This window comes from Aethalodelphis obliquidens, unplaced genomic scaffold (assembly GCF_003676395.1).
Source record: "Aethalodelphis obliquidens isolate GAN/ISIS:26980383/991018 unplaced genomic scaffold, ASM367639v1 scaffold6, whole genome shotgun sequence".
In the NCBI taxonomy this organism is placed as follows: Eukaryota; Metazoa; Chordata; class Mammalia; order Artiodactyla; family Delphinidae; genus Aethalodelphis; species Aethalodelphis obliquidens.
This window is the reverse complement of record NW_020837950.1, coordinates 24,089,748-24,161,836: the sequence shown is the minus strand read 5'-3', so window position 1 is coordinate 24,161,836 and position 72,089 is coordinate 24,089,748. Positions and strand designations below refer to the sequence as shown.

Sequence of the window (72,089 nt, the reverse complement as noted above, 5' to 3'; positions counted from 1 at the left end):
GCGGCGAGTGGGGGCTACTCTTCGTTGTGGTGCACGGGCTTCTCACTCTGGTGGCTTCTCTTGTTGCGGAGCACAGGCTCTAGGGCGTGTGGGCTTCAGTAGTTGTGACATACGGGCTCAGTAGTTGTGGCTCGCAGGCTCTAGAGTGCAGGCTCAATAGTTGTGGTGCACGGGCTTAGTTGCTCCGTGGCATGTGGTACCTTCCCAGACTGGGGATCGAACCCATGTCCCCTGCATTGGCAGGCAGATTCTCAACCACTTCGTCACCAGGGAAGCCCGATTTTTGTTTTTAAAATCTCATTTTAAATTTGTTCAAGTTTCAAATTTTGAAAACCCTTCTTTTTGCTCATCTTAAATTCAGTTTATAAATATCTTCTTACTATTTATAAATCTACCAAAGTTTAAACAACTAATTTTAAAATCACTTTATTTACATTTTAAGCTTCATTTATACTTGCAATATGTTTGGTTTCTTTAAGTTATTGCAATTGTCAAATATAACAAACCTTCCAAGATATTTACCTCATTTTTATAAATGTAACAAATTAAACCTTAAAATGATAGATTTTAAGTACTCTTAAGTGTTCCAATATGATTTACGAACTGAATAAAATTTCAATTTTAGGGACTTCCCTGGCAGCACAGTGGATAAACTCTGCACTCCCAATGCAAGGAGCCCGGGTTTGATCCCTGGTCAGGGAACTAGATCCCACATGCCTGCCGCAACTAAGAGTTCAAATGCCACAACTAAGGAGCCCACGTGCTGCAACTAAGGAGCCCACCTGCTGCAACTGAGACAAGGTGCAACCAAAATAAGTAAATAAATATTATTTTAAAAAAATTCAATTTAAACTCACAAGTCTAAATCAATTATGCAATTACCTATTTTAAATTAAAATCTCTGGGTTAACCTATTGAAAATACTAATATGCTAAATTGTATGTAACACTTCAAGATATTAAAAGAACAGATAGGTACAGATTATTTCTAAATTTATCACAAAAATGTTGCTATTCTAGGTTTGATTTACTTTGCAGCTCTTCTTAATTCTAAACCTCCCCCAGGGTTAATTTTGTTTACCCATCAAGGGAAAAAAATCCATGTCATTCCAGTCCTGAGCTTTTTTTCATAGTCATTATCTTACGGGCTCCAACAATCTAGAAGGAGTAATCCCAGGAATCTGTATCTCCACCCACATTGCTACATTTTAAGATTACATTTTTTAAAAAATCAGATTTGATTTCCTGAACTTCAGTTTTTTTGTTCTCAGGATACTTAAATATCTTTTCTGTTTAACCACAAAGAAGACCTTGAACTTGATGGAATTCTTTCTTCTTTTATGTGGTCCACTCTGGTGGCACCCCACAGCTCACAGGTAGTACCAGAATGTCGGATGGGATCCCTCAAGGCTCTGCTGAGTCCACAACAGTCTTGGGCCACGCCCGTGACAGCAGCAAGGCTGTAAGAGGCCCACGCACCCCAACTTACGACCCCCGAGTGGGGTTAACATTGAATTTAGAGAAAGAAGAGAGGAGAACTTGTTCAAAGGGGATGAATGAGTCGTGGGGGGCAGGGGTCAACCATCAGAGGCAGCACAAATTGAGCCAGAACAGTGCAATGTCATAGAAGCCACAGTCTCAAGAAAGGAGCATTTATCAGAAATGTCAATACAACTAGAAAGGTTCAGATGGATGAGGACTTAAGAACAGAAAGCACTTGGATTATCAGAGCTTGGTTTCCAAAACTGACCATTAGCTGAAGCTTCTCTGGTCCCAGGCACAAAGGTCAGCAGCCTTGCAGGAGGATGTTTGGATATATTAGAATGCCTAGGTCCCACATACTATATTATAGTCCAAGAAGCAGCCTGAATGTTTCCACACAGGCTCCATATTGTCATATCAGGCATTTCAAATTTCTTTCAAACTCCCTTCATCTGTTACCCTGGGTTCTGGAAGAAGAAATTGATCGTTTGACCTTCCTTCAGGTCACTTTCCTATGTCTCTCTTCTTTTAAAAAATAAATTTATTTATTTATTTACTTATTTTTGGCTGCATTGGGTCTTCGTTGCTGCGCGTGGGCTTTCTCTAGTTGCGGCGAGCGGGGGCTACTCTTCATTGCGGTGTGCGGGCTTCTCATTGTGGTGGCTTCTCTTGTTGCGGAGCGCGGGCTCTAGGCACACGGGCTTCAGTAGTTGCAGCACGCGAGATCAGTAGTTGTGGCGCACGGGCTTTGTTGCTCCGTGGCACGTGGGATGTTCCTGGACCAGGGCTCGAACCCGTGTCCCCTGCATTGGCAGGCAGATTCTTAACCACTGCACCACCAGGGAAGTCCCTCCTATGTCTCTTGAAGTGAGCAATTAATTAATCTTTACACTATGAGCCTCCAAACAGGAGTAGAGACCAGTGCCACATAGTAGATGGAACAGAGAATTAGGGAATAAATTGCAGAGTGGCAGTCTCCATTCATTCTGAAGAAAACAGAAACACTCTAGCTTGGGATTTCTCAACCTTGGCACTAATCACATGTGTGGCTGGATCATTCTTCGTGGGGGGCTGTGCGGTGCAGGCTGTTTAGCAGCGAACCTAGACTCTACCCACTCCGTGCCAGTAGCATCCCCTCTTCCAGCTGTGTGTAGCGGGGGAGCTGGCATGAGTGGGGCTGTTGAACGCTGAGGTGGGAGCTGGGTAGAGTAGATTTAGAGAGGCTGAAGGCTAGGCTACATCTTGGCTTACCCTGTGTAATGCCTAATATCTTCCTCTTTCTCAGGCGGCAGCAGTTTCCAGCTCTTTCCAATTGCATCCTTCCCTTTACGAAGACAGTTGTGGGGTCCCAGGGACCTAGAACCACAGTGTGCTTAGTTTCCTTAAGTCCTGGGTGAACAGAGCTGGTCTCGGGGTCAGTGGAGGAGGGTGGGGTGTCAGGGGACCCCATGCTTGGCAGATAGTGATGAAGGAGGTCACGGTGATCAAGGAGGAAGTAGAGCAAAGGGGAGAGTCCCTGTGCCTAGAATAACAGTGGTGTTCTCGTCTGTCACTGAGCTCCTCACTGGGGGACACCTGTTCAAGAGCTTGTGTCCCATTGGAGCAGTAGTTAATCTGGGTCTGAATTCTGATTGGACCGGAAACTAACTTTGTAACTTTGGGCAACATATGGAAGCCTCTCTGAGCCCAAGCTCTTCATCTGTAAGATGGAGATTAAATGACTGGACTGCTTAGGTTATGAAAATTAAATGATGAGTCTTGTGGTTTGTCACAAAGTTTAGAGATGCAAAGCAATAGGTTTTGGTATCCTGGGTTCCTGTGCTTTGCCATTACTAGCTGTGTGATTTTAGGTACTCTGCAAAATGTGGATGGGATCAAGTTTATAAGTCGATGATGAAGATTAAATGAGATAAATCCAAACCCTGGGCCATCACAGGTTACTCCACTCTTGGCAAATACGGTGATTTCAAGAGCCTCGGGGATATTCTATTTACTCAGCAGATGCTCATTCCCCACCTCCCCCAGGCAATGTGTGGGAAGGGCCTTGCCTGAGTTGGAGTCTTGGGGATGCCCCTGGCGTTGCCTCCAGAATTACATGACCTCCTTTCCCCACCCCATCCTAAAGCTTTTGGAGATTTAGGATAGGAGGGGAGGGTAGTCCTCCTTAGGGTGTTCAAGGCCACCTCATCCTTAGGGAAGCACTCACAAGACCCTATTAACGCAGGAGAGAACCACCTAGCTCCCCATACACAGCTCTCTTTTTGCAAGATGCAGGGCAGTCTGGAGAGGGAGGGGGAGCTCTCAGCAAGATTGGGAAGAGGCATCTGCAAGTTGTGGCCTCAATAACTTCAAAGAAAATTTAATGACAAAGAAAAATGCTCACAACATAATAAAGGGAAAAATAAGAAAATCAAAGCTTCTGTAGAGCGTGATAACTGTTCTACTAACATCTCCATAGCATCTCATTTCCATGCCAGTGGTGCCCAAGTAACCTTTGTTTGCAAGGTCCCCTAATCCAGTGCCATGTTTAAGTTATATATCAGCTCAGATTCTCCCAGTAGGCAGAGGGCAGCTTGAGAATAGGAAGCCTCACTGAATCTGAAGTTATGAAATTGTCTTGCCTTCAAGTACATAAATCGCGGCAAAACCTGGCTTTGGTTCAAAGTAGAGGATTTATACTAATATACCATCTGGTGCAGGGTGGGATGGGTAAGCCAAGGGCCATCACCTTGCCGCTCCTTCCTGACTGAAGTTTCCTCCAGATCTGCTCTTCTCCACAGTTGCCAAGTGCTTTTCTGTGTTTCAACAATTCAATCCACGTAGCCCCTACAGGGCCTCATAAAGAATTCCTATTTCAGGTAGGAAGATGACCCCTGTGCTAGGTTCAGAAAATCCTTGACCTTCCCTGGCTTGGCCCCAAATTGCAGTTACCCTGGACAAGTCACTAAAGTTTTGAACATCAGGTTGCCACAACATAATAAAGGGAAAAATAAGAAAATCAGAGCTTCTGTAGAGCATGGTAACTGTTCTACTAACATCACTGTAGGCCATCTCATTTCCATGCCAATAGGGCCCAAGTAACCACATTTACATTTGTTTAATGAGGAAGGTCTCAAAGATCTTAAAGATCACAACTCTAACGTTCTCTGAGTTTTAAAATTTAGCCCCTGCCCCTCCCTTGGTAGCCTGTTGAAGGATTCTGATTTTGTCATCACAGTGGCATTTTTTGTTAGATTAGCTTTGATTGCATGTAAGCTTCTCTTTGCATGAATATTTTAGGGCAGGGCAAGCTCTAGCCATTGCTCCTGTAGCCCTGCTACTCCCTATCATCCTCCAGTGGCCACTCCTACATTGAGCTGCTTGGAATGGAGCCATTTGAATATCATTTGTTTCAATAAAATTCATCAGATTCCTTTTGGGTATCAGGAATTTACTAGACCCAGTGAACAAGATAAACTCTCTCTCATGGAACTTATGGTCTATAGACAATGGAAAAAGTAAAAAAATATACAACAATGTTATGTGGTGATGAGCATGAAAAAAGGAAAACAAGGGCTTCCCTGGTGGTGCAGTGGTTGAGAGTCTGCCTGCCGATGCTAAGGGACACGGGTTCGTGCCCCGGTCCGGGAAGATCCCACATGCCGCGGAGCGGCTGGGCCCCTGAGCCATGGCCGCTGAGCCTGCGCGTCTGGAGCCTGTGCGCTGCAACGGGAGAGGCCACAACAGTGAGAGGCCCGCGTACCGCAAAAAAAAAAAAAAAAAAAAAAGGAAAACAAGACAAAAAAATGGGTTAAATAGCCCCCCAAGTGGTCAGGGAAGCTTTTTCCGAGGAGATAATATTTGAGCAGAGATCTGAGTGAAGCAAGGAAGCAAGTTGTACAATATCCATGCCATGCGGGAAGAGGGATCAGCAAGGTCAGTGGCCCTGGGATAGGAACATATCCAAGTTTATAGAACAGCAGGAGGGCTGATGTGGCTGGAGTGAAGGAAATGAGGTTAGACCAGCCACATGTGGACGGCCTGGGGAGACCTTTTTATTTATTTATTTTTTAACATCTTTATTGGAGTATAATTGCTTTACAATGGTGTGTCAGTTTCTGCTTTATAACAAAGTGAATCAGTTATACATATACATATGTCCCGGTATCTCTTCCCTCTTGCATCTCCCTCCCTCCCACCCTCCCTATCCCACCCCTCCAGGCGGTCACAAAGCACCGAGCTGATCTCCCTGTGCTATGTGGCTGCTTGCCACTAGCTATCTACCTTACTTTTGGTAGTGTATATATGTCCATGCCTCTCTCTCACTTTGTCACAGCTTACCCTTCCCCTTCCCCATATCTTCAAGTCCATTCTCTAGTAGGTCTGCATCTTAATTCCAGTCTTGCCCCTAGGTTCTTTTGACCATTTTTTTTTTTTTTTTAGATTCCATATATATATGTGTTAGCATACAGTATTTGTTTTTCTCTTTCTGACTTACTTCACTCTGTGTGACAGACTCTAGGTCTATCCACCTCACTACAAATAACTCAGTTTCTTTCCTTTTTATGGCTGAGTAATATTCCATTGCATATATGTGCCACATCTTCTTTATCCATTCATCCAATGATGGACACTTAGGTTGCTTCCATGTCCTGGCTATTGTAAATAGAGCTGCAATGAACATTTTGGTACATGACTCCTTTTGAATTATGGTTTTCTCAGGGTATATGCCCAGTAGTGGGATTGCTGGGTCATATGGTAGTTCTATTTTTAGTTTTTTAAGGAACCTCTGTACTGTTCTCCAGAGTGGCTGTATCAATTTACATTCCCACCAACAGTGCAAAAGGGTTCCCTTTTCTCCACACTCTCTCCAACATTTATTGTTTGTAGATTTTTTTGATGATGGCCATTCTGACTGGTGTGAGATGATATCTCATTGTAGTTTTGATTAGCATTTCTCTAATGATTAATGATGTTGAGCATTCTTTCATGTGTTTGTTGGCAATCTGTATATCTTCTTTGGAGAAATGTCTATTTAGGTCTTCTGCCCATTTTTGGATTGGGTTTTTTGTTTTTTTGATATTCAGCTACATGAACCGCTTATAAATTTTGGAGATTAATCCTTTGTCAGTTGCTTCATTTGCAAGTATTTTCTCCCGTTCTGAGGGCTGTCTTTTCGTGTTGTTTATGGTTTCCTTTGCTGTGCGAAAGCTTTGAAGTTTCATTAGGTCCAATTTGTTTATTTTTGTTTTTATTTCGATTTATCTAGGAGGTGGGTCAAAAAGGATCTTGCTGTGATTTATGTCATAGAGTGTTCTGCCTATGTTATCCTCTAAGAGTTATATAGTGTCTGGCCTTACATTTAGGTCTTTAATCCATTTTGAGTTTATTTTTGTGTATGGTGTTAGGGAGTGTTCTAATTTCATTCTTTCACATGTAGCTGTCCAGTATTCCCAACACCACTTATTGAAGAGGCTGTCTTTTCTCCACTGTATATTCTTGCCTTCTTCATCAAAGATAAGGTGACCATACATGTGTGGGTTTATCTCTGGGCTTTCTATCCTGTTCCGTTGATCTATATTTCTGTTTTTGTGCCAGTACCATACTGTCTTGATTACTGCAGCTTTGTAGTATAATATGAAGTCAGGGAGCCTGATTCCTCCAGCTCCGTTTTTCTTTCTCAAGATTGCTTTGGCTATTCGGGGTCTTTTGTGTTTCCATACCACTTGTGAAATATTTCGTTCTAGTTCTGCGAAAAGTGCCAGTGGTTGTTTGATAGGGATTGCATTGAATCTGTAGATTGCTTTGGGTAGTAGAGTCATTTTCACAATGTTGATTCTTCCAATCCAAGAACATGGTATATCTCTCCATCTATTTTATCATCTTTAATTTCTTTCATCAGTGTCTTATAATTTTCTGCATACAGGTCTTTTGTCTCCTTAGGTAGGTTTATTCCTAGGTATTTTATTCTTTTCTTGCAATGGTAAAATGGGAGTGTTTCCTTAATTTCTCTTCCAGATTTTTCATCATTAGTGTATAGGAATGCAAGAGATTTCTGTGCATTAATTTTGTATCCTGCTACTTTACCAAATTCATTGATTAGCTCTAGTAGTTTTCTGGTAGCATCTTTAGGATTCTCTATGTATAGTATCATGTCATCTGCAAACAGTGACAGTTTTACTTCTTCTTTTCCAATTTGGATTCTTTTTTCATCTCTGATTGCTGTGGCTAAAACTTCCAAAACTATGTTGAATAATAGTGGTGAGAGTGGGCAACCTTGTCTTTTTCCTGACCTTAGTGGAAATGGTTTCAGTTTTTCACCATTGAGGACGATGTTTGCTGTGGGTTTGTCATATATGGCCTTTATTATGTTGAGGTAAGTTCCCTCTATGCCTACTTTCTGCAGGGTTTTTATCATAAATGGGTGTCGAATTTTGTCAAAAGCTTTCTCTGCATCTATTGAGACGATCATATAGTTTTTCTCCTTCAGTTTGTTAATATGGTGTACCACGTTGATTGATTTGCATATAATGAAGAGATTTGCATATAATGAAGATTGATTTGCATATAATGAATTTGATTGATTTGCATATAATGAAGAATCCTTACATTCCTGGGGTAAACCCCACTTGATCATAATGTATGATCCATTTAATGTGCTGTTGGATTCTGTTTGCTAGTATTTTGTTGAGGATTTTTACATCTATATTCAACAGTGATATTGGCCTGTAGTTTTCTTTCTTTCTGGGAAGACTTTAGATTGTGTTGTAAGTGGGACGGGGAGACACGGGAAGGCTCAAGTAGGAAAGGACATGATATAGTTCATGTCAAAGATTTCTTTGGCCGCTGTATTGGAGAATAGACTGTAGAGGGATTGGAGCAGACCCATAAAGCCCATTAAGACACTAGAAATAATCCAGTGAGAGAAGAAGATGGGCAGGCTAGCATGGTAACAGAAGGGGTGAGAAGTGATTGCCTTGGAGGTTTTTTGTTTGTTTGTTTGTTTTTTAATATATTGATCTGTATGAGTTCTTTACATATTTTGGATATTATCCCCCTTATTGGACATGTCATTTGCAAATATCTTCTCCCATTCAGTGGATTGCCTTTTCATTTTATTGATGGTTTCCTTGCTGTGCAAAAAGCTTTTTAGTTTGATGTAGTCCAATTTGTTTATTTTTGCTTTTGTTGCCCTTGCCTGAGGAGACAGATCCAAAAAGATACAGCTAAGACCAGTGTCAAAGAGCTTACTGCCTATGTTGTCTTCTAAAGTTCTTATGGTTTCAGGTTTTGATATTTAAGTCTTTAATCCATTTTGAGTTTCTTTTTGTATATGGTGTAAGAAGGTGGTCTAATTTCATTCTTTACATGTGGCTGTCTAGTTTTCCCAGCATCATTTATTGAAGAGACTGTTTTTTTCCCCATTGTATATTCTTGGCTCCTTTGTCATAGATAAATTGACCGTATAAGTGTAGGTTTACTTCTGGGCTCTCTATTCTGTTCTATTGATCTATGTGTCTAATTTTGTGCCAGTACTATGCTGTTTTGATTACTGTATCTTTGTAGTATAGTTTGGAATCAGGGAGTGTAATGGTCCCAGCTTTGTTATTCTTTTTCAAGATTGCTTTTGCTATTTGGGGTCTTTTGTGTTTACATACAAATTTTAGAATTATTTGATCTAGTTTTCTGGAAAATGCCATGGGTATTTTTACAGAGATTACTTTGAATCTGTAGATTATTTTGGATAGTATAAACATTTTAACATGAGTATGGAATATCTTTCCATTTATTTGTGTTGTCTTCAATTTCTTTCATCAGTGTCTTACAGTTTTAAGAGTACAGGCCTTTTACTCCTTGGTTAAATTTATTCCTAGGTATTTTATTGTTTTTAATGCAATTGTAACTGCTATTGTTTTCTTAATTTCTCTTTCTGATAGTTTATTATCTGTGTATAGAAATGCAACATATTTCTGTATATTAATTTTTATTTTATTTTAGAGTATAGTTGATTAACAATGTTGTGTTAGTTTCAGATGTACAGCAAGGTGTGTATATTAATTTTGTATCCTGCAACTTTACTGAATTCACTTATTAGGTCTAATAGTTTTTTGGTGGAGTCTTTAGGGTTTTCTATATATAGTATCATATCATCTGCCAATAGTAATAGTTTTGCTTCTTCCCTTCCAATTTGAATGCCTTTTATTTATTTTTCTTGTTTGATTGCTGTAGCTAGGACTTCCAATACTATGTTGCATAAAAGTGGTGAGCTGGGCATCCTTGTATTGTTCCTGATCTCAGAGGAAAAGCTTCCAGCTTTTCACCATTGAGTATGATGTTACTTGTGGGTTTGTCATAAATGGCCTTTATTATGTTGAGGTGTGTTCCCTCTATACTCACTTTATTGAAAGTTTTTATCATCAGTGGATGCTGAACTTTGTCAAATGCTTTTTCTGCATATATTGAGATGATATGATTTTTATCCTTTGTTTTGTTAATGTGATCCATCATGTTGATTTGTGAATATTGAATCATCCTTACACCCCTGGAATAAATCCCATGTGTTCATGGTGTATAATCCTTTTAATGTGTTGTTGAATTCAGTTTGCTAATATTTTGTTGAGGATTTTTGCATTTATTTTTATCAGGGATATTGGCATGCAATTTTCTTTCTTTTTTTTTTTTTTTTGTCATGTCTTTGTCTAATTTTGGTGTCAGGGTAATGCTGGCCTCATAGAATGAGTTTGGAAACATTCCTTCCTCTTCAGTTTTTAAAAATAATTTGGGAAGGATAGGTATTATGTCTTTTTAAATTTTATGCCGTAAAGTTTTTGATCTGAGCAATTGAGTGACCCATTACTGAGATGAGTAAGGCTGGGGGAGTCAGGAGTGCAGTTTAGGTCAGGTCAAGTTTGAAAGCCTGGCGAGATATGTCTATAATGGGAACTGTTGAGAGTCAGTTGGAAATTCATGTCTGAAGGTCAGGTAGGTCCAGCAGGGAGATAATGTATTTGGGAGTTGTCAGTATAGAGATGGCATTTAAAGGCATTTAATGACAAGGGCATGACCTGTGACCTAACGGTGGTCCTGACCAGCATTTTTAAAAAAAGAAAATAGATAATAAAAAATTTCACAGTTTGTTGTACATAGTAAGGTTGGTCATTGTTTTGTGAAATATTTTATTTCAGTTGTGTTTGCGTACATGCACAAACTGGGTCAGGATATAAAATGTATTTCTTACTGTGAGTCATGGTCAAAAGTTTGAAGGTCATTGATCTAAGGGCTGAGTGGAAGAGAACTGAGGACTGATCCCTGGGACACTTTGACATGTAAAGGTCAGGAAAGGACTCCAACAAGCGACTCATGAGAAGGAATGACTGGTCATGATGTAGGAGGAACATTAAGAAAGAAGCCAAGCAATCAAACATTTGAGTCAGAGACAGGGTTCATGTGCCTCAAAAATGCTATCACAAGGTTAAGATGACCAAGCACTGAACGTGGGATTAGCAACATGGAAGGTGATGGTGATCTTGATAAAGCTCTTTTAGTGGCATACTGGGGACCAAAGCCTCGTTAGAATGGGTTCAAGAGAGAATGGGATGGAGGAAAGAAGTAAAGACAGAATGTGGATGACTCAAGGAATTTTGCTAAAAGAGGAGCAAGAGAAATGGGATGGTAGCTAAGAGGAGGATGTGAGGTCAAGGAGGAGGATGGTTTCGAAAGATGGCAGAAAACCCAGCAAGTTGTATGCCAATGGGAAAGATTCCCACGTGTGTCCCAATGGGAAAAATTCCCACTGAGGAAAGAACTAAATGAGGCAGGTGGGGCTCGGGGCACTTTCAGGAAAGTTGTCCTGGAGCAGGTGACAGGGGAGAGGATCTAGTAAAGGTTGTCTGGGATAGGAGCCAGGAGAGCTCAGCCATGGACAAAGAAGGAATGCAGAGTATATGGGTACAAAATTCAGGGAGATGAGTTAATTTGATGCAGGCATGGGAAGGTCTGTTCTGAGGGCCTCCATTTTCTCATCAAGATTAAAAACATGGGCTTCCCTGGTGGTGCAGTGGTTGAGAGTCCGCCTGCCGATGCAGGGGACGCGGGTTCGTGCCCCGGTCCGGGAGGATCCCACGTGCCGCGGAGCGGCTGGGCCCGTGAGCCATGGCCGCTGGGCCTGTGCGTCCGGAGCCTGTGCTCCTCAATGGGAGAGGCCACAACAGTGAGAGGCCCACGTACGGCAAGGAAAAAAAAAAAAAAAAGATTAAAAACAGTATCATCAGCTGAGGGTGAGGTAGGGGATTAGGGATCCCTGCTCCCTTGCTCAACAGAAAATGAGAAAGCCCTCCGGTGGTCTGCAGCCTGTCCCTGGAACGCTGCCCACCTTCCTCCCCCCACCTGTGGCTGAATGCTTGGATGTCCATGTGGTGGCGTTAGCTCTGGTCTCACTTGGGGCTTAGTATCTGCTTTCCTATCAAAATCTCTCCCTAAGGCCCTGAATCTGCCGCTTATGCTCAACCGTGGTAAATAGTGAGGTCACCAAAAAGGGTGATTGTGGTTACAAACAGAATGAAGCCAGATCTGTGGAATGAGCCTGGCATGCAGGAGGTTTGTGGACCTCCAACACAGGCCCTAGTCCTGCCTCACTTTTTCGTATGAATTGGGAAAAGGTGCCCTCAATCTGGTGGCACACAGCCCCAGGCAAAAAACAAAAACAAACAAACAAAACCCCTCTGTGTGTAGGAAAATAAAAAAACTGGAAGGAAATGTACCCAAACTGTCATAGTGACTATTCATTGATAGTAACTTCCCTCCTTTTTTTGAAATTTCACAATTTTCACGCAACCGTAGATTCCTTTTGTAATAGAAATCTTCAATAAATGTGTGTGTTTTTCTTCTTCTTTTTTTCTTCTTCTTTTTTTCTTCTTCTTTTTTTCTTCTTCTTTTTTCTTCTTTTTTTTCTGATTCAGGTTTTCAAACTGCAACTTGGAAATCCCAGGGGTTTCACAGAGCTCCTTCCCAAATGCTCCCCTGTCTCCCCTACCCCCCAGGTTATTAGGGCTGAAGGGAGATTGGGAGGAGGAAAGAGCATGGGAGGCTGGGGGATCAGATCATGCAATTCTGCTTTTATCTCTTTTATCTATTTGCACAGAAAAAAAAAAATCACTGGAATGGATGATTTCTAAGGTTTGTTCCAACTTAAACATTCTGTGCTTCTGTGTTAGCTGTAAATTGTTGAGATGATTGCAGTACTGCAATTTTATCTGAACAAAGGTTTCCATGGAGTTATATACAGGATGGTGCCTTAAATTCCTGGGAGAGAGGAAAGTGCTTTGACAGGTTCCCTGTGAGAGGGCTCAGATCCACAGTGCATGGATCAGAAGGGGTTACTTTGGAAGTTTCTGGAAAGAATTGAAATTTGGCCGGATTACCATTAAGGACTGGGACTACGTGACTTGTGCAGTGACCCCAAATTAGAAGAGGCTCACTTCCTGAAACAAGATGAGACTAGATTTTGTTTGCTCCACTGTGGCTGCCCACAGCTTTTTTCTGAGTTACATTCAAGGGTCCCACCTCCAGCAGATCAGAAAGGATGAAATAACAGCCAACGGTAGCAGTTAAAAATGGCAAACCTCCTTGCCCTTTCTCAGGGGTTATAAAGCCTCTAGCAAGGGAGGGAAAAGATCTCAATTTTACTGAGTTCCTATAAGGACAAAGAGGCTTTATTGTTCCTGGTAACTAGCGGCTGTTCCCAGGATAAAATCCTCTGGGATTGCCCAGTGCAAACATGGACACATCACAGGGGCAAGGAGCCCCTCCTCACCTTCTGCATTCTGTGATGGGAGAGAGCCAGGAGCAACCACATCGTCATTAGTAGTGGGAAGGCACTGGTGTTTTGGAGAGTCGGGGCAGGAATGTGATGTCTGCGATCAGGTGGGCCCTTGGGGGCCTTCCTTCCTGAGATGAGCCAGGTTCTGATAAAAGGGGAACTGGCACAGAGACAGGCCATGACATTGATGGCATAGGGCTGTCCTCTCTGTCATTTATTCATTCCACAAATGTCAATTTAGTTCTACTCTGAGCCAGGCACCCCTCCAGGTTTGGGGGACACAGCAATGAGTAAGAGAAAAATGTCTGCCCTCATGCAGTATATATTCTATTGTCATTAAGAACTTAAGTTCTAGAAAGAACTTAACAGTGAGAGGTAGTGAGAGGTACCTCAGGCAGAGGTAGTGAGCTAGCCAGCAGCTAGTATGCTGTATTTGGCCTGAGATGTATTTTGTTTGGCTCCTCCAGTTGAGTTTTTGAAGGGTTTTGCTTTTTTTTTTAAATTTGAACCAACCTCAAAAATTCTAAAATTTTAGCTAAAGGTCTTAATTTCTGGTTTCTGAGACATGAGAGACATAGCAACACTGGTCCTCACTCCCAATAGCAACAATCAGGTGAAGCTGAGTAGTGGCTGCTGCTTTTAGGAGGAAATAAGTGGGTCAGTTCATTATTCTGAGACCTTCTGTTACATCTGAGCTTTTTCACTGAAGACTCACCTGGCCGTGGCATTGGCTATCAGCCAGAGTTTGGGTTCAGGGAGTTGTTGCACTTCTATGGAAACTATACCCTGAGCCCCACTTTCTCATGTCTGCTTTGATTTTATTATTCAACAGATATTCACTGAGAACCAGATCCTATTCTAGGCACCAGGGACACAAAGACTAGTAAGGCACAGTGTTTGCCCGTCCCTGGGAGAGCTTTCCGGAGGAGGTGACAAGGGGAGAGATGAGATGAGGCTGGAGGTGTAGGCAGAGACATGGATGTTCTGCTACAGCAGACTTTGGGCTCTATCTTACAAGCTAGCGGTTCTCCAAATTATGTGCATACCAGAATCACCTGTATGACTGTTGAGCCACATCTCCTGACTTTCCCATCAGAAAATCTGGGGTGGGGCTGAGAAGCTGCATCGCGGAAAAGGTCCCAGTGCTGTGGACGCTGCTAGTCTGGGAACCACACTTTAGGAACTACTGTTTAAATGACAAGGAGCTATTGTGAGTTCTCTGGTCTCTCCTGCCAGCTGGCCTGACTCTTGCTTTAATACCTTGGAAAGTATGAAACATCCTTGGCTGTTGGAGCTGTGTCTGGTCCTGCTGTTAGACTGCTGCCCTGTGATTTAAATTCAAGTTAGCCCAGTGCATGGAGCAGCCGTTCTCTTCAGAAACCACTGGCTCAGAGATTTGTGCTGCCAGAAAACCAGGTACGGATAGGCCTCCTTGCTATGGTTTTGGAGCAGGACAGAGGCCAACTCTGAGCTGGGTTGAGGCAAAGAAAAAGAAAGAAAAGAAGAGAAAAGGAAGAAGGAGAAGGGGAAGGAGAAGGAGAAGGAGGAGGAGAAGGAGAAGAAGAAGGGGAAGAAGGGAAAGAGAAAGAAAGAAAGGAAGGAAGGAAGAAAGGGAGGGAGGGAGGAAGGAAAGAAGGAAGGAAGAAGGAAAGTAAGTCTAGGGGTAGAGAAAGAACATGTTAATTTCACAGAAAACCTCTAAGCTAGAATCTTACCAGGTGGAAGACGATGCAGGTATCAGTAAACTTTTGGGGTCCTGGAGAGAATGGAAATGTCTGCACTTGAACATGAGCGTGAGTCCCTCCTTGAGTTTTGTACTTTAAGTGCTTCACGCTTCCCCCTGTGCCAGGCCCTGGACAGAAGCATAAGCTTTGGAGTTAGGCAAACTGAATTTTTCTTCTCTAGTGCATAAACAATTAATAATTGAGTCACTGTGAGTATGAAACGAGATAATGCATGAGGACTAGATTTGGGGCTTGGAACAAAGAGGCTCCCCACCCAGAACTAAAGATAAGAGACACAATGGAGTCCTACTGTGTGCAAAGCTTTGTATTTGGCACTGTACATGCATCATTTAAGTTAGTCTTCATGACAATCCACTGCTGTAAGCTCTATGAGCGCAGGGATTAGGGCTTCATATAGAGCCTGACACATAGTAGGTGCTCCGTAAAGGCTTCTTGACTGACTGCTGTGGGAAGGTCCCAGTCTCTCTGTTGGCCAGAGAGAAGTGTCAGAGGAGACCTCAAATTCCAGAGGAAAATGAAATTCAGAATAATTTGTCCCCCTAGGAGAGGTGGGAGGAGAAATTGGTTATGATAAATTAAATAACAGTGAAACAAAAGAGGGTAGCAGGGAATTTAAAGGGAACATTTACAACTTAAAAAATGGATTCAAGGTAAAAAAAAAAAAAAAAAAAGAAAGCTCAGGGTACTGAGGCCTGACTCACTAAATTGATAATTATATATTGTACCTACTGTGTGTTCAGAATGTGTGTATAGTGTGGTAAGAAGGGTTTGAGAGCAAGAGAGGCCGGAGTTTGAGATCTGGACTTTGCTTCTATTTGTAACAGACCTTTAACAAGAAATAAATGGAATAATAGCTTTTCCCTGAGTCCCTTCTATGTATTGGGCACTATGATAATACTTGATATTCATTAATTTACTAAACAACTTATAAAATATGCAAAGTTCTGCAAACTTAGGACCTGTTAGTTATTACTCAAGCAAAGCATCCAAATCTCTTAGAAGTATTAATACTAACAATCATTACTGTGGTTGATATCCTGTGTGTCAGACATGCAAGGCACTTTACATTCACCAGTTTCATAAGGTGGGAGTCTGTTACATCTGTGACTATAACTCTCTAGGGCTTATTTGTTACCAGGCACCAGCACAGTATCTGACTATTGCAAGCACTTAATAAGTGGTGCCATTACCAATTCTGCAAGGCTTCTTGATTAATTTCACATCTTATTTGAATCTTATTGAACATCATTTTATTTGAATACTCAAAACCACCTTTGGAGTGGGTTGAGTAGACATTATCTTCTTGTTGAGAGATGGAGTGACATTGCCCCAAATCTGAGAACTCAGGGATGGAGGCCTCAGGTCCAGCACCAATTTCTTTAAAAAGCATTTACTTTAAAAATCTCTGGTTACAAAAGGAAAATACGGTCTTGAAAACTATAGAAGGAAAGTCTTGCGCATCTAGTTTGCTTTTACCTGATGAATGCCGTAGGTTTTTTTTTGTTGTTGTTTATTTATTTATTTATTTTTGGCTGCATTGGGCCCTCATTGCCGTGTGCAGGCTTTCTCTAGTTGTGGCGAGCAGGGGCTACTCTTCGTTGCGGTGCGCAGGCTTCTCATTGTGATGGCTTCTCTTGTTGCGGAGCATGGACTCAAGGCACACGGGCTTCAGTAGTTGTGGCACGCAGGCTCAGTAGTTGTGGCACGAGGGCTCAGTACTTGTGGTTTCTGGGTTCTAGAGCGCAGGCTCAGTAGTTGTGGTGTACGGGTTTAGTTGCTCCGTGGCATGTGGGATCTTCCCAGACCAGGGCTCAGACCCATGTCCCCTGCATTGGCAGGAGGATTCTTACTCACTGCGCCACCAGGGAAGTCCCGCCATAGGTTTTTAACTAGTGTTCTTTTCCCCTTCTAGTTGGTGACTAGGAAACTAAGAGCCAAAGTTGCCTTCGCTCCAGCGAGTATAGATCTGCATTTTGTGTTAAGTTGAACCCCATGAGATTGGGGAAGATCTTTGATTTGCAAAAATGGCAATTTCATATGGTTCCACTTAATACATAGCACCTGCCTTTTTTCCTGCCTCAGTCTTACTTCCCCACATTTCTCTTTGCCCCTTCTTTCCCCCTTATTTCTGAATCAATTTTCCGTTATCTATTTGTAGGTTTCCTTAAATCCTTTTTGGAGCAGTATACAAAGAGAGAAAATAAACTCACTCATTCCCACTCTCAGAGATAGCTATTCTGAACATTTTTATGCATTGCTTTCCAGAATTTTTCTCTGCATATTTATACACATATTTAAGCAAAGTTGAGAACAGCCTACAGTTATGTCAGTCTGTCTTCTGTGCCTTTAACCATTCCCCATTTAAACCTGATCCTTTGAAGTCTAATGCTTTCTCACAACTATGTAGACATTTCCTGAATTCTGGCTGCATCGGAGGGGTTAGATACCCTGTCAGTGGGCCTGGCTGAACAATTCTAAAATTATCAACACTGTCACAGGCCCTGAAGAAGCTCCTAATGGATACAAAAGTTCTAAGTGGTTTTGTTCAGGTGTTATTTTTGGAGCCACTTTTTCAGGCTTTTATGGTACAATCCACTTTAGACCTTTTTCTCGCAACGGCTGCGGCCAGGACAGCGCCAAGCTGCTTGTGCACTGCCCTCTGGGGTTGGTGCTCTAGCAGACAGGCTCAGAATGCAGCTACCGTCCCTCCAGGCCCAGTTTGGACAGCTGCGAGTCAAACAGGCATATTTGCCATCCCCTTCTTTTCTTGTTTCAGTCACTGGCAGCTTCCTAATGTTGGGGAATTTGGGATGAACAGGGCAAGGCCAGGGGTTGGTTCTCCTATCAGTCTGAGTGCCTTGGTTTTCCCAGGCCTGGTGGCTCAGAGGGCAGGGCACTGAGCCAAGGAAGAGAAATGAGAGTCTGGCTCCTGGGTGCCCATCTCTCATGGCACAGCTGTCTCCCGGGCAAGAGTGTCACTGTCGCCTCTCGGGAGCCTCTTTCTGCCACTTTCAAGAACACTAGCCCCACTGAGTGGAAACCAGCAGGAAGAAGCACCTGGAGGCCCAGAAGACAAGCCATATACATGACTGTTGGAAAGGGCACTGGGCCAAGGTCTGAACACCTGAGAACACATTCTGGCATCAGGATGAAAAGTGAATTGGCAGTCCATAAACCTGCTTTGTTTGACCTGCCCAATTTTGTTATTATTATCTTTTTTATTTTTAGTGGTAAATTTCACATGAAAAACTGGCCTCTCCAGGAACGTCCAGAGATCTGGCAGTACCAGTGCCAGTCTCTCATGCAGCATCTGGAGCCGAGCCCCAGCCTGGGCCTTCCCTGTCCAGACTAGCACAGAACACACCTGTCTTATCCCTGCCTGGGGCCTGCCCCTGAGGGAGTGACTCCTGTCCCACTGTGTGCTCAGGCACTTTATCTGTGTCCTTAACAACTAAGTGGGACTGATGATGACCTCTAAAAACAACAGCACCGTTTAAAGATAAGATATCTTACCCCTGGTGTGTCTTCCTCCTCCAAAGGCAGGGACATTGGGGTGGGAGGGGTTTGTGGGAAAGCAGGGACATTTGGGGAGGCTGCTGGATTTCTAGGAAATAAATCTTTCAAGAAGGAAACAGTGGGAGAGGACACTACTTATGGGCAAAAAACTCTGAAAGCCTTTCTCTGTTAGCTGGTAAAGTGTGAGGTAGGTAACAGGGTGGGTGAAAGCAGGATGCATTTCAGAAGGAAGAGATAGGACAGCATCATTTTGGCACAGGCCAGGCTTCCCCTTAACATAACCTCGGGTTGGGTTGCATGAGAATAGGTGCCCAAAGGGCTAGAGTTTGTGTTATTATAATTTTTTATGAATTTCAGCAGCTTTTCAGGTAAAGCCAAGGGCACGTAACTGATAAAAATGTTCCAAATGCACTTCCAATCCTTGTCAATGCACAAGTACACGTTTGGTAGAGATTATTGGGGATGTAGAGAGACTCCCCTGTTTTCTACCTATTGAACACAACAATATTTGTGTACGCGTATATGATGTTGAAACAGTCCAACTATCATACATTTGTGTAACTCTTTACAGTTACAAAGCCCTTTCCTTATGTTATCTTACTAAATTTTCATCGTCTATGAGTTAGGTAAGGCAGGTCTAAATGTTGCCCCCATTTAACAGGTAAGAAAACAGAGGTTCAGATTAGATGACTTGTCCATGTCAATGAGTGACAGAATAAATGGATGGATGATGGATAAAAATGAAACTTTTATTTCTAATTTCAAAATTAGTATATATGGATATATATATCCATAAGAATAAATTATTAAATCCTCAGATGATCTCTACTAAAGCTGGTATATGTCTTCCAATCTTTTTCTCTCCATAGCTATTCTCTGCTTTTTCAGTAGTACCCCAATGGCTCACAGTTGGCTGGATATAAGGATTTCGTTATGTATGTAAATACAGCGTCTAGACTATATTATAGCATTATAATAGATGTTGACGTGAAAAAGGTTGTGAAGTTTGAAATCATTATACATTCATTTAAATGGTTTCCAATTATTTGTCACCATAAGCATTGTCTTTAGGAACATCTAAATACATAATGCTTTGGGGAAAGGTCATGAGGCCTAGGAGCTAAAGCAGAGTAGGAGACCATTTTTTTTTAATTAATTAATTTATTTATTTATTTTTTTTTGGCCGTGCCACACAGCTTGCGGGTCCAGGGATTGAACCCATGCTCCCTGCAGTGGAAGTATGGAGTCCTAACCACTGGACCACCAAGGGATACCTAGAAGACCATTTTTTAAATTTTATTTATTTATTTATTTATTTTTGGCTGTGTTGGGTCTTTGTTGCTGTGCACAGGCTTTCTCTATTGCGGCAAGCAGGGGCTCTTTTTACGGTGCGCAGGCTTCTCATTGCGGTGGCTTCTCTTGTTGCGGAGCACAGGCTCTAGGTACACGGGCTTCAGTAGTTGTGGCACATGGGCTCAGTAGTTGTGGCTCATGGGCTCTAGAGTACAGGCTCAGTAGTTGTGGCGCATGGGCTTAGTTGCTCCACAGCATGCGGGATCTTCCCAGAGCAGGGCTCAAACCCATGTCCCCTGCATTGGTAGGCAGATTCTTAACCACTGCGCCATCAGGGAAGTCCCGAAGACCATTTTTAAGCCCTACTGTCACACTGTCAGCATTGTCTCCTAAGATAATACATATGCTCCCCTTTTCTTTTCCATAGCTCCACCCACATTGGGTTCTATACCTCTCATTTTCTGAAGGGTGTAGTTACACATGATGGGAATATGAGATGCCCTAAAGGCCTGTTAGGAGATCTTTCTGTGTGTGTGGGTGGGGTGCTTGGGAATCACTCACATCTCTTCCTTTGGCATCTCCAACCAGGCCTCTTGGTCCCAGAATCAACGGAGAATAGAAGGGAGATGAAAGCCTCCTGGATGACGTTCAGGCTAAAGTTCAAATGTGATCAAAAATTATATATTCTAAACTCTTTTTTTTGGCCGTGCCATGTGGCTTGTGGGATATTAGTTCCCCAACCAGGGGTTGAACCCGGGCACTGGCATTGAAAGCATGGAGTCCTAACTACTGGACCAGGGAATTCCCTATTCTAAACTTTAAATCCTGTTCGTTAAAAAATGTTTAAGTCAAAAGTGAAATATTTAGGGAGAAATTTGGACCCCAATTCTAATCCCTCAGCCAGGAAAAAGCTATCTCTTTGGAGGTCTACTGTTGAAAAAAGAAGCCATACAGTAATCTGTGAAGGAAGTAAAAATAGGGTGACAATGGTTGTGGACCAAGGAAATGCTCATAGAAACAGAGAAGGTCTCTGAGACCTGAATGATAAGGTGGAGTGTCCTTGTGAAAATCTGGGAGAGTGTTCCCAGCAAAGGGGATGGCAAGAGCAAAGGCCCTGGGGTAGGAATGAGTGATGGAAGCAGAAAGAAAGCCAGAATGTCAGGAAAGCCACCTCTTTCTCCATCTCCACACTGGTCTCCTGGCCACCACTCAGGCTGTGAGGCTAAGAGTGTGTGTGTGTGTGTGTGTGTGTGTGTGTGTGTGTGTGTGTGTGTGTGTGTGTATAGACATACATACTGGTCCAGATTGGCACCAACTTGTTAGACTTATTCCTGATATGGTATGTCCTTTGAAAATGAGAGTTTAGTCCCCAAAGTTAGCAGAAGGAAAGAAATCATAAAGATCAGATCAGAAATAAATGAAAAAGAAATGAAGGAAACGATAGCAAAGATCAATAAAACTAAAAGCTGGTTCTTTGAGAAGATAAACAAAATTGATAAACCATTAGCTAGACTCATCAAGAAAAAAAGGGAGAAGCCTCAAATCAGTAGAATTAGAAATGAAAATGGAGGAGTAACAACTGACACTGCAGAAATACAAAGGATCATGAGAGATTACTACAAGCAACCATATGCCAATAAAATGGACAACCTGGAAGAAATGGACAAATTCTTAGAAATGCACAACGTTCCAAGACTGAACCAGGAAGAAATAGAAAATATGAACAGACCAATCACAAGCACTGAAATCTTCCAACAAACAAAAGCCCAAGACCAGATGGCTTCACAGGCGAATTCTATCAAACATTTAGAGAAGAGCTAACACCTATCCTCCTCAGACTCTTCCAAAATGTAGCAGAGGGAGGAATACTCGCAAACTCATTCTACAAGGCCACCATCACCCTGATACCAAAACCAGACAAAGATGTCACAAGAAAGGAAAACTACAGGCCAATATCACTGATGAACATAGATGCAAAAATCCTAAACAAACTACTAGCAAACAGATTCAACAGCACATTAAAAGGATCATACACCATGGTCAAGTGGGGTTTATCCCAGGAATGCAAGGATTCTTCAATATATGCAAATCAATCAATGTGATACACTATATTAACAAATTGAAGGAGAAAAAACATATGATCATCTCCATAGATGCAGAGAAAGCTTTCAACAAAATTCAACACCCATTTATGATAAAAACCCTCCAGAAAGTAGGCATAGAGGGAACTTTCCTCAACATAATAAAGGCCATATATGACAAACCCACAGCAAACATCGTCCTCAGTGGTGAAAAACTGAAACCATTTCCACTAAGATCAGGAACAAGACAAAGTTACCCACTCTCACCACTATTATTCAACATAGTTTTGGAAGTTTTAGCCGCAGCAATCAGAGATGAAAAAGGAATCCAAATTGGAAAAGAAAAAGTAAAACAGTCACTGTTTGCAGATGACATGATACTATACATAGAGAATCCTAAAGATGCTACTAGAAAACTACTAGAGCTAATCAATGAATTTGGTAAAGTAGCAGGTTACAAAATTAATGCACAGAAATCTCTTGCATTCCTATACACTAATGATGAAAAATCTGGAAGAGAAATTAAGGAAACACTCCCATTTTACCATTGCAAGAAAAGAATAAAATACCTAGGAATAAACCTACCTAAGGAGACAAAAGACCTGTATGCAGAAAATTATAAGACACTGATGAAAGAAATTAAAGATGATAAAATAGATGGAGAGATATACCATGTTCTTGGATTGGAAGAATCAACATTGTGAAAATGACTCTACTACCCAAAGCAATCTACAGATTCAATGCAATCCCTATCAAACAACCACTGGCACTTTTCGCAGAACTAGAACGAAATATTTCACAAGTGGTATGGAAACACAAAAGACCCCGAATAGCCAAAGCAATCTTGAGAAAGAAAAACGGAGCTGGAGGAATCAGGCTCCCTGACTTCATATTATACTACAAAGCTGCAGTAATCAAGACAGTATGGTACTGGCACAAAAACAGAAATATAGATCAACGGAACAGGATAGAAAGCCCAGAGATAAACCCACACACATATGGCCATCTTATCTTTGATAAAGGAGGCAGGAATGTACAGTGGAGAAAGGACAGCCTCTTCAATAAGTGGTGCTGGGAAAACTGGACAGGTACATATAAAAGTATGAGATTAGATCACTCCCTAACACCATACACAAAAATAAGCTCAAAATGAATTAAAGACCTAAATGTAAGGCCAGAAACTATCAAACTCTTAGAGGAAAACATAGGCAGAACACTCTATGACATAAATCACAGCAAGGTCCTTTTTGACCCACCTCCTGAAGAAATGGAAATAAAAACAAAAATAAACAAATGGGACCTAATGGAACATCAAAGCTTTTGCACAGCAAAGGAAACCATAAACAAGACGAAAAGACAACCCTCAGAATGGAAGAAAATATTTGCAAATGAAGCAACTGACAAAGGATTAATCTCCAAAATTTATACGGGGCTCATGCAGCTGAATATCAAAAAGCAAACAACCCAATCCAAAAATGGGCAGAAAACCTAAATAGACATTTCTCCAAAGAAGATATACAGATTGCTAACAAACACATGAAAGAATGCTCAACATCATTAATGCAAATCAAAACTACAGTGAGGTATCACCTCACATCAGTCAGAATGGCCATCATCAAAAAATCTACAAACAATAAATGCTGGAGAGGGTGTGGAGAAAAGGGAACCCTCTTGCACTGTTGGTGGGAATGTAAATTGATACAACCACTGGAGAATAGTATGGAGGTTCCTTAAAAAACTAAAAATAGAACTACCATATGACCCAGCAATCCCACTACTGGGCATACACCCTGAGAAAACCATAATTAAGAGAGTCATGTACGACAATATTCATTGCAGCTCTATTTACAATAGCCAGGACATGGAAGCAACCTAAGTGTCCATCGACAGATGAATGCATAAAGAAGACGTGGCACATATATACAATGGAATATTACTCAGCCATAAAAAGGAACCAAACTGAGTTATTTGTAATGAGGTGGATGGACCTAGAGTCTGTCATACAGAGTGAAGTAAGTCAGAAAGAGAAAAACAAATACCGTATGCTAACACATATATATGGAATCTGAAAAAAAAAAAATGGTCATGAAGAACCTAGGGCCAAGACAGGAATAAAGATGCAGACCTACTAGAGAATGGCCTTGAGGACACAGGGAGGGGGAAGGGTAAACTGGGACAAAGTGAGAGAGTGGCATGGACATATATACACTACGAAATGTAAAATAGATAGCTAGTGGGAAGCAGCCGCATAGCACAGGGAGATCAGCTTGGTGCTTTGTGACCACCTTGGTGAGTGGGATAAGGAGGGTGGGAGGGAGGGAGACGCAAGAGGGAAGAGATATGGGAACATATGTATATGTATAACTGATTCACTTTGTTATAAAGCAGGAACTAACACACCATTGTAGAGCAATTACATTCTAATAAAGATGTTAAAAAATAAATAAATAAAATAAAATGGGACTTTAGTGCCAACGGCCTCAACTATTTATTTATTTTTTGGCCTCTACTATTTAGAACCCAGCCCAGTAAGTATCAATATGTAAGGGAAAGTTTTCTGATTATCCTAAGTAAATGTTGTTAAGTCTAGGTAGCAAAAGATGAATGTGAATAGAACTTTCAGGCTTACTCACTTTTGCTTGACACACGGTTTCATTGACTGTTAGTGGAACAGATAAATAGATGCGGTGACCTATTTTCTTATTCCACAACAGCTTAGAAATAGCAATGTAATAATGTTGGATGATGATGATGATAAAGTAGCGAGGTTACTGCTACATGTAGTTATAGTGCCTATGAATGGCCTAATTGCCAACACAATGCTGCAAAGGAAGAAGCAGAAAAATTACCAAAAAAGTATATATAGGGACTTCCCTGGTGGCAGGCACAGTGTTTACGAATCCACCTGCCAATGCAGGGGACATGGGTTCAAGCCCTGGTTCGGGAAGATCCCACATGCCGTGGAGCAACTAAGCCCGTGCGCCACATCTACTCAGCCTATGCTCTAGAGCCTGCAAGCCACAACTACTGAGCCCATGTGCCACAACTAAGGAAGCCCACGTGCCTAGAGCCTGTGCTCCTCAACAAGAGAAGCTGCCGCAACTAGAGAAAGCCCATGCACAGCAAGGAAGACCCAACGCAGCCAAAAATAAAAAGATAAGTAAATAAATAAATTTATAAAAAATTTTTTAAAAAGTATATATATGTGTGCATATATATATATACACATACATACAGACATATACACACAGATATACATATGCACACATGAAAAATTTTAAAGCGCAGTAGCAGTCTGGACCTATTTAGGATATAAAAACAGCTCTGAAGTGCTTAAGGAGTTATGGAATTGTCATTGGATTTCGTAAAATGATCATAAGTCAATAAGCCATGAGGAGGTTTTTATATTCAGTTTGCTCCCGGCAGGAAAGTCTGTGTGTTCTGTTTTAAAAGTTTATCACATAATTGGTGTTAGAGGAGGTAATAGAGAGGACGTGACCGCCATTTGACCCACGAGCTGGACCCAGGCAATTGGAGGCTCCACACCCCCTCCCCTGTCCTTGGAATGTACATTCTGCCAACTGTTCCCACGGTGGGAACTGTTCCAAGGACACAGCCTTGGGAGAGTAAAGTGTTGTTGAGACCATCTGGGTGGTATATGGGACTGAGCCCATTCAAGGCTTCCATATAAACTTTTAAGATTCTGGCAGGTGGCTGCAGAAATCTACTTGTCCTGCAACTGCCCAAGACAAGCCTCATATGTGAGTTCCCTAGCTTATTAAATCTGCCACCTATCAATCTGAAGTGGCTGCCTCTTTGGTCTTTCCCTGCCCTCTGTGTATGGGGCCAATTGACGAACCAACAATTGGTTAAGCATCCTGGACAGAGCAAGCCACATAAAAGTACTAGCTCTGCTGATGACTAAACATTTATGTGACATAGCCAGTAAGTGGCTCAAACTTACTGGTTTTAAAAGGATTGGGCTTCCCTGGTGGCGCAGTGGTTGGGAGTCCGCCTGCCGATGCAGGGGACACGGGTTTGTGCCCTGGTCCGGGAGGATCCCACATGCCGCGGAGCGGCTGGGCCCATGAGCCATGGCTGCTGCGCCTGCGCGTCCGGAGCCTGTGCTCCGCGATGGGAGAGGCCACAGCGGTGAGAGGCCCGCGTACCGCAAAAAAAAAAAAAAAAGGATTCAACTCAGTGACATAACTCAGAATGTACCCTCTTCCCTGCTTTCCTCCCTAACACCAATGAAATTTTTAATTGTGACATATTCATAGAAAAAGATACACAGGATTAGTATAACTCAAGAATTTATCACAAAACAAACAGCTACAACCAAGAAGATTGTCAACACCTCAGAAATCCCCTAATGTTCCTTCCCTCTTACTCCCTCCTTCCCACCAAAGTGACCTTTACCTGACCTTTTTTTGGCAGTGCTGCGCAGCTTGTGGGATCTTAGTTCCCTGACCAGTGATCAAACCCACGCCCCCTGCAGTGGAAGGACCAAGTCCTAACCACTGGACTGTCAGGGAATTCCCAGTCTTTGCTTCTTTTCTTCAGAGTTTTACCACTTAACGCATGCATTATTGAACACTAAGATTTAGTATTGGCTGGTTTGGGACTTTTCTATAAGTAGAATCAAACAGTATGAACCTTTAGTTCTTTTTTTTTTTAAAATAAATAAATTTATTTATTTATTTATGGCTGCGTTGGGTGTTCGTTGCTGCGCATGGGCTTTCTCTAGTTGTGGCGAGCAGGGGCTACTCTTCGTTGTGGTGCGCGGGCTTCTCATTGCAGTGGCTTCTCTTGTTGTGGGGCACGGGCTCTAGGCATGTGAGCTTCAGTAGTTGTGGCACGTGGGCTCAGTAGTTGTGGATCGTGGGTTCTAGAGCACAGGCTCAGCAGTTGTGGCACACGAGCTTAGTTGCTCCGCAGCATGTGGGATCTTCCCAGACCAGGGCTCGAACCCGTGTCCCCTGCATTGGCAGGCGGATTCTTAACCACTGCGCCACCAGGGAAGTCCCGAACCTTTAGTTCTTTAACTTAACATTATGTTTGTGAGATGAGACTTATCCATTTAGTTCCATGGAACAATAAATAAATTGTTCATTTTCATTGAGGCATATTATTTGACAACTTTTGACTAAAAAAATGTCAATTTCCTAATAGTATTTCATTGTAGGAGTGTTTCACAGTTACTATTCCATTCTATGAATGGAAATGGACATCCAAGCCATTTTGTGGGCTATTTTATGTATGCATTTTGGTGAACATAGGTGCACCTTTCTCTTGGGCAGAGGCCTGGGAGTAGACATATATACACTGGGTTTAAATCTCACTGTGGTTCAATTTGCATTCCCCTCAATTATGATAAATAAACCTTTAATGTGTTTATTAACTATCTTTATCTGTGAAGTCCCTGTTGTAGTCTTGACCATTTTTCTTTTTTTTTTTTGGCTGTGCCACGCGGCTTGCAGGATCTTAGTTCCCTGACCAGGGATCGAACCTGCGCCCCCTGCAGTGGACGCATGGAGTCCTAACCACTGGACTGCCAGGGAATTCCTGATCATTTTTCAATTGGATTCTTTTTTCTTGATATACAGGCATTCTTTACATATTTTGGAATAAGCTTTTAGTCAGTTATATGTGTTCCAAATCTTTCCCTTGACTCTGGTTGGCCTTTTCACTCTCTCAAAATATCTTTTTCTTTATGGTTAATGCATCCTGTATTCTACTGAAGAAGCCTTTTCCTACCTTGAGGTCATGACTAATTGCCTATTTTGTCTTCTAGAAGTCTTATTGTTTTGCCTTTTACCTCTAGATAAATTCTTGTGTGGCGGAGGCGGGGTGTGGGTGTATAGGTGGAGAATATTTCATTTGTTCCCATTTGGATATCCATTTATTGCAGATTTCCTTTACCCTACTGCTCTGCAGTGATATTGTTGTAAGGCAAGTATCCATGTGTGTTTCTGGGTTCTCTGTCTTATTTCATCCCTTTCATCACACAAGTCCTCTGGGCAACCAAATATCCGTATAGTATAAGGAAAATGAGGTAAGAAAGTAGCAAAAAACTTTGCTGATTCTGTGATTGAAATTGGTTAACTGGGTTAAGATCTTAATTCTGCCACCTACTAGTCCTATAACATTAGGGTAAGTTGTTTGACTTCTCTGGGGCCCCGTTTCCCAGCCTTTATATCTAGCTCATAATATTATAAGGATTAATGACTTTGTATATGTAAAATGTTTACAACAGTAATTGCACACAGTAAGCACTCAGTAAAGGACCTTAACAGTCCTCATCATAAGAAAAAAATCTTGTAACTATGTATGGGGATGGATGTTAGCCAGACTTATTGTAGTGATCATTTCACTTTTTATGCAAATAGTGAATCATTGTGTTGTACACCTGAAACTAATATAATGTCATATGTCAATTATACGTCAATTTAAAAAGTAAAAAAGCTACTAATACACACCACATTAGGCTGAATGAGTCAAGTCTTTCACAAGAGAGCACATATTCTACAACTCCCTTTTTTTGGAGTTTGAGAACAGGAAAAACTAATCTCTGGTGGAAAACAGTTGTAAGTGTCATGTGTTTTGGGGAGGGAGAGTTTAGATTTATTGATTGGGAAGAGGTATGAGGGGATTTCTTAGGATGGTAGAAATACTCTATATCTTGATAGGAGTTTGAGTTTCACAAGCATACGTATTTGTCAAAATGTACAATTCACATTCATTTACGTAAATTTTACCTAGAAAATAAACCAGAAAGAAATACTGAACTCTGGTTAATAATATGCATGCTGAAGAATTTATAGCTGAAGTAAACTGATGAAAAATTAAGCCAAAATAGTGGACTAATAGAAGAATTGATAGATGGACAGATATGTAATGAAAGCAAGTAGTATAGTAAAATATTTATTACTAAATCTAGGTAGTATGTATATAGGTGTTCAGTGTAAAAATATTTCCACTTTTCTGCAGTTTAAAAATGCTTATGGGGAATTCCCTCTTGGTCCAGTAGTTAGGACTCTGTGTTTCCCCTGCAGGGGGCATGGGTTTGATCCCTGGTCGGGGAACTGAGATCCTACAAACCGTTCGGTGCAACCAAAAAAAAATAGAAAATTAAAAAAAAATTAAAATGTTTATAATAAAAGCATAGATAAATGGAACACATATATAGGTAATGTAAATTATCCTACATATGTAAAATATTATAAATAAATGTAAAATACTTGGCTGTGGCCAAAAAAAAAAAAAACAGTCATGATCTCTAATCTGCAGTTTAAAAACCCATTTAATGCCCTAGCCTGATGTATAAAATCAAATTTATTCCACTTACTACCAATATTTATACATTTTTACAGTAAAAATATCAACAAGTTTGATTACAGGATGCTGCCCAGGTCCCATTAGAGTATCTGCATCTTTCTAAAAATGTAAATTCCTAAATTCTGAAATACATCTGGCCCCAGAGACTCAGTAAGGGATGTGGACACATATTAGCTCAGAGTGTTGTAGCTTTGGGCAAGACACTATGTGATCTCTAGGTGGGCCTCAGATCCACCTTCATAATATCGTGGCATTCAGTCAATTCTCCTTTATAGGACAACAGCAGGCAAACAAGGTTATGCTGAAGGAAAGTAGTTTATAAGTTTACGGGTAAACATGGGCTGTACTTTAAAATGCTAAATGGTGATAGTATCAGATTTGGAATGAAGATAGGAAAATATGTTCCTCTAAAGGGACAGATTCTAGAGTTATATGCACATACGCCACCCACCCTTTCTCTTCACTGTACAAAGTAACACAAAACCCGACAATCCCAAACTAGAGTCAAACAGATATCATCCCTGATCTATAAATGAAATCCCTTCCCATTAAAAAAAAAAAAAAGCCTCCTGATTGAAACAGCATTTTGCCTTTTCAACTGGAACATAAAAGGGAGACCTGAGACCTTCTCCAAGTTTTTGAAATTCCCGTCTGTCAGCTCCTTGTCGGGAGTGATATGAAGGCAATGTGAACACAGTTAGATCCACACCCCATATAAAGCCCACAGTTACTGGGGGAGGCTCAGCGGGATGAATGTCCAATTAAGGCCTGCCCTAATTGGGAAGGGAATTAAGGGACACCCCCCACCCCCCACCCCCGCCGCAGATGAATCTGCAGCCTGCCTAGGGCTGGAGGCGGAGCTGAGCCCAGTGAGCACCTGCCAGCGCCTATCGCTGGTGGACTCTGCTTTAGAACTCACTGCCTGGAAAGGTGCTGCTCGCTCACTGTCTCCAAGGGCCAGCTTTTAAGACCAGCGCCCACTGGCAAAATCATTATCCCTCTAATAAGAACAGGCTGACCTGATTTGACTTATAGTGCCCACTCTCCAAGCAATATGTCTCAGCCCTTGGACTGATGTGACCAGCATTTGAGTCTGTGGAGAATGACCTCAGAGTCCCAAGGTTCCAGATGAGTCTAATCAAAGCTTCCCGCTCATCTCCCAACACGACAGGTTCCCAGTGAAACTTTTAACAGTTAACGTGTACTGAGGACTCTTCCTGTGCCAAGTACTGTTCTATGTGCTATAAATATTTTAGCTCATTTTCACAGAGAGGGTTCATTATTTCCATTTTATAGACAAGCAAATGAAGGCAGGGAAAAAGCAAGGGGCAGAACAGGAAACTGGTCTCAGGCAGTTTGACCCCAGAGTTAGTGTGTGTAACCACTGACTTCTCAGCCTCAGGGAGAGCCTTGCTCTGTGGATTCCTGGAAGCAGCACTCCTGACTTTTTTCCCCTTACGGTGGGGAGAACTCTTGGTTTTGCAATGAAACCAACCTAGTTCCAATGGGGCACTTCCACTATTTGTTGTGGGCTACTGGGCAACTCGTAAACTTGCTAAGCCTCCCTTTCCTCGGATGTAAAATCAAGACCAGTCGGCAGCGGGAGAGTGCCTGGGTATTGGAATAAAACCCAAGTTTGATCCCGGCTCAGCAAATCCTGAGTAATCCTATGTCACGCTCACTACCCACTCTAACCTCAGCTGGAAAGGGAACCACTCTTACCCCAAGGAAGGCATTGTGTGGGCCCTGGAGGAAGTGTTTGCTCCGCACATAAATGAGCTGCTGCTTTGATAAGTGTCATGATGGGCTCTCCCTGGGACAGGTCTTCTCAAAGCCAGTATGGAGAAACATGTGTGGTCACACAGGGAATACAGGGCACCGCGGAAGGTGAAATAAGGGCCACGGTTTGCCAAAGCCGGGACAGGCAGGCAGGACGTTCTGGCGGTGAGACCAGCCCTCCTCGCCTTTCTCAGCCTGGCTAAGCCAGCACCGACCTGTCGCAGACCCAGGGCTCCAGCTGGCCAAGTGTCTGACTACTGACTCCAAGCTACTAGGGCAGAAAGCGTCCCGGAGCCTGATAAGGCGAACAATCCTGGCTTTGTTTGGAAAGATTTGTCCCTGAGTTTCCAGTTGGCTTCTATCTATGTCTCAACGTCTCTGACCTCTTCAGCCTTAGAGGAGCTAAACTAGAAGGTTCAGGTTCTTGGGGAGGAGGAAGCCGGGGACAGGGAGACCCCCTAAACCGCCTTGGCTGGGATCTCGGGCGGCCTGCGACGGGGCGGGGCGGGCGTGCAGCAGCTGGGGGCTCTGGGCGTGGGGACATTGGCCGCCTTTCGGGAGCGGGGGGCCGTCTGAGCTTTCTCCCCGCAGCCCGGCCGCCTCTTTCCTCGTTGCAGCGGGCGAAGTCACGATGGGCTCATTAAGCCGGCGGGTAAGATGTGCCTCGGCGGCGGCCGCAGGCGGTCCTGGAATGTGCGAGGGGCGTGATGACTGCAGCTGCCGCCGGCCTTTTTGCGCAACACCTTCCTGATATATATCAGCGCGCCGCGCTCCACCTGGGTGCCTGCTCGGGTCCATTACCTGCGCAGAGTGCTGGTGAGTACCGCCGCTGGGGTCAGGGCGCTTCCTCCTCCCTTCTGGCTCTTGAAAGAACCTTAATTCACTTTTAATTTACTTAATTCTTTTAGATCTCGCTCTATCCTGACCTCAAGGAACTTCGCTGGCTTTGGGCTTGGAAGAGAAAAACATAACCTCCCCCAAATTTTCAGATTTTTCTTTTTCTTCTTACTGTTTCTACTTATTGTTGCCGCTGTTGTTATTATTTCAGCTCCTATGACTACACTCTTAGTAGTGGCATACTTGGGGATTCCTACCCCGTAGAATCAGGACTAGTGGGCTCTCTTTTTGGTCGTTAACTAGCTGTGTGATCTGAGGGAGGTCCCTGTGTGCCCCTGGACCTCAGTTTCTCCCTCTTTACAAGAAGAGGAACAGAATGGTCTGTCTTTTCTTCTGTCTTTCCTTCGCTGAAAATTCCAGGTTTGGGTGGCTGTCCAGTGATGCCATGCCTCCCCCAGTGTGACTTCCACGTGCTACTGTTCTAGTTTGCAGGGTTATTCATCTAAAGTGACTTGCAAGATACAGCCCTGGTTTGCTGGTCCCATTGGGGCAGGCAGCATCAGACAACCTGCTTGTCTGGAAAACAGAGCCCACAATTTTTCAGTGTTTTCGGAGTCAAGGTACCAGGCTGGCGGGCTGGGGAGCTGTGTGTAAGGTGTGGTTGTGTGGGGGAACTCAAGCATCTCCAGGTCAGAAAGGGAGGCATGTGGAGTGGAGTTAATTCAGTCTTCAGATGCCCTGGGTAGCTGGTACTGAGGTGAAGAGAGTCTCTCCTTTTCCCTTAATGAGAAGGCAACTTTCTCAAACTTGCTGGTTTCACGGAGGTGGCTTGTGGGATTTGTGTTAGCTCTGCTTGCTCCAGCCCTGTTTGACTTTTTCCCTTCCTGGCTCCTGTGCTGGAATTCTTTAACCTGTTGTCAGTTGAGTGTTCTTGAAAAAGTTGTGCCTCATGGCAGTAACCATTGTTTCATATTGTTAAGTGTCTTTGAATCTCTCGCCCCTGCCAGGCCAACTAGCTGATAATGATCTCTTTCTCTATTTCTGTAACTTTGGGAACTGCATGCTTTGTAAAGGTTTGGGTGTTAAACTGCCCCCTCCAAAATCCACCCTAAGTCACTCAACTGTTTCACTGAAACAAGTCCCCAGTGGCGGGAGGATGGATGTCTGAGTTATTGCTGTTAGACGCGAGTCAGACATAAATGTAGCCTGAATTCACTTTAATGAAGAAAACATCTTCTCAGGATCAGTGATTTAGAATAAAATTTTAATTTTTAGCTACCTTCCACCCCGCCTTCCTCCCGCCTTCCCCCCAGCTCCACCCTGGGGGCAGAAAGGCAGTATGAACTGGGAGTAGTCAGGACATCCCAGAGAATTAATTCATCCCAGTGAATTTAAAAATGCAAAACAGCACAGAAAGAAGGCTGCAAAAAGATTGCAAGATGTTTATAGATGCTTATCTTTTATAAATTAGCCCTTTTAAACCTCTGCCCCCCCAAATTACAAAATAATTGATATGATTACAAGTTAATTGCAGGATTTATTTTAAAATATCATAAATACAGATTGGAAGCACACTATGAAGGAGGGTGTGGTTTGGTAAGAGGGCCTTAGTTTAAAGCAGTAGCGTAAACATCTTTTTAAAATTCTATTAGTGCATATCTTCAAAAGTCTAAAGCCTTTCATCAAGGTAAAACTGATCCAATTGATTCTCTGTCTCACATGCCTCCCTCCTCCACCACCGTGTTCTCTGGGGATTATTTTGCTTTGTGATGGCTAGAGGAAGCTGAAGGAAAGTAACCACTGCCCTCTTGGGAATTTTTGAAGGCTTGGTCATTCTTTCAAAGTATAAGATAATATTTCTTGAGCACATTGAGAACATTGGAGTCAGAATACCCAAGCTTGAGTTGTCTCTGAAGGCTTAGTGCGATTTGAAGCAATTCATTTCTTTGTGCCTCGGTTTCCTTTTCTGTAGAATGGGGATAACATTGGTACTAAGGTATAACTACTTCAAGCAAATTGACAGGAATACATCAAGTGCTTGTGAGATTCAACAGGTTAATTTGTGAACAGGGCTTAATGCAGTGCCTGACACAAATCACTCAGTAAGTATTTGGCTGGCAGACACTGTCTACACTGCCCTGCGTGCTGGGAGCTCAAGGTCATTCTCCCTGTGCTTGTGGAGGCCACAGCCCGGTGGGGAAATGCCTGCGTATTGAGGTCTCTCAGCAGGAGGATGTCCCGCGCCTCCTTCCTCCTCTCCCCACTTCTTCAGATGGCCTTGAGCTGCTGCTGTTCTGATCGCGCCTCCTTCCTCCTCTCCCCACTTCTTCAGATGGCCTTGAGCTGCTGCTGTTCTGATCGCAGGTGGCCCCAGAACAGGTCCTGGTTGGAGAGGCTCAAACAATGCAGAGCATAGGGGTTGGGTGACTTCCAGGTGCCCTACATTTCCCTGCTGCCCAGGTCTGAGAAGGCTGAGCAGTTTATTTTCCTTGGCCTACAAGAGTCCCTCTTGACATTGGGTACACAAGTGGATGCAGGAAATTGAGCCCAAAGAGTTATCAATACAGCCAGCTCAATTATAGGGAGGAGCTTGGGGCGGGGGCAAGGGAGCAGATGTGCAGTCATAGTCACTAATCTTGTGCCTGGGCAATAGAAAACACTCTTCTGGGTATTAGTACCAAACTGCCAAAAGGGATGACTTTACCCTTCTCTCCTTTTGGCAGGTAGCAGGAGAGTACTAGAGTACAACCTTGGGGGAAGGCGGGGAGAGGGAACAGCTGAATCGGAGGAATAGGGATGGGAGAAAACCTTTAGAGGGGAACACAGGCTCCAAGGACCCCTCGGGCCCCCAAACCCCTTCCCAAGGGAATCGGGTTCCAGACAGGCTAGTGTCTGCCACACCCCTGGGAGCAGTGGCCTCAGATTCAGGCTACATCTTCTGTCTGGCCAGTGCCTACTAAAAGTCTTGGCATATGCCGAATCCAGGCCTCTGGCATGCCTGAGACTTTGTAGGGAATCAGCAGCCTGCCGTTAGAGCATCTTAGCTGGCATTTCCAGCTGTCTGAATGACTAGGCAAGAGTGACCCCTGCAGAGGTGTGAGCCCAGCCAGCTATCTCAGACACCTTCAGAGCCCCCATTGAGCCTGGACCTGCGGCGCCTTGCTGCTTTGATGCAGCCCAGAGCATAACTGCTCCTTCCTGTCTTGGCACCTGGCTGAGAGTTCTATCGAAAGCCTCTCCGGCTTTGGAACCAGCAGTCCTGGGTTGAAATCCTGACTAACCCTAGGTAACTGTGGACTTTTTTTTTTTTCGGCCGCACCGTGGGGCATGTGAGTCCTTAGTTCCCTCAGCAGGGATCGAACCTGCACCCCCTTCATTGGGAGCGCGGAGTCTTAACCACTGGACCACCAGGGAAGTCTCACTGTGGGACTTTTAAAATTTTTCTGTGCCTCAGTTTCATTGTAAACTGGAAAGAAGACTTCCTTATTATAAGGTTTAATGAGGTCACAGATCACATAGGACACTCCCCATGGCAAAACAAACGTTAGATCCTTTTCTCTTAGGTGCTTTGGATTCATTTGTCAGCACAAATATTTACCGAGGTCCACTCAGCTGTGCACTGAGATGAAGAGCTTATGCTCTGGGGCAAAGTGGAGTTGAGGCTGTTCATTGTTTGTGATGCAATTCATTTCACAAAGTTCTGAGTGTTCACTCTGCCTGGCACTCTGCTCGGGTCCTCACCTACACTCATTAATCAATTAGTCTCACAACAGCTCAGTGAGTATTCTCCGCATTTTTGAGATGATGAAACCGAGGCTCAGGGTCACACACAGTGAGTGGCAGGGCTCTGCAAGGCCCTCACCTACTGTCTGGTTCTCTCTCTGCCGGTGCTATGTGACAAGCGCTAGGGTATCAGCGAACTGAACAGCCGCCTGGTCTCGGGACTAATCATGGGCCGTTTGCTCCAAGCCCTCCTTTCCTCCAAATCTGCGGGGTGAGCCTACTTGGAGCGCTGGGGCTTTGCTGGCTGGGGAGTCCGGAGGAATGGGGCTCCACAGCCATGCTGCCTAATGCAATGATTGGGTGCCAGGTGGCCTGCATTTCCCCACTTTCCAGGTCCTGAGAAGAGCAACTTGAGCTGGGGCGTGGGGGGGGGGGCGTGGTGGTGCGGAGGTGCGGGGTGGGGGAGGGCTGGGAGCCGGCGAGCGGGGGGGCAGCTGCCTCAGAATGTCCTGGGCTGGGTTAGATGACTCCTGGTTGCCTGCCCCTCTGGGGGACAGTGCTTCGGTGTGTGGACCTGCACCTCCTCTCCTTACCTGCAGGCGACTAGCACGGTGAATGCCCAGTGAGTGATGGTGGAGTAGATGAATGTACCAGGAAATGAAGAACAGTGGTTCCTCGGTGCCTGTGGGAATTGATTCCAGGACTTTCCCAGAGTCCCGTGTATAAAATGGTACAATATTCGCACATAACCAATGCGATCCTCCCATATACTTTAACTCATCTCTAGACAGATTATTTATAATACCTAATACAGTGTAAATGCTATGTAAATAGTTGTAAATAAAACATAAACACTATGGAAATAGTTGCCTGTGTGCTGGAAATTCAGCTCTTGCTTTTTGGAACTTTCTGGAATATGTTTTTTCCCCTGAATGTTTTCCATCTGTGGCTGGTTGAATCCGTAGATGCAGAAGCCAAGGATAAGGAGGGCCTCCTGAACTGGATGAGGAGAAATGATTGCTTCCTCAGGGAAAATTTGTAAAGGGGATTTGGGCTTCTGACAAATGGCTGAACTTGGAGTAGGGGAAGCAAGATTTCCAGGAAGGAAGAGTAGAGAATTTCATTAGAAAGTTGCCTTTGCTTCTTGGTGATGCTGATTAATAGTAAATGAGGACCCAGGACCTGGAAGGGAAGGAAGCCAGCACAGGCCTTGCACAGGGGAAGCATTCAAGGTACCCTAGCTTGTGGGATCCCTTACAGCCATATTCTACTCCTTTCTGTCCAGTTCAGTGGAAATGGGTGTCTGCCCATTCTGTTGCTTGTATTATTGTGAATTACTTGGATGTCAGACCATAGACGTGTCTGTTTCTGAGTTCGCTAGATGCTTTGTTCACTTCTTGAAAGAAAATGATTCTGATCAGTCAGAAATCCAGTCACCGGAAACAGTTTAAATAATAGCACCTTACTGCTGATGAGAATTTCCCAGGTGGCACTGCTGTGACATCCTGGTTGCAGCTTCTTGATACAGTTGCTCCATCCAGCAGATCTTGGCCAACCCAACTTGCATATGGTAATGAGGAACAGTGCTCATCAGTAAGATTCAGGCTTGATTTGTTTCCTGGTCATGATCAATGTGGGTCTAGGACACAGCAGACCTTCTAGGGTTTCCCTCAGCAAACCCTAAATGTTGACTCCTCCATTCACAAATGTGCAGTACCTACTATGTGTAGTCTGCTGAATGCTGGGAGGAAAATCCTAACAGGGTTTCTGCCCTCTAAAACTTAAATTCTAGTTGAGAAGGCAGTATAAGTGTGCATAAATGATAGGAGAACAACTCTAGGGTGAATTAAGATTATAAGAGAGAGAAAGATGGTAGAAGGTTGCAATTTCCAAATTTTTCCTTCAGAATGCCCCCAAGAGCGGCGAGGCAGATATTTAAATCCTTGGAGGTCTGTGAGTAAGCCCAGAACAGCCAGTTGCAAGCTCAAAGCAGTTTTTTGTGTTCTGTTTTCTTTCCTTTAATTTTTAATGATACATCTTGCATTTTGTACTACAATATGTCCATGCTCGTTTTAGTATGATCCTTGATAATCACACAAGGTTTACAATATGTCAGTCACTGTTCTGAGAGCTTTTAAAACATGACACACTTGATCATCACAATAACCCTTCGTGGGATTAGTCAAATGTAATTCATCCACTGGTCACATTATTTAACATTCCCTTTGCCCCAGTTGTGTGGGTTAAAGCAGTGCTCCAGGAAGATGTGTCTGTCACAGCCAAAGATATTGGGGATATGGCCCATAGCCTCACTGACAGGTGGAGCTGTGTTTAAAAACTGGCTCTGTCACTCACCTACTGGGTGACTTGGAACAAGTTGCTTAAACGTCTTGGAGCTCCAGTTTTTTCCCATTTGTAAATGGCGATGCTCACGGCCCCTTTCTTGCCTGAAGACTAAATGACATGATATACGTCAAGCACCAGCACAGCCCCTGGCACCTCTTTGGTACTCATTAAAGTGATAGTTGTTGTTCTCAGAAATCAATTGAAAGGTATTGCAGTAATGTGTGATGGAGTGCCAGGTGAGTCACACCAGTAGGACACATGCTTGAGTGGCTGCAGGAGACTCTGGATTCAAACTGACCTGTGTCCAAGGCGCTACCATGTGGGACCTTGGGCAAGTTATAAGTCTCCTTGTGCTTGAGTTTCTTCATCTGTATAATGGGAGAATAAAAACACCTCCCCGCATGGGTGGCAGGGAGGTGGGGCACAGCCTGGCTCAATAAGTATTGGCTTTTGCTGGCGAGGCACGTCCCAGCATACTGCTCAGAAAGTGCACGAGGCCTGTTGTGTGTCAGGCCCTGTGCTGGGTGCTTCTTAAGCTGAAAGGAAAGACCTGGCCTTCCTGGAAGCCAATGACTGCGGGATGTTCCCTGTGATCGCCATGCGCTGCAGCTGCATGGGGAAAGTCGAAAATTTCCCTGGGCCAAACAAATTCACGAAATCCTCTCATGATGGGGACTCACAGAATCAGCTTCTTGTAACTTCTAGCTTTGTCAGTATGAGTGACAGTAACAATACAGGTGTCCTGAACCATTTTACCTTTGTGGGTTTGGGGGTTGGGCTGCATCTCTTAAAAGAATATGGAAAGTTCAGATAGAAGAAAGTAATCACAGACAATCCTATCACCCACTCTGAACCCCATGGAACATTGCTGGTTCCTTACTGAGGTCATACTGTGAATGGGACATAAATGTGCCTTTTATTCACCGTTCATCTAAAACATTTTCCTGGGTTTTTTTTGTTTTTTGGTTTGTTTTGCTGGTTCTTTATAACATTTTTAATGGCATGCTATTATGCTGTATGGATGTACCATAGTTAATACAATAGTTTCCTGTTTTTATTTTTCACTCTGTAAGTTATAGTACATTTTGGCCTGCATCACATTCATTCATCAACCAATATTTATTGGGCACTGTCAATGTCCCAGGCAGAGCTGTAGACGCTGAGGATGCAGTTATGAGTAAGACAAAGCCTCCTCTCTTGGAAGGGCTTACATTCTGGTAGGCAGGAAATAGGTCTATTGAAGAAAAATAGGAAAGGAAACGAATAGACAAAGGTTCTGGGAAACCCTCTCCCAAGAGGCGATCAGAGCAAAGCAGGTCGTTTTGATTTTCTGAGGAAAAAAAAATGTTCCTAGAATCTTTTTTTTTTTTTTTTATACAGCAGGTTCTTATTAGTTATCCATTTTTCCTAGATTCTTAATTCCTAGAAGTGAAATTATCGAGTCAGAGATGTTTGAAAAATGTAGGGCATTTGAGGCATTTTGCCAGCTGCTTTCCAGAGCTTCAGCTGTGCTTAATTCACTGCATCTTCTCCAGAGTGACATATTATACTTGAATTTTTATTTATTTTTTGCTAATCTGATAGTTGAAAGTTATCTCACTGTTTTGGTTTGCATATCTCGGGTCGCTGATGAGGCTGAACGCCTATTCTGTAATAAGTATTTTAGCCACTTGTACTTCCTTTCCTGTGAATTGTTCGTTCCAGTCCTTTGGGCCGCATTGTCTGGTGTGTCAGGACAAGGACTGTGAGTAGTGGACGTCCCGGCTTGTCGGGGGCCAGGCTTCCTCTCCATGGAACTGAGAAAGGCTTTGTTGAGAAAATGGGTTATGAGGAAGTCTCTATCAAAGGCTGGGAAGAATGTAGTTCTGACAAAGGGTCGTTAATCCAGGCAGCATGGCATAGTAATCATTGCTACTATTTACCGGGCACTTTCTAGGCATCACTATTAATCTCATAACCCTGCAAAGCATGAAGAATTGTCCCCATTTTGTAGATGGCTCAGAGGCATAAAGGGACTTGCCTAAACACACACCCACTGAGAAGTGGCTCCTGTGGGATTTGAACCAGATGTAATGTGTCATGCTTCTCATAGAAGACCCAGTAGCAGGTAAAGCAGGTAGAATGTGTATCAGTGTATACATAGACATTAAGTCCACTGGATGAGGTTTGGCGCAGATCTGCAGTTGAACTTGTCCCTTAATGAGCAGCAGGTGGGGAGCCCATAGGAGTGTTGTGAGGACTTGGTGGTACCACAAGTTGATGAAGATGAATGGGTTCGTGTTCCCTTTCAGACTAACGGAGAGAGTCAAGACAGAGGCCAGGACAGACGTTAGAGCAATCAAAGGAAGATCAACTGATGTATATAGATTTGTGGCTTTGGAAAAATTGGAAACAGCGGTTTGACTTAGTGACAGCCTGGGTGAGCGATTGAGGGAGGCCTGCAGAGGTGTGAAATATGGTGCTTAAGGGTCCATACTTAGAAGGTATAAGGACGAAATCCCTTAACTCCCCGAAATTGTTGCAACCACTGGCCCTTCTTGTCACAGAAACTGAGTGTGCCTCCTTTCAGTGGCTACTTCTGTAAGCTGTTTTCCCATCCACAGACCATGGCTCCTTGGCCTGAGTTGGAAAATGCCCAGCCTAACTCGGATAAGTACATCGAAGGGGTCGCCGGTCAGCAGTCCACCACACCCGCAAAAGGCAAGGAGACCGGCAAAAGTACGTGCCATCCCTCCAGCCCTGGGCTGGCCCCCTGGGAGGACACCAGGAGACCCAGACTTGGTGTCTCATTCCTCATCGTCTTCCCTGCTTGTTTGGGCAGATGACACCGACACCCCTGTCACCAAGATTGAACTTCTGCCCTCTTATTCTACCATGGCACTGATAGAGGAGCCCACAGTGGTGGAAGACCCCTGGAACCTGCCCGAGCTTCAGGACACGGGGATCAAGTGGTCAGGTAAACGAGGCCAGCCGGGGCAGGCGGGAGGGGGCTGCCCGTCGGCAAGGGATTGAGGTTACCAGCTTCACAGCGTCCCCTCCTTCGTGTCGGCCTCTCCTTTCCATTGTTTGAGCAAAAGTCCTGGCTAGGGGATGCCACCCAGCTTAAGAGTCAAGCATCCTGTGATGACCGGGGGATGTTTTTGTTCTTTCATTCGTTCATTCAACAAATGTGGGCCGGCACCAGGGTTATAACCAGGCCAGACCCTGCGCTGATCTTTATAATCTATTTTGTGCTGAACCAGGTCCCAGGTACTGTTCAGTGCTGCAGATGCAGCAGTAAATAGATGAGGCCCTGCCTCTGAGAGCCCCGGGGGTTGGGGGAGAGGAGTCCCCTCACCTAAATGTGGGCATCAGGGAAGGCTTGCAGAAGACAGACTCTACAGACAGAACAGCTGGGGTGCAGGCAAATGCTGTACTTCTTTTCCAGGCAGGGTGTGAGGTCTGTGCGGATCAGACAGCTGGGAGGGTAAAGGAGCTGGGAGGAGGTGAGAACCACTTGAACAGTGAGCGTCGAAAACAGCCACCAAGGAGGTAGCCTCCTGGGATGTATGAGGGCCCAAGCCGTCCCAGATGGAGTCTGATGGCTGCCTTGCGGCCACTTTGTAGAAAGTATTCTGTGCGGTTCTGAAGGTGCTTAGGACAGCCATCATCTCTGACCCCACGCTTACCAAGGGGCAAGTGCTCTTAACGGCTCAGCAGTGACCCGGGTTCAGCCCAGCACAAGCCTGTGCCCGGCTTGGCCTGTGTGTGCCCCAGGGCCCACGGGCCCCTCCTCCCAGAGCCAAAGGCTTTAGAGACATTTCACCACAGGTTTCAATTAAATGGAGTACGGTGGTAATTGCTTTGAAAACTGCAGCCGTGGACACATCCCATCTCTAGGTCTTGTGATCCATAAGATGACAGCTGCCTGGCTGGGAGGGGAGGTGGGGGAGTTCCGAGCTCATTGTCAAACTTCTCAGTGTTTCGGACACTAAAAGCCTCCATGCCTTTTCCCCTCCCCCAGAGAGAGACACCAAAGGGAAGATTCTCTGTGTCTTCCAAGGGATTGGGAAATTTATTTTACTTCTGGCATTTCTCTACTTCTTCGTGTGCTCCTTGGATGTCCTCAGCAGTGCCTTCCAGCTGGTTGGAGGTATGGATGGAAGAAGTCAAAGGTCTGGGTTGGGGGTGGTGTTCTCATTGAATTTGGTTTGGAAAGTCACAGCTCAGCAGGCCCCCTCCAGCTGCAGCCTCCTGGAGTATTTTAGGACTGGAAGCCACCTCAGATCATCTTGTGAAGTCATGCCCCCATTTTACAGAAAGGAAAACTGAGGCCCACGAAAGAGCTATGACTGGCTGGCTGAAGTGGCTTAGGCCAGAGCCAGGGCTAGAGCCAAGGCCAAGCGATCAGCTCCATGTGTTTGTCTAGGAACACTGGACAGGAAGCTGTTTGACCTAAAGGTTTATCTGAGGGATCCCTGCTGTCTTTGGGCTTCCCCACCTGAGGGGATTATTGAATAAGAGTGTTCTTAGGCTAAAGCCACTGCTAAAAGTCAAAGCTGGCCCTTTGCTGGAGAAGGATAGGGGTCCTGTGCTAGGGGATCTGCATTCAGAGCAGTTGCCTAAACACCTCCCACCACTGAGTGTGGCTGTGGAGGGTGAGGGGACCTGGAAGTGCAATCACCATACGCTTGGTCACCTGTGCATCCCTGATGGGTGACAACAGTAAGAGCCAACACTTTGAATGCCTACTGAAGTAGGCACTTCCAGGGGCATTGTCTTAAACATTCCATCCCAGAAGTCCTTCCCACTTACAGAGGAATAGGCCAAGGCTCAAGAAGGTCACCGCCCCGCACTGAGTTTCACAGCCATAATTGGCATAGTGGGATTTAAACTCAGATCTGGTGACATGGAAGACCATAGGTTTCTGCACCCCTTGGTGCCTTTCTTGAGAACTCATCTTTGTGACCTGGGAGAACTGGGAAAGTGTGAGGAGCAGACCGACTTGCTGGATGCCACTCTGGTCCCCCTGGTCCAAGGCAGCATCAGTAAGGGGCCTTGCACTCTATCTCAGACAAGTCATTCCACTCTCCATTCTCTGGGCCTCAGTCTTTTTTAACCAATGTATTGGAGGGTGGATTGATGGTCTCAGAGGCACATTCTCAAAAATGACACTCCCAGAATTCAATTATGGGCTAGGGCTAGGGGCTGGGGTCTAAGGGGGTAGATAGAAAAGAATGAGAAGATCCACTTGGGTAAATCTTTTGAATTGGGAATATATCCCAGAGACAAGAATGAGGGCATCAGGAGATGCACTGGCACTCATCGGGCCAAGTACAGAGTTGAGGCCATGTTCATGAAAAGAGAAGACTAGAAGGGGACTTGCTGATGAAAGTGGTTGAAGGATGGGAGGGTGTAGGGTTGAAGGAACAAGAGGAACAGGGGTGGATGGGGAACTAGGTCACAGAGGCAGAGTCAGGGCAGCAGAGAAGCCCGAGGAAGCAAGATGCCCAAGATAAAAGTCTGGAGGCTGGTACCTATGGCCAGCTGGTCTTGACCAGAGACTTCTGTTACTCAGCACCCACCTAACCCCCATCACGTGGCCATGGGTTTGTTTTTCAGGGAAGGTGGCCGGGCAGTTCTTCAGCAACAACTCCATCATGTCCAACCCTGTGGCGGGGCTGGTGATCGGGGTGCTAGTGACTGTCCTGGTGCAGAGTTCCAGTACCTCCTCGTCCATTGTCGTCAGCATGGTGGCCTCCTCATGTGAGTCCAAGAACCCATGAGCCCAGATAACATTTCAGGCATTTCCCTGTTCAGCTGGGGAGGCTGGGATTTACTCTGAATGTATCCGGGCTTATCACAATTACCTTCTTATCTTGTCTAACTATGATGTGTTCGGCTTAGATCATAGGCAGTCTCCTGTTTCCTTTCCCATGGCTGAGTCTGAAAATTGGCCCCAAAGCTTGAAGACTCAATTCTGAATTCTCTAGAACTGTGTTATCCTGTCCAGCAGCCACTAGCTACATGTGGCTATTTCATTTCATTTATTTATTTATTTTTTGCGGTACGTGGGCCTCTCACTGTTGTGGCCTCTCCCGTTGCGGAGCACAGGCTCCAGACACGCAGGCTCAGCGGCCATGGCTCACGGGCCTAGCCGCTCTGCGGCATGTGGGATCCTCCCGGACCGGGGCACGAACCCGCGTCCCCTGCATCGGCAGGCGGACTCTCAACCACTGCGCCACCAGGGAAGCCCCCTATTTAATTTTATTTAACCTTAAATTCAGCTGCTCAGCTGCAAGAGCTATATTTGAAGGGATCGGTAGTCATATGTGGCTAGCGGCTGCCATATTGGACCACATAGATTTAGAACATTTCCATCACCGCTGTCAGGGCTAAGAATAAAACCATGTAATCACATCACACACTGGCTTTGGGGCAACTGAGCTTGGGGAGCTGACGTTCCAAACTTGATCCTGTTCAACATTTGCCCTCGCTAAGTTGAGACAGACCCTCTGGGGTGGACAGTTTGAACTGGTTAATTTTCAGCCCAAACCAGCATTTTAGCTAAAATTAACTAGAACTTTTGGAGGCCAAATTAGAAAAAGTTATTCATTACTTCTTCAAAATTCTTTCATATGTTAGAACATGTGGCAATATATTAATTTTGTTAGAAAAAGAAATTATACTGCCATAAATTTGCCATAATAAATACACAAGTCCTTACACATTGTTTGTTGGTCTCTTTTAAGCTACCCTTGCATCTGTAATAGGGAGGACAGGGGAATTTAGAAAGAAACTTTTAAACTGGGGTCCACAAAAGGGCTTTATGGAGACTGTGAATTCCCTGTAATTAAGTGCTGAAATTTTTTTTATTTCACACTGTTTGATTTTATTTTTAATCCATAGGAATTAGAAATTGAAACTGAACAATATTTTACAGAAAGTAAAATTTTTTACTAATTTTTTTATTTTTTATTTTTTGGTACATGTGCATTTTTCTATAGTGAGCTGTCCAAGCTTTTGTCAGATTCACAGCGAGGTACAGACCCTAAAGAGGTTAAGAACTGATTTTTTAGGGGATTGCCAGCCTGAATGTGATCCGGCTTGCCTGGGGCCACACCAGGAACATGGCCAAGCTGCCTTCCTCAACTTACTAACTTGATAACTTACTCTTTTCCACCCTCCAGTGCTGAACGTGCAGGCTGCCATCCCCATTATCATGGGGGCCAACATTGGGACCTCCATCACCAACACCATTGTGGCGCTCATGCAGGCAGGAGACCGGAGTGAATTCAGAAGGTAGGAGGCTCAGCATCAGCCTTTGCCACCGCCCGTTGGGGTTGACCAGGTTGTCCTAACTACCGTTAACATTAGAGCATGTTTCTTATCCCTAGACCTCTTTAGAAATGGACACAGTGGAGTATGGCTGGGGTTGGGATCACATACTTATCAGTTGATTAAACTCAGCTCCCTGATATGCAGGGCTGGGATAATAGTATCTATCACTGCCATGTTGTCTAAAGGAGTTAACACAGTCATACAGATAAATGCTTATCAAGGTGCCTGGCACACAGTCAGGGCTGCCTGAATACAAGTCCTCCTAGAAGCTTGACCTGTGGTGTAAAACAAGGCCAATTAGAATAGGATTTACTATCTCACTTAGAAATAATTATTACCTCCTAAAGCTTCCATTTTTGGCCAGCTCAACCCATGCCACTTTTTCTTCTTCACTCACATGCCAATAAAAGGCAACATAGAGCCTTTGTGAATGTGTAAGATCTAAAAATGGGGTAGGATAAATACAGGCAAAGGAAACCCTTTTCTTCCAAAAGTTTCATGTGAAAATTAAGCACATTTCCCAGCCTCTCTTCTAACTGGTGATGGGCTTTTTCCACAGCTTGTTAAAATAGAGAAGCAATCCCCATCCAAAAAAACCAGACACTCTAAATTGAAAAAAATATGTGCCCCAAATGGTCATATCATCATTATTTACCAAGATATGGAAGCAACCTAAATGTCCATCAAGACATGAGTGGAAGAGTGATGTGCACACGCACACTCACACACACACACACACACACACACAATGGAATACTTCTCAGCCACAAAAAAAGAAAGAGATTTTGTCATTTGCAGCAACATGGATGGACTTGGAGGGCATTTTGCTAAGTGAAATAAGTCAGACAAAGAAAGACAAATACTATATGATATCACTTATATGTGAAATCTAAAAAATACAACAAACCAGTGAATATAACAAAAAAGAAGCAGATTCACAGATATGAGAACAAACTAGTGGTTACCAGTGGGGAAAGGGAAGGGAGAGGGGCAAGATAGGAGTAGGGGAGTAAGAGGCACAAACTATTAGATATAAAAGAACCTGGAAGGACGTATTGTGGGGAATATAGCCAATATTTTATAAGAGCTATAAATGGAGTATAACCTTTAAATATTGTGAATCACTGTATTGAACACCTGTAGCTAATATAATATTGTACACCAACTATACTTCAACTGTGGCATCAGACATCTGTGGCATCAGACAAATGACTGGTTGGCTGGGGCTCAGCTAACACCATCCCTCATCCATGGGTGGCAGTGGATGTCCTCAAAGACATTCATTTTCCCTCAACCATGGCTAAAGTCTGGACCCTGAAGAAATGTTCTGAGGTCTAAATAATAATACACATTACCCAGGGTGTTTGCTAATTTGATCTTCTCAAGGAGCTAAGCAGACTTTTCTCTGCCCCATTTTATTAATATAGGAACACAAAGAGGTTAAGTAACTTCACTGAGGGGCATAGCTGGGACTCGATCCAGGTTTTCTTATTGGAAATTTTGGGTTCTTTTCACTGTTACGCTAATTTTTACCTCTGGATGTATAAATATACGATCTATGGAAGTGCCTGCACATAGGAATATAATTGGCTTAGCTCACCCCCTGTTTGGGATATTTAAATAGATTGCTTTCAGTAACATCTTTGGAAATGTGTATTATTCTTTTCTGGTAATTTTTTCCTGGATAGATTACTGTATCAAACACACCTATAAGGCTCTTTAAACATTTTGCCAAACTACAAAGAAATATTTGTATCACTTTGCATCAGCAGTGTATGAAAATGTCTTAAATCACCCTCTCCAGGAAGAATAAGTTAACTTTGTAAAATATTGTAAAATATTAGTTAAAATGGTATGTGAAAATTTGTACGTGCAAATAAATAAATTGCAAATTTCTTTTATTACTGGTGAGGTTAAGCATTTCCCCCTACATGTTTAATAGCTTCTGTCCCTTCATGTCCCATCTTCTATTTGTTTTGGGTATTTCTTGACATGCAGAGTTTTTTTAAAGGAACATTTTTTCATTGAGGGGAAAAAAAACTATAGAGTTTTTTTTTAATCTGGAGATAGGTAAGATGGAATTCAGAGGGAATCAGTGAACCTTCTCCGGTAGATGCAAATTGTAGTATATATTAGCTTTGTTTTCTGTAGAGACTGTTCAAATATTTGATCAAAGTCTCAAGATCTTACAGTTAAGAATTCAGTTGTGTAGAAGGCTCTGATAACCTTCATACTGGCCCCCGCCTTTCCAAAATGAAGGTCATCTTCCATATGTATGATTTGAAACTGGTCTTGATGAAGTTTTCTCAAACAGTGCTCCATGAACTAATAATTGCAGCCAAAACACATCTAGTTCCCTTTTCCCCAAGCAGAGCAAACTGTGTACTGTCTGATCTGGTGGGAAAGGTTCTGCCGGACAGTGGGAGACAAGGGTCCTGGACCCAGTGCTTCTGCAGTGGTCTTCAATTCCTGCGTGCTCGCTGGCCTTCAGTTTCCTCATCTGTTGAATGGGGATCTTCATACCACTCACTTTGGGGATTGCTGTGAGAACAAAAGTGAGACTGTACACCTCTATGCACTCAGATAGGTGGCACCTGGCCAGTGATACAAGTGATGACCTGCCTAGATGGTGCCCAGTCGCTTGTTGACTAATCTGGCTCGGGATGGGGTTCGCCTCCTGCAGGGCCTTTGCAGGGGCCACCGTCCATGACTTCTTCAACTGGCTCTCTGTGTTGGTGCTTCTGCCTCTGGAGGCTGCCACCCATTACCTGGAGCACCTGACCAACCTGGTAGTGGAATCCTTCAACTTCAAGAATGGAGAGGATGCCCCGGAGCTTCTGAAAGTTATCACAGATCCCTTCACGAAGCTCATTATCCAGGTAACTCGCCTTCCTGCAGAGAGGGAAAGGCCCCAACACCCTCCCCTGCTCCCCCCTCACCGGGCTGGGGTGGAAGAGATGGATGAGGGTCTGTAAAAACTGCCCTTTGGCTGCCTCTGAAAAAAGCCAAGGGAGGCAGAACTTCAGGGACACCCAATGAGATGGAGTCATTGGCCTTTATTATCTCCTTAATTTCAACAAGTGTATCATCTTTATTAGGATGGGGGCAGGTGGCGGGGGTGAGCGCTTCTCTAGACTCAAGGACTCTCTACTGGACACCTGGGTGCTTTGTTCCCACTACTGGCCTCAGCACCCGTGGGCTCACTGATTCAAGTAGCACCCTGCTCCCAGCCAAAGAGGAAGAGTTTACTGCCTTTCCTTCCATCTCACCCCTCTGCTCACTAGGGTCTGTCCATATTATTGAAATAAATGAAAGGAGGCTTTGTGGATGTTGCCTTGGGGAGAAGGAGCCAGTTTGGACCTTGCCCTCTCACTCTTACCTTCTGTTTTTCTTCTGTCATTCAGTCATCTGATGAATATCTACTGCATGCTTCTTAGATACGGGTTCATTGTTCATACAATCATTCATTTATTGAACACCCACTGACATCTGGGTGCTGTGCTCTGCCCTGAGAGTGCAGATAGAGTGAGTCCCAGCTCACGCCTTCAGTGCAGTTCACACCCTCACAGTCCGGTTCACATCCTCAGCTCCTTTTAACAGCTTAACATCTGTCCCACATCAGTTCTGAGAACGTGCTGACTCTCTTCTGTCCATTGCTTTCCTCAGCTGGATAAAAAAGTTATCAACCAAATTGCAATGAATGATGAAACAGCCAAAAACAAGAGTATGATCAAGATTTGGTGTAAAACTTTTACCAGCATGGTAAGTTTCTGAGAATATTGCTGGGTGGGTGAACGCTTGCATCTGTACTTGATAAAGCAAGATCTTGCATTTAGATTGGGCATATAAAAGGTAAGGGGAAAGAAAAATCAGGGATTCCTGAAAAATCAAAACTAGCCAGTGAGAATCCTTAAGTCCTTGAATGCTAGATGGGATGGACAGACATTATACAGTAGGACAGACAGAACCAGCCCACATCATGGACCCATTATTCCTGGCTTGTTATTCTCATGTCTCCTGGCTTACCTCTGGCTGCCTCCTTGCTTGCATTTATGGAGGGACCCATGGAAGCAATTCATCATACTTACGGTGCACGAATTGTTATGGGTCTCCCCTGACGCCTCGCATTTCCTGCCATTCCCCACCAGAAATGAGTGTTATGGACTATACATAGCATTTCTCATGTTTGCCACCCAGACTGAGAGGAATGTCACCGTCCCCTCGCCTGACAACTGCACCTCTCCTTCCCTCTGTTGGACGGATGGCTTGCACACCTGGACCATCAAGAACGTGACCCACCAGGAGAACATTGCCAAGTGTGAGTGAAACTCACAGAGCGTCAGCTGCCAGGACAGGCTGTCTGGGGTGATGATAGGTGTTGCCTCTCTGTGCGGAGCCCCAGTAAGTGAAGGAAAGAAGGGCAGTGAGATTCATTGAACACCAGTCCTACACTGGCCAATAAGCTGTGAGCTTTCACAGCAGAGGAAACTAAGGCTTAGGGACAGGGGACAGGCCCAAGGTCCCCCCGTAAGGGGCAGAACTAGGACTTGGTATTCAGTTCCTCTGGCAGTTCCAGACGGATTCAGAACTCCTCAACAGATACCAGAGTGGTCCTTCTATGTGCTTCAGTATCCCTTTGGCAGTACCTCTAGGGAGATGACAGCCTGATTTGAAGGAGATGTGGGGCACACACAGAACACATTCACCCTCAAGTCATGAGTCCCTACGGTACAGCAGGCCCCATATAGCAGGGCTATAGCACTGAACAAAGCAGTGTGCTTGCATGATGCTCCAGTTCTTTAAGAAGCTATACTGTTGCCTCTGGACTCTTTTACGGCCCTGACATTAGTTCTTCTAATTATTTATTCCTTATATACCCATTTGCGTATCTCTGCTTCTCCTCCTCTCCGTGCACCCCACATTAATTCTGAGCCATATACCTTAATACTCCAGGTGTGCTTTACCTCACAGAATCAAGTGAACGTATCACCTCCCATGTTCTAGGTTCTATACATCCATTGATATAAGCATGTTTTTCTGGAATCATCATGGGGACACACAGGGATTTTTAAAAAACACACAGAGTTTGATAATTAACAATAGCTCCCACTCTGACTTGCCCATCCTACCCCACCTTGCTCCTCAAATACTTTGTGGTAGGCATCCTCATTATCATGAGTAAAACACAACATGGGATTTAGAGGCAGAAGAATGGGGCTGGAAACCTGGGTCTGCCCCTGGATTTCACTACATCTTCACCCTCATGAGATCCCATCGGCCAGAACATAGCCTCAGGGCTACACTTAGCTGCAAGGGAGGCTGGAAAGTGTGGTCTTTATTCTGGGCTGCCTTGCTGTGTGTCAAGCTGACAACCAGGATTCTGTTACTCTGAGACGGAAGGATGCTGGGGAATAAGTAGCAATCTGTGGCTGTCAAGGGTTCCATGCCCTCCTAACGAGGGCATTCTGTGGTCTCTCCAGGCCAGCACATCTTCGTGAATTTCAACCTCCCGGATGTTGTCGTGGGCACCATTCTGCTGGTAGTCTCCCTGCTGGTCCTCTGTAGCTGCCTGGTCCTAATTGTCAAGCTCTTGGGCTCTGTGCTCAGGGGGCAGGTAGCTGTTGTCATCAAGAAGACCATCAACACTGGTAAGCACACTGCCCCCCATTCTGGACCTTCTAGGGGATAGTGTGTCACTGTGGTCCCTCCAGGGGCGCTCCTTTTGATTCTCCTCTAGCAGTGGCCTCTGCATGGAGTTTCTCTCTGGGCTTTGATAAGTTGCGGAAGTTAAGATGCCACTCACCCTTGAATCTTCCTTAGTGTCTTGGGTGGAGCCTGGGAAGAAGGCACAAGCTTCCATCAGATGTTTGCAAGGTCCTGAGAGAGAGCCAGTTCATATCCAGAGAGCTGTGAGATAGGCCTTCCTTCCTGGCAGTTTCCCTGTTTGCCCAGGACTTTACTGGGTCTGTCAGGATACCTTAGGAAAAGGTTAACAGAAGTCCACTATGGTCCCTACTTCCCTTCGACTCTTGGGAAGAAAATGTGGTTCTGGATAAATACGTCAGCATTTTGAGGCAGGCAGTCAGACTCCATTGCTGAGAATGGCATCCTGGCCAATGAAAATATACCCTGTAAACTCTCCCTGTGAAATGGGGCCGAGGATATCTACTTCTCAGGGTTGTCATGAGGGTGAGCTGAGTACCCGTGCCCTGGATGCTTGCCGGCCGTGCGGGGCCTGATCCTGTGCTGGTGGTGCCGAGGGTGGGGTCTATAGGGCTTCCAAGCTGCTTCATATCCTCACTGCTCTTTTAGGTGGAAACAAAGGTGGAGGGTATGCAGCTTTGGGAGACCAGGACAGGAGGAAAGATAGAGGTCTGAATGCTCCAAGTGCTTTGTCGTTATTCAGCTGCTGTAGCAAATTCTTGTAGGCTGGGTGGCTTAAACAACAGAAATTTAGTTTTTCACAGTCCTGGAGACTGGGAGGTCCATGGTCAGGGTGCCAACACAGTTGGGTTCTGGTGAGGACCCACTTCCTGGTTTACAGATGGCCGCCTCCTCAGTGTGTCCTCACATGGAAGAGAGAGTGGAGAGGAAGCAAGCTCAGCCTTCTGTAAGGGTACTAATCCACTCATGAGGACTCCAACCTCATGACCTAATCACCTCCCAAAGACCTCACTTCCTAATACAATCACATTAGGGGGTCAGGGTTTCAACATATGAATTGCGGGAGGGGGGAACGACACAAACATTCTGTCCATAACAGATGGGTTCAGCATTTAGAACTCCAGTGAAATGTATTTTTGTCTTCATAACATGTACCCACATCCTTGGTTCTACCATCTGAATATGCAAGGTGAAAGGATGCTGAAAATCCAATCTGCAATTTCAGACTTGGTATGGGGTGGGGAGGATTTTACACAACTTGGTATGGGGTGGGGAGGATTTTACACAACCTCAACCTCTGGCCAAGCCGTGCCCCCTGGGTCCTGTGGAGATGCCAGCTGGGCCTCCAACCCATGCCTTCCCCAGAAGGATTGTGACGCATCTCTTATCCTCTGCATTCCAGATTTCCCTTTCCCCTTTGCCTGGGTGACTGGCTACCTGGCCATCCTTGTGGGGGCAGGAATGACCTTCATCGTTCAGAGCAGCTCTGTGTTCACGTCTGCTATGACCCCTCTGATCGGTGAGTTTCTCCCTGGGTCTCCCTCTGGCCAACATTACCATCTTCTGTCATCCTCTGGGACTAATGCTGTGGGCTTTGTATTTTCACCCCCCCCCCCCGCCAGGTATCGGTGTGATATCCATTGAGAGGGCATATCCACTCACGCTGGGCGCCAACATCGGTACCACCACCACCGCCATTTTGGCCGCCTTAGCTAGCCCAGGCAGTACTTTGAAGAGCTCGCTCCAGGTCAGGAAATGCTGCATGGGGCAGGGGCTCTGTGGGTGGGATCCAACCCTATCCATGGTCTTGTAAGCAGATGGTGTTTAACCAAGAAACCAAGCCAGGCTTTTCTCTGTTATGTCCAAAACTGTGATGTGGAGAAGCCGCGGAGAGACAGATTTGAGAACAAAGCCATCTACTCTTTAGAGTGGTAGTCAGACTCCCATCACCAGTGGTTGTTTAGACAAAGGTGGGGTGGCCATTTTACTAGAGGTGGAATGGGTATTCAGGAAGCATAGATACCACTTCCCGTCTCCTTGCCCTCCTCTTGGTGGACTCTGACTGGGCGCTGGGAGGTCACCTGTGTCTTGAGCCTGGCATTGAGAAGAATCAGGGGGACCTGCCTTGCCTGGATCAACTAGATGCCCTTGGGCAAGATGACCTTTGGTGTTTGAATCACTGTGCCACCATTTACACATGAAGTGCCCTTAGGTGACCTAACGTTTGAGCATCAATTCCCTCGTCTGAAAAACGGGAACCATAATCCCTAGCTCATTAGGATTATTATAAGGATCTGATGAGGCACTGTCTAAAGCCATGCTGTTGATAGAAATATAGAGTGAGTATAGAATATGTGAACCACCCACGGAATCTGAAATTTTTTAGTAGCCACAGTTTCGAAAGGTAAAAAAGGAACAGGGAGATTAATTTTAATAATGTGTTTGATTGAACCCATTATCATTTCAACATGTAATTGATCTAAAAATATGGTGATATTTTACATTCCTTTTTGGACGAAGTCTTTGAAATCCAGTGTGTATTTTATGCTTATGCCACATCTCAATGGATCGTGGCTAATGTATCCTACAGGGCTGGTCCGAAGCTCTTAGCATCATGCTTGGTACCTGGTGGGCACACCTAGCAAAGTGCAAAGTGCATGGCCTCTGGAGACAGGCTACCTGGGTTTGAATCTCATCTCCCACCTGTGTGACTCTAGGAAAATAGCTTGACCTCTTGGTGCCTCAGTTTCCTCCTACATGAAATGGAGATAATGTTGCCAACTCAGGGTATTTTTTGTGGATTGAAGTAATCCATAAAAGTGCTTGGAATTGTCACCTCCCCCATAGTAAGCGCTCTATAAACATCAGCTGCTGCTGCTATTATCTTTATTAACTGTAGCCATCTTTCCTTGTCTCTCCCCTCCCTGAAATAGGGCCACTGAGCCAAGAAAGCCAGCTATCTGGCACACCTTTCCTTCTGCCCCACCAGCTCTTCACTGCTCAGCTGGAAGCAGCAGTGTCAAGGCACTGGGTGGCAGCGGGCACATTCATGAAGTTCATTGTTAGATTTGGCCTAAAGGACTTCAGGCCCTGAAAACTGAACTGTGATTCAGCCTGTCACCTCCCTTGCCCTCCCTCGCCCTCCCTCCCTTACGCCCCCACCAGACACGTAGTAGGACCTCAGGTAATATGGGTCCCACTCTGGGCTGAGCTATGAAGACGAGGAAGACTCAGGCCTCCGCTGCTAGATGACGCCCTCTTCTCCCCGACCCCACTGTGCAGCAGACCCGTTCACCTGTCCAACCTCTTGCGTTTCAGATTGCCCTGTGCCACTTTTTCTTCAACATCTCAGGCATCTTGCTGTGGTACCCAATCCCGTTCACCCGCCTGCCCATCCGCCTGGCCAAGTGGCTGGGCAGCATCTCAGCTAAGTACCGCTGGTTTGCCGTCTTCTACCTGGTCACCTTCTTCTTCCTGATCCCTCTGGCAGTGTTTGGCCTCTCGCTGGTGGGCTGGCCAGTGCTGGTGGGTGTGGGAGCGCCCATCATCTTTGTGGTCTTTCTGGTGGTGGCGGTCGGGCTCCTGCAGTCCCGCTACCCGCGCGTCCTGCCCCAAAAGCTCCATAACTGGAACTTCCTGCCGCTGTGGATGCACTCGCTGAAGCCCTGGGACAAGCTCATCACCATGTTCACCGGCTCCTGCCAGAGCCTCTGCTGCCGTGTCTGCTGTCTGCTGTGTGGCTGCCCCAACTGCTGCCGCTGCAGCAAGTGCTGCCGCGACAGCACGTACTGCCGCGGCAGCAAGTACTGCTGCTGCAGGAAGTGCTGCCGCTGCAGCAAGTGCTGTGAAGACCTGCAGGAGGTGCAGGACGTCCCCATTAAGTCTCCCGAGGCTTTTGCTAACATGGCCATGGACAAAGAGGCCCAGGACAGGGTCCCCAAGTCCGAGGTGGATGCCTCGGGCACCAAAACCATTTCCAGCATCACAGCCTTGTAGGTAGGAGCTGCCTGGAGGCCGGAGGAGGACCCCACCTCCACCTCTTCCTCCACCTCGGGAGGATTTGTTCCCCGTTGAGAAATGACATCCGTCCCGACTCTCATTCCCTGGCCCAGCGTATCAGCCCGCACAGTAGTTTCATCTCAGCCCCATGCTCCCTGGGTCTTCCAGGCCTGGAAAGGCACAGAGCAACACTGAAAGAGAATTAGATAGTGAAACCTGGCCAGAGAGGTGGTCACACCCGCTGCCACACACAGCTGGGTTGGTCAGTAGGACTTTTTTTCAGACCATCCCCTTGCAAAGGAAAAGCCCCAAGGGAGGAATTGATGGCAGCTTCTTTGTCAAAGGCACATATACACGTACACTTTTCTTTATTATGATCCAGCTCAGACTTCTCTGTTTTACCAAAGACCAGCTTCAACCAAGAGCAGTAGCCCCATGTGTCCCAGAGCAGCCCGATTCAGGGGAAATGGTGTAATTGTCGGGGACTTGGGTGAAGACCATAGATGTGGGCCTTTCCCCCTTCTCAGTGCTCCCCACGTCCCCTGTCAGGGTTTTCTCACCCGGGCAGGGAGGGTTAGTCCCAGTAGTTTACCTGCTGTGCCCTCAAGTTTCCAGGATGGGAGCCACATCTGAGCTACAGAGAGGGTCTCAGAGAGCTTTGGCTCACCCGGCGCTCCAGTCATAAGAAGAGAGTGGTCCTATCCCTGAGCTGGCAGATGGAGGATGAGAGCTGGGAAATGGGGAACGTTTGGGGGAGATGTTTCATCTGCCACAAAGGCCTCGGGTGCTTCTGAACCTGGCTAATTTAGAAACCAAATTGGCAGACTTTCTGGCTAAAGCTTAGTGCTGATAAAAATCATCCCTGCTGAGTCTTTCGGAATAAGATATGCAGGTTCTGAGTCCCCTCCACTGTGCCCCCTTGAATCATAGGAAGCACCTGAGCATGGAACAGCTCTGTGCCTCTCTCTGTCCTGTGCAAGATGACTGTCTGGGTCAGCTTTCGGTGATCAACTTCTGTCCATACATCCACCCACCTGTCCACCCATCTAAGCCAGGACCTCTTTCCCAGCATTCTCCCATACTCCCATAGATAGAAGAACTTTAATTTTCTGCCCTCTCTCCATGCCTGCAAAGCTCAAAACTGAGGGCAGAAACCAGGGCACGTCATCAAGTGGCAGTGGGGTCCTTGTGTGTCTGTGGGACCAAGAAGTGTGCTCCTTCTGGTCCCAGATGCCCTCTCTGTGCCTTCAAGAAGCCCCTGTGGTATGTACACCTCCTCTTTCCCTTGCTTCTCATCCTCAACAACCCCAGGTCTCCCCAGAGACTGAGTGAGCTTCAACCAAGTCTGGGAAAAGGGGTCAGTGCAGACGTGCTCCCAGATCCTAGCTTCTCCATCACTCTCATAGGTTGTAGTACCAAACTGAGCCTTCCCCTGACCTTCCCTGTGTAGATACGGATTCCCAAACAGAGCCATTGATACTCTATATTTATACTCATGCAATGTATAGCATTTTTCCTAAGTTATATAGTAAATAGTTCTGTGATTTGTGTCCTGAAGCGCTCTCATTTGGAAACAAGGCTGGCTTCTACTAAGAAAGACCAACTTTGTACATTTCCTAATCCTGCCTTTTAAACTGCTTCTGCAGCCACAGCCGTGTCACACAACCTGTAAATATGTAAGTTAAACCTGGGCAGGGCTGTGGCCTTCTTTGTACTCTGATGATTTTTAAAAATTGGATCCTTTTACCTGCGTTGATTTTTTTTTTTTTTTTTTTTACTGGTTGTGGGAAATGAAAAATAAAAACTGATAATCAAACCCAAAAGGAGCAGGTTGCTTTCAATTACAGGGAAATGAGAGCCTCCTGGATCTATTTCCTAAAAATTTGAGGTCTTTCGCATTTAATATCACTACTGACCAACAGCAGCAGCTATATAATTTGTGGAGCCCCTCGTTCAAAAAGTGGGAAAAGTGCCGTCATAAGTACTAAAAATAGCAAGCTTTCCTTTCTTCCACGGTTTCTCTCTTGATTTGTCTTTTTAAAAAATTGCTATTTGATGCTATACTAAGTTGAAATTTAGAAATTATTAGCATGAATTTTTTTTCTTTAAGATCTTTATTGGAGTATAATTGCTTTACAATGTTGTGTTGGTTTCTGCTGTATAACAAAGTGAATCAGCTATACGTATACATATATCCCCATATCCCCTCCCTCTTGCATCTCCCTCCCACCCTCCCTACTCCACCCCTCTACGTGGTCACAAAGCACCCAGCTGTCCTCCCTGTGCTACGCGGCTGCTTCCCACTAGCTATCTATTTTATATTTGGTAGTGTAGATATGTCCATGCTCTCACGTCGTCCCAGCTTTCCCTTCCCCCTCCCTGTGTCCTCAAGTCCATTCTCTACATCTGCGTCTAGGTTGATCAGAACCATTTTTTCTTTTTTTTTAGATTCCATATATATGTATTAGCATACGGTGTTTGTTTTTCTCTTTCTGACTTATTTCACTCTGTATGACAGACTCTAAGTCCATACGCCTCACTACAAATAACTCAATTTTGTTCCTTTTCATAGCTGAGTAATATTCCATTGTATATATATGCCACATCTTCTTTATGCATTCATCTGTCGATGGACACTTAGGTTGCTTCCATGTCCTGGCTATGGTAAATAGAGCTGCAATGAACATTGTGGTACATGACTCTTTTTGAATTATGGTTTTCTCAGGGTATATGCCCAGTAGTGGTATTGCTGGGTCGTATGGTAGTTCTATTTTTAGTTTTTTAAGGAACCTCCATACTGTTCTCCAGAGTGGCTGTATCAATTTACATTCCCACCAACAGCGCAAGAGGGTTCCCTTTTCTCCACACCCCCTCCAACATTTATTGTTTGTAGATTTTTTGATGATGGCCATTCTGACTGGTGTGAAGTGATACCTCATTGTAGTTTTGTTTGTTCGTTTGTTTTGTTTTTGTTTTTTTGCGGTACGTGGGCCTCTCACTGTTGTGGCCTCTCCCGTTGCGGAGCACAGGCTCAGCGGCCATGGCTCACGGGCCCAGCCGCTCCGCGGCATGTGGGATATTCCCGGACCGGGGCACAAACTCGTGTCCCCTGCATTGGCAGGCGGAGTCTCAATCACTGCGCCACCAGGGAAGCCCCTCATTGTAGTTTTGACTTGCATTTCTCTAATGATTAATGATGTTGAGCATTCTTTCATGTGTTTGTTGGCAATCTGTATATCTTCTTTGGAGAAATGTCTATTTAGATCGTCCACCCATTTTTGGATTGGGTTGTTTGTTTTTTTGGTATTGAGCCGCATGAGCTGCTTTTATATTTTGGAGATTAATCCTTTGTCAGTTGCTTCATACAAATATTTTCTTCCATTCTGAAGGTTGTGTTTTCATCATGTTTATGGTTTCCTTTGCTGTGCAAAAGCTTTAAGTTTCGTTAGGTCCCATTTGTTTATATTTATTTCCATTTCTCTAGGCGGTGGGTCAAAAAGGGTCTTACTGTGATTTATGTCATAGAGTGTTCTGCCTATGTTATCCTCTAAGAGTTTTATAGTGTCTGGCCTTACATTTAGGTCTTTAATCTGAGTTTATTTTTGTGTATGGTGTCAGGAAGTGTTCTAATTTCATTCTTTTACATGTAGCTGTCCAGTTTTCCCAGCACCACTTATTGAAGAGGCTGTCTTTTCTCCATTGTATATTCTTGCCTCCCTTATCAAAGATAAGGTGACCATATGTACATGGGTTTATTGCTGGGCTTTCTATCCTGTTCCATTTATCTATATTTCTATTTCTGTTTTTGTGCCAGTATCATACTGTCTTGACTACTGTAGCTTTGTAGTATGGTATGAAGTCAGGGAACCTGATTCCTCCAGCTCTGTTTTTCTTTCTCAAGATTGCTTTGGCTATTCGGGGTCTTTTGTGTTTCCATACAAATTGTGAAATTTTTTGTTCTAGTTCTGTGAAAAATGCCATTGGTAGTTTGATAAGGATTGCGTTGAATCTGTAGATTGCTTTGGGTACTACAGTCATTTTCACAATGTTGATTCTTCCAATCCAAGAACATGGTGTATCTCTCCATCTATTTGTATCATCTTTCCTTTCTTTCATCAGTGTGTTATAGTGTTCTGCATACAGGTCTTTTGTCTCCTTAGGTAGGTTTATTCCTAGGTATTTTATTCTTTTTGTTGCAGTGGTAAATGGGAGTGTTTCCTTAATTTCTCTTTCAGATTTTTCATCATTAGTGTTTAGGAATGCAAGAGATTTCTGTGCATTAATTTTGTGTCCTGCTACTTTACCAGATTCATTGATTAGCTCTAGTAGTTTTCTGGTGGCATCTTTAGGATTCTCTTTATATAGTATCATGTCATTTGCAAACAGTGACAGCTTTACTTCTTCTTTTCCAATTTGGATTCCTCTTATTTCTTTTTCTTCTCTGATTGCTGTGGCTAAAACTTCTGAAACTATGTTGAATAATAGTGGTGAGAGTGGGGATCCTTGTCTTGTTCCTGATTTTAGAGGAAATGATTTCAGTTTTTCACCCTTGAGAATGATGTTGGCTGTGGGTTTGTCATATATGGCCTTTATTATGTTGAGGAAAGTTCCCTCTATGCCTACTTTCTGGAGAGTTATTTTAATAAATGAGTGTTGAATTTTGTAGAAAGCTTTTTCTGCATCTATGGAGATTATCATATGGTTTTTATCCTGCATTTGTTAATATGGTGTATCACATTGATTGATTTGCATATATTGAAGAATCCTTGCATTCCTTGGATAAACCCCACTTGATCATGGTGTATGATCTTTCTAATGTGCTATTGGATTCTGTTTGCTAGTATTTTGATGAGGATTTTTGCATCTATGTTCATCAGTGATATTGGTCTGTACTTTTCTTTTTTTGTGACATCTTTGTCTGGTTTTGGTATCAGGGTGAATGTGGCCTCATAGAATGAATTTGGGAGTGTTCCTCCCTCTGCTATATTTTGGAAGAGTTTGTGAAGTATAGGTGTTAGCTCTTCTCTAAATGTTTGATAGAATTTGCCTGTGAAGCCATCTGGTCCTGGGCTTTTGTTTGTTGGAAGATTTTTAATCACAGTTTCAATTTCAGTGCTTGTGATTGGTCTGTTTATATTTTCTGTTTCTTCCTGGTTCCGTCTCGGAAGGTTGTGCTTTTCTAAGAATTTGTCCATTTCTTCCAGATTGTCCATTTTATCGGCATATAGTTGCTTGTAGTAATCCCTCATGATTCTTTGTACTTCTGTAGTGTCAGTTGCTACTTCTCCTTTTTCATTTCTAATTCTGTTGATTTGAGTCTTCTCCCTTTTTTTCTTGATGAGTCTGGCTAATGGTTTATCAATTTTGTTTATCTTCTCAAAGAACCAGCTTTTAGTTTTATTGATCTCTGCTATTGTTTCCTTCATTTCTTTTTCATTTATTTCTGATCGTAGCATGAATTTTTCTGGTTCCTCTTTATATTGTGTGGTGCCAGATTTAAATACAAGCAAGAACTTTTTTTTTTGCGGTACGTGGGCCTCTCACTGTTGTGGCCTCTCCCATTGCGGAGCACAGGCTCCAGATGCGCAGGCTCAGCGGCCATGGCTCACGGGCCCAGCTGCTGCGCGGCATGTGGGATCTTCCCGGACCGGGGCACGAACCCATGTCCCCTGCATCGGCGGGCGGACTCTCAACCACTGCACCACCAGGGAAGCCCCAAGCAAGAACTTTTTAATTCAAATGCAGTATTGCTGGAAGTACACAACTCATATGTTGTGGCTCATTCACATATTTTGCTCCCACCAGCAGGGACACTGCACAAAACTCACTCAATTCTTAAAATTTCTTTTCTTGTTTGTGCATATTCTACTGACATTCCTTACCTTACTGATGAGTAAGGAAGCAATGGAAGGGAGAGGAACTCCTGGATGTCCTTTCCTTCTGCATCAGCATTTTCAACCTTGAGTGGATTGCTAATGCAGGAAAGTAACATGAGTGAGGAAGGATGTGATAGGGCTTGTTAGTTATTTCTTTTGTTGTATTTGGACAAAATTCTGGTTTGACTGGAAAGCATGATCTCTTGGGGGCCCCTGCTTGATCAGTTGTAGATGTAACACACCTGTAGTTTGAGTCTTGCTGTGCTCCCACTTGTTGTGGGTCTACTGGAGTTCTGTACTCATGAGGCATTGCAAATGCTCTATGCAAATGAGTGGGGTGGCAAAGAACTGTGGGCACACACCATGCCCATTTGCCTCTGCTCACACGCATGTTCCATTGCCCTGTTGGACTTAACTTGCAAAACTAACTTAAAAGATAAAATTGTCAAGAATTTCAGGACCCCAACAGCAGAGCATTTCAGCCAGGAATGAGGCCCTGCTGTGTGACTGCATGCTCAAGAAGCTGGCCCTGCCCACCACCCCATGCCAATCAAAGTGTTAAGATAAAGTTGACTTAAATTAAGGAATGTGAGTGAGAAGACTATAAATTGGTAGGAACTCTCTAGGGCAGCTGAAGCATGTGCAGAGGGCTGGGTCAGCACCACAGAGTGATGCTGAATTGGAGGTTGGGATCATTTGAAGAGTTGTGTTCCATCTCTGGTTGTGTCATTTACTAGTAAACCTACTAGACTTTCTCAATGTCAGTTTCTTCTTCTGGAATATGGGACAGAAACCCTTGGCTTCCTATGGTTATTAAAATGAGGCAATGTATATAAACTTTTAGCCCTGGGGTTGGTTTACTCCAAGTGCTTGGCATATAGTGATGCCTCAAAAGTGTACTGGACTAACACGCATGGCAGTTGTACAAGACACACTTCCCACGCTTGTTTGCATTTTTCTTGAGTATTTCCAAAGTGTCATACCAAGTTAAGAAAGTTACTATCAAACCCAAGCCACAGAGGCCAGAACTGGCCTTGGATTCATTATTAGGATGAGCTAGACTAGTGTCATGTGATGAGTCTCCAAATGGACCTGGGTCAGTTGAGGGACAGGGCTATAAGCAGGTGGGGGGAGGAGGGAGACAGGATGCAAAGAACACTTAGCCTTTAGGAAACTGTTGTCCTCTGACTGACTCACTTTCTAATCCCAATCAAGGACATGGTAGTGGGCATTGTTTTACAAGGATTTTTACATTATTTTTGTTAAAAATCCAATAGTTGGAGAGAATTTATAACTGTCGACATTGTCATTTGCCCCATCCCTCCACATATTCCTGTTTGGTTCCCCAGAGGCTACCCTTTCCAATTCTTATAGTGCTTTCTTCTGGAATATTGCTCCATAACCATCATATGATTATAATGGCTTTTTCTTAATGCATCTATTCCTGTTTTTTGGTATATGAGATTTAGTTTTCACACCATCCCTTCACTGCTGCTCATTTTCCAAACCAATAATCTATATTATTGTGATTATATGATTATGATAAATTATAGAACTAAATAGTGAACTAACATTATTTTCTTTCTTGAATTGAAAATAATTCAATAACACATCAGTGCTGTCTTATCTGTAAATATTTTTTCTTTATTGTTCCAAAGTTTCTGATTACATTTTGGTTTCTTTTCTTTTCTTTTTTAAAAACTCTTATCCTCTTGACTCAGTCTGGAATAGTGATTGTGTCTGCCTTTCAAACAGCTGTCACCTTGGGCTTTGCCACTCTCCTAGGATGGCTACCCTGTTTTCTCGAGTTCATATTTGATTTTTTTACTCTCTAGTTTGCTTGGATTACCCAAGACAGCATACAAAAGAAAGAAAAAGTTTGAGTCCGTACTTACGTGAGAATTTATTTTGTCTTCGCAGCCCAAAAAGACCATCCCAAATTGCTGACCTATAATGTGGGCAAATAAAATCATGATTTTTTTTACTTTTTTAAGATTTCTTTCATTTTTTTAAAAAAAGTATTTATTTTATTATTTATTTAGGCTGCAACGGGCCTTAGTTGCGGCATGCAGACTTCTTAGTTGCAGCATGTGGGATCTAGTTCCCCAACCAGGGATCGAACCTGGGCCCCCTGCACTGGGACCATGGAGTCTTACCCACCGGAGCACAAGGGAAGTCCCATGATTGTTTTTAAGGCACTAAGTTTCGGAGTTGTTTGTTACACAGCATTAGATAACTGATACAGAACCCAACTGTCCAAGGCGGAGACTTTTCCTTAAGTCCAGTGCTTTTCCTGAACTTCATTTTCAAGCACCCCTTCTTACTATGTCTGTTTTGGTTTAATCCCTTCAGAGAATGTCTCCTATGTCCGGCCTGGAGTGGTAGGGCAGACCTACAGTTCCACCAATGGTGCATTATTTAATCATTCGCTTCAGCTCAGTGTTATTGGTGTGTCATATTAGAATAAATCATCCTCCTCAGGTACAGGCTAACTTATTGGCTCTGAATAGAGGATAAATTATGCTGCCATGATATAAAATTATGCTTCCCCAGGAAACTCCCTGGTGGTCCAGTGGTTAGGACTCAGTGCTGGGGCCCAGGTTCGATCCCTGGTCAGGGAGCTAAGATCCTGCAAGCCACTTGGCACAGCCAAAAAAATAAATAAAATAAAATTATGCTTCCTTATTTGGTCCAAGTTCATTACATAGGATCCAAAGGGGTTCTGAGATCTGCCTGTTAGTGCTGAGGTTTTAGTTTTACATTCTTCACTGGAGTCTTAGGAGTCAGTAAATAATGTCCCTTTTGTCCCTTACAGAATTTGAAATCAATTGAAAAATAAGACAGAAGATAGAATTATGGAGATGAAAATATCCATTTTATTACTAAGGAAGCTGATTGTAAGATGTGACTCTTAGCTCTGCAAAGGGGGAAAAATCTTGCTAACATTCCACTCTGGAATTAAACCAATTTATTAACCCAGCTACAGGCAGATATATATGCCACAGGTATCCCCCATGGGGCGTTATCAAACCCCCAAGGCCAGCTCCCTAGTCCTCACAGGTGCCCTGGTCCTCAAGTGAAGTATCTGTGGGACACATCATGAGTCAAGGCAGCAAGTCGCTCCCCAAACACCCAGGGCTGAGGTGAAAAGGAAAGCGTGTTTCTTCCCCCTGGAGTTTTAGTCCCAATTAACCAAGAGGGAAGCTTTGCTCAGGGAATGTGTACATTCCTTGCCTTGATCCTACCCCTGGCTCTCCTCATTCTGTCTGAAAACAGTAAAGGAATCTTATTCCTTCTTCGTTCTTATGACTCTCATTTTTGCTCCTCCAGATAACTTCCTTGAGGAAGGAAGGTATTAAGAATCTAGGTGTGGTAGAGGGAAAATATTATCAGGGGACTTTTTTTAGCTAGAGCAGGAAGTTACAGTAGAAGCAGGTCTAGTAGTTGGTGGCCCAGGTGGAAGCTGAGGAGTGTTGGCTGTGACCATTAACTCCTGCTCTCCACCCCCCTCACATGCTTCTGTCTGAACGCTGGTCCAGACTGGCTTGCTTCCTCTCTCACTCAGGTCTGGTGGGGTGGCTTCGATGGAACCCTCAGAGAGCGAGCGAGGAGTGTCCCGCAGTTGGGGACGCGTCTTATGTCAGAAAAAGTAGCTGGTGGCAGCAGAGAAAAAGGCTGCGTCTGAGAAATAACTGCAGTCCCCTCTGACAGACAGTTGAATGATGTCCAAGATGGCTCACTCACATAGCTGCTGGCTGCCAGTCTAGTTGGGACTGTCAACAAGTGCCATAGTTCTCTTTCATGTGACCTCTCCATGTGGCTTGGGCTTCACAAAACATGATGACTGGTTCAAAAGAGGAATGTGCCAAGACTGGGGAAGAAGCAGCTCTGGATCTCTTACATAGGGCCTTGCTTCAGAAGTTATATAGCATCACTTCTGCCACATTCTATTGCTCAAAGCAATGCCAGTCCCAATTCAAGGGGAGAGGAATAGACTCCACCATTCCATAGGAAGAATTGCAAAGAATTGGCAGCCATCTTTAATCCACCATGTTAGTTTTGTGACTTAAGTGATCCTAAGACTTTTTTATTTGTTTATTCTAATTTTATTTTGTATTTTATTTCTAGTTATGCAAACATTTTCATTGTAGCGTTTATCCAAATCTGGCAACCTTTATTCATTTGTTCATTCTTTGAATGTCTACAGCACTGAAAGTGGACACTGCGCAGAAAGATTATTTTTTGTCTCATTGCATTCTCTAGTTTTTAATGCGTATTTAGATTTTCATCTCCATGATAAACCCCTAGAGACCAAGGACAATATTCGAGGCACTGCTTTGGGTTCCTCCTGGGACTGAGAGGAATGCTAACTAGTGGATCGGTTACATGATGAAATTGCACTAATAGGGGATCTTTTGATTGGACGTTTCTAATCTCAATATTCAGAACACTTCAAGCAAATTTTTAGGTATAGTTTAGGCAGCAGTGAAGTTCACCTTTGTTTGAAAGTCCCTGCTTCTTAATACAGGTTAATCATTTCAACAACATCACAGGGAAGAACGTTCAGTACCTGAGGACAAAGCAAGTGAGCTCAAGAACTTCACAAGTTCTCATTTGTTTCACGGTTGACAGGTCACCACGGCTCACTTAAAAGGGGAGGAAATGACCCATAGTTTTTTCTAACAAAAATTTTTGGAACACTTTGAGGCCTTCCTCTTTTGAGTGCTTTTGATAAGAAATATCTTACTGAATTTTCCATTTATCTACAAAAGCAATATAGAGTCAGTGCCCCAAGCAAACAACACAGAGACATTAAAGGAAAAACTGAAGAAAATAACTCATTCCTGCCCCTTCCTAGATAACTGGTGCCAACACTTTGAAGTATACTTTTTTTTTTGATGCTCAAACATATCAAAACATGTTTATTCACATATAGTTTTGCTTTTGTTTTCTTTTTTTATCATTTAATGGTTAATTTATTTTTTTCCTCTTTTTTAATTAATTAATTTTTTATATTACTATATATAATACAGTCCTTGTTGGTTATCTATTTTAAATATAGCAGTGTGTACATATCAATCCCAAACTCCCAATCTATCCTTCCCCCCAGGTAACCATAAGTTCATTCTCTAAGCTAAGACTTTTTTTAAAAAGTTGAAGTACTGTTGATTTACAATGTTGTGTTAGTGTCTGGTGTACAGCAAAGTGATTTCAGTTATATATATTCTTTTTCATATTCTTTTCCATTATGGTTTATCACAAGATATTGAATATAGTTCCCTGTGCTATACTGTAGGACCTTGTTGCTTATCCATTCTATATATAATAGTTTGCATCCGCTAGTCCCAAACTCTCAGTCAATCCCTCCGTGGACCTCCCTCCCACTTGGCAAGCATAAGTCTGTACTCTATGTCTGTGAGTCTGTTTCTGTTTCATAGATAAAGTAGATAGGTTCATTTGTGCCATATTTTAGATTCCACATATAAGTGATATCATATGGTATTTGTCTTTCTCTGTCTGACTTACTTCACTTAGTATGGTAATCTCTAGGTCCATCCATGTAGCTGCCAATGGCATTATTTCATTCTTTTATATGGCTGAGTAATATTCCATTGTATATATATACCACATGTTTCTCCATTCATCTCTCAATGGACATTTAGGTTGTTTTCATGTTAAGACTTTTTATTAACCTAACAAGGACTAGAAAAATTGTGGGGTTTTAGGAGGAAGCAAAAAAAGAACTTTCCATTGAACAAGTTTTAAAGATCAGTGGGAGGAAAAAAGTAAAGTTACATTCTGTATATTACTCATTATATTTATTTAATTTCTCAGTTATGATCATAAAATTAAACAGAAAATAATATAGCACTGAAATACATAAAGCAAAATACAGGAAACTTTTGATAGAAAAAATTCATAAAGGGGAAATATTTAATCCAAATTGTTTTTAAAAATTTATTTTATAATGACAATTTTCAATCACTTAAAAAAATAAACAGAAGGGGCTTCCCTGGTGGCGCAGTGGTTGAGAGTCCACTTGCCGATGCAAGGGACACGGGTTTGTGCCCCGGTCCGGGAAGATCCCACATGCCTCAGAGCAGCTGGGCCCGTGAGCCATGGCCACTGAGCCTGCATATCCAGAGCCTGTGCTCCGCAACAGGAGAGGCCACAACAGTGAGAGACCCGCATATCACACACACAAAAATAAGTAAACAGAAAATTATAATGAATTCCAACATGCCTTTCACTATGCTTAAACAATTATCAGCTCAGAGCCAGTATTTTTTCACCTATACCCCAACCCACTTCTTCCCTTCCCACATTGTTTCGAAACCAAGCTCGAAGATCATATAATTTCATTCCTTAACCTTTTTAACATGCATTTCTAAAAGATAAGAATGCTTAAAAAATATACACAATGATGGATGTTAACTAGACATTGTGGTGATCATTTTGTCATATATACATATAATGAATCATTATGTTGTACATGAAGCTAAGAGAATGTTATATATCAATTGTATCTCAATAAAAAATTTTTAAAAATACCATTAGCACATCTAAAAAAATTAACAAAAATTTCTTAAAAGTAGTTGAACATTTTAATACACCTCTGTTTAATAGATCTAGCAGTCAAAAATAAATAAAATAAAGGATATAGTCCTGCACTGGCCAGTACAGCAAGTAGCAGCCACAAGTATTGGGAATTTGTGCTTACAGTAACTGGGAAACTAATTTTTTAAATTTTATTTAATTTTAATTAATTTACATATAATTTTAAAAATGATACTTGATTCAGTATTGCTGATTTTTAAAGAATGTTTAGATCAACTTGAATGTGTGAATCTACTTTTTCAACTGTAAATTTTATGGAATCTAAATATAGAGCAATTACTGATGACAGTTTAGCATCTGAATTGAGACATGCTGTAAATGTAAAACACACCTTGGATTTTAAAGACCTAGTATGAAAAAAAGATGTAAACTATCTCAATATATTTTATACTGACTACATGTTAAAATATTTTAGATGTAGTAAGCTAAATAAAATATGCTAATTAATATTAATTTATCCTATTTTTCTTAACTTTTTTATCATAGCTACTAGAAAATTTAAATCACATATGTTGCTCACAGTATATTTCTATTGGACAGTGCTGATATAAAAAGTCTGAATGGTATGATCAATAAGATCAATTTAATAGATAAATATTGGACTTCCTTTTTCTGCAAACATTAGCTCTTCTATTACTCACAGATTATTTTGAAATTAATCATATATGTTCAACAAAAAAATTTTTAATAAATTCCCCAAAGCACAAATTATTCAGAGCACTCTCTAACCAATATTAGTAGCACAACTAGAATCAACAGAAAAACCCAACCTTACAAAAATATACGAATTCTCTCCTAAGTAATTCTTTTGTCAAATATGAAACCAAAATGCAACTGTAAGATATTTAGAAACCAGCAGGAATGAGCATAGTATGCAGCAACCCTATAGGACCTGACAAAGCTGTAATTAGAAGCAAATTCAAAGTAGCAAATGCTTTCGTTATTAAACAGGCAAGAATGACAGTAACAGAATGAAGCAGTAAATTCAAAAAGTTAGAAAGCAAAGTAGCTTGAAGGAAACCCAGAGAAAGGAAATACAAAGATAAAACAGAAAGAAATTGAATTAGAAAAAAGAAAGGATTAGTAAATAGTCTTAGATTTTAAAAAACAACAATAAAATAGATAACATTTCATATAAGGCTTATTAAAAAGGCCTTATAATAAAAAAGTGAAAACTCAAATACCCAATATTAGATGCATAAAATAGCCCACATTTACCAACTATTTCCCATGTACCAGGCACTAGCTAAGCACTTTACCTTCTCCAGCTCACCTCCCAGCATCCTTATGAAAGACAGAATACTAATAGCTCTATTTTTCATTTTCTACATTTCAAAAACCAGGATCAGAGAAGTCAAAGTAACTCATCTAACTAAGCTCATCATAGGAATAAGAAATAGAATGGACACTTAAAACCAGGACCTCTAAACCTTAGGTCCTGCCATTTTAAATCTCTACATGGTACTGAGTGGTGGATAAAATTTCAGATACAGACAATTTTATATTCTGGATGCAACTCAGTGTTAATACATTTGAAAATCCTTATGAAGGGTATGATTCCTGAGTAAAATGTAAATTACCAAACTTGACTCAAGAAACAGATAACCTAAACAAAGCAATAACCGTGAAAGAAAAGTTGATTGCCTCCACAAAAAAATGCTGGGCTAAATAATTATAAAAGAACATTTTTTTAAAAAAGCCATTTGAGGAATAAATAATTCCCGAGATAAAGAAATCGTTCTAGGACAAGGAACAGAGGAAACTATGGGTTGTGTCATAATTCAGTTTTAAAGCAATTCAGACAAAAAGTTAAAAAAAATAGATAATGTTTTCTTATATAGGGACAAAAATTTTAAACAAAACTTCAGTAAATAAGCCAAGCAGTATATAAAATGCCAAATGATGTTATGTCAGAAATGTAAGGAAGGTTTAATATAAAACTTCTCATAAAATTCACATCAATATCTGTCCTCTCGACAGACAGTTTTGAAAAAATTTAATAAACTCTAATGTCCATTTCCGATTTATTTAAAAATAAAGTTTGATTTAGAAAACATACTTTCTTTTCATGATATAGAACATCTGTCTCAACATCCAACATCTAACAGGTATAAATAAGAATTAATATCATGCTTAAAAGTTAAACACCAAAAGCATTCCCATCAAAATCAGAAACAAGACAAAGATTCAGGTTACCACCGCAATTAGTTACCATGATTCCAAAAGTTTTAGCCATTTCTAAATAAAGTGCAAAGAAATATCATTCACAATAGCAACAATGCCATTAGCTACCCAGAAATAAGCCTAGAAAGATATGTGGAAAAAGGGGGAAATCAAAATTATATGCAATGTAACCTTTATTAAAGAAAAAGTGCATAGATAACAGGCAACTTTTTTATTATACCTTCCTAAACTTTCCATTTAGCATAAACTGTATGGTCATAAAAAGATAAACCGCAGCAAGAAAATTAAAAAATCCCTAGAATTGGAGTTGAAAATATGATGAGTTTGCAATGTCAGGAGAGAGAGGCAAGTTGGGAAAGGGATAGAGTGGGAATGAAGGTGCATACCCTCCTGTCCCCAAGACTCTTTAGGAAATATTACTTCCTGGAATATGTCTCTGTTCATCCAGACCTGAGTGTGACATTCAGAGCTGCATGATTGGGGTTCAAATTCCTGGGAGTCAAGCTGAAACTTGCTGGCAATTAGATGGCTGTAAAAGACACCAGAGGGCAAGTGGGCTGTGTGATAAAATTTTTCCACCTGGTTAAAGTTCTCTAATCCCAGATAGTGTGCAGGCTGGGCTTCTGGGGCCCTAGGGCTTCTAATGGCCCAACTATTCTCAATGAGTGCCTGGCCCCAGCCTAGGGCAGGAATGAGTCTTTGCTGGCCAACTTTACTTTTCACCTCCTCTTTCCTAGGGCCCACCTGGAGAGAGGGAGAAGTAAGGTGCGTGTGTGTGTGTGTGTGTGTGTGTGTGTGTGTGTGTGTATGTGTTTTGGGGCTATGTGTGTTGATACACAGGTGTCACTATATTCTCCAGACATTTCCTTTAAAATTCACCCTCAGTCCAGGATAACAGGAATTCTGGTTCGTTCCTGTTAAGTTCTATGGATCGCCAGCAGTGCTTACATCTTTGGTTGTGACTGGTCCCCTTTCCTTCCAAATTGCACCTTCTGTCTCCTGCCCATAGCTCCAGGTCATGCTACTACTTCCTTACTTGCTGTCAACTTTACCCTTTCCTTCCCACTCGCAAAGCACCAAGACTGTTAAAGTCACAGGCTTTCCTAAAACCTTGAAAATGTCACAGTGCGCACAACGCAAAAAGGCAAACTTTCATCTCAACTCAGTCTGTGAGCCTCATTTGGTCACCTGTCTGGCTTGTTCCCTGGCCTAGCTCCCTGGTGCTCTTCAAGCTCTTTCCTCTCAGATCGCAGCCTCCTTTCAATGTCCCCTCCTCTGTCCAGGCCCAGGGACCTCCAAACTCCCTGCATCTCGGGTGTCCACAGAGGAAGCCCCAAATCAGTGAGCACCCAAGCAAGCCAAGGCAGGCACAGTGACCCTGGGCTCTGCAGGACGGTGGGGCTCTTCCTTCAAAAATGCAGATGTCCAGGCCAGGCCCTGGCGTGAGCCCTGGAGAGGTTCTCCTCCACCTAAAGCAGCCCCCCCATCGTGCCATCTCCAGGATGACTTCTGTGGGCCACTTGTTCCTGGAGGGCTTGCAACTTCACAGAACCTGTTAAAATGCAGAACCCCAGGCCCCATCCCAGACACTGCAGCTCAGGAGATGGAGGGCCAGGAGTCTGCATTTCGAGAAAATATCCCAAGTGATTCTGATGCTGGTAATTCTCAAATCATACTTGGAGAGACTCTGCCCTCAGCAAAGGGCAAAAATTAAGATGCTTTTTCCTTTTTGGGTATGTGGCATGAGTGATCTAGTTCCCAGACCAGGGATCAAACCCATGACCCCTGCAGTGGAAACATGGATTCTTAACCACTGGGCTGCCAGGGAAGTCCCAAGATGCTTTTTCATACAGTTTGTCAAGCCTTCTCTTTTTCTCTCCCTGTCTCCCTCCCTCCCTTCTTCCTTCCTTCCTTCCTTCCTCCCTCCCTCCCTTCCTTCCTTCTTTTCCTTCCTTCCTTCCTCCCTTCCTTCCTCCCTCCCTCCCTCCCTTCCTTCCTTCCTTCCTTCCTTCCTCCCTCCCTCCCTCCCTTCCTTCCTTCTTTTTCTTCCTTCCTTCCTTCCTTCCTTCGTTCGTTCCTTCCTTCCTCCTTCTCCTTTTTCCTACACTCACAGAAACGCTAACAGTCATTTCTGGGTTGTAAGAGACATTTATAAAGAAAATTATATATATTATATATTTATTCATAGTTATATATATTCATTATATATGAATATATAAGAAAATAGAAATGCTTGTATTTATATTTTTTGGCCTTTTCCCAATTTTTTGAACTTATTTGGTCACTAGGAAAAATATATAAAAAAGAAAAGAAAAACTTGAATGACTCTTAGGAAGTGTGTCAACTGGGAAACTGGATTTGACCCTGGAGTCTCTCCTTGCTCAAGAACAAGTCTTCATCTCCTAATATCTAAGTAACCAGGGGGTTGTTCCTGGGACTCCAAAGAAACCTCCCAAGTGACTGTGTGTACTGCCAGGGCAGGAAGTTCCTGT

General features: G+C 43.4%; 1 protein-coding gene across 1 annotated transcript; it reads left to right on the top strand.

Annotated features, from left to right (window-relative positions):
• Window positions 1-40,542: 40,542 nt before the first annotated feature.
• On the top strand, window positions 40,543-54,916 carry SLC34A2 (solute carrier family 34 member 2). The gene is made up of 12 exons (XM_027102808.1): window positions 40,543-40,654; window positions 40,758-40,892; window positions 41,940-42,068; window positions 43,538-43,681; window positions 45,106-45,217; window positions 47,940-48,135; window positions 48,923-49,018; window positions 49,454-49,574; window positions 50,737-50,904; window positions 52,323-52,439; window positions 52,543-52,667; window positions 54,239-54,916. Exons 1-12 carry the CDS (start codon window positions 40,543-40,545, stop codon window positions 54,914-54,916), a joined length of 2,133 nt encoding a protein of 710 aa, XP_026958609.1.
• Window positions 54,917-72,089: the final 17,173 nt, after the last annotated feature.

Coding starts and splice junctions, on each gene's coding strand:
- SLC34A2 (XM_027102808.1), top strand. CDS start 40,543: ATGGCTCCTTGGCCTGAGTTGGAAAATGCCCAGCCTAACTCGGATAAG. Junction 45,218..47,939: donor GACCGGAGTGAATTCAGAAG/GTAGGAGGCTCA, acceptor CGCCTCCTGCAG/GGCCTTTGCAGGGGCCACCG. Junction 52,440..52,542: donor TGCTATGACCCCTCTGATCG/GTGAGTTTCTCC, acceptor CCCCCCCGCCAG/GTATCGGTGTGATATCCATT.